Genomic DNA, 69808 nt, shown 5'->3' with positions numbered 1-69808 from the left:
GTGTGTATGTGTGTGTGTTTTGCGTGTGTGTTTGCGTGTGTGTGCGTTGTGTGCGTGTGTATGTGTGTGTGTGTTTGTGTATTTATGTGTGCGTGTGTGTGTGTGTGTGTGTGTGTGTGTGTGTCCCATATGGTGCAGTGGTATGTGCAGCGATTTCCAATCGATAGATTGCGGGTTCGATTCCCGACGATTATGGTCACACACGTCTTTCTTCTCTTTCTCAGACTCTTCCTGACTTTTCTTTCTCCTGGGTGGTTACCAACAGCCAGTGCATGCCGGAGTATGTGGTGTGATGTGTGTGCGGGAAAAAAAAAAAAAAAAAAAAAAAAGGAAAAGACCAAAAATAGGGATTCACTGGCCAGAAAATGTCACTCCAAATAGCTGTATGGTGTAGACCAGGCTGAATAGTGACGGTCAATTCTTCAGCCTTGCAAGCTGTTGAATGGTGTAATCCCAGCACAAGTTGCTATGGCTTCTGCCGTAGCATTGCTATCATCGCCTCCGGCGATGGGCGTCAAAGGTCAAAGGTGTGTGTGTGTGTGTGATGTGCGTGTGTGTGTGTTTGTGTGTGTGTATGTGTGTGTGTGTGTGTGTGTGTGTGTGTGTGTGTGTGTGTGTTTGTCTGGACGTGTCTGCGTGTATATGTGTGTGTGCTCGTGCGTGCGTTTGCCTATGTCTGTGCGTCTCTGTGTTTAATCTACCTGTACTGGCTTGTAGCTGATGTATGGAAGGAAGAGACTGAGTCGCATGCACAGATTGGTCCTGTCACTTACAACGTCAATCGCATAGTCAATAGTAAGTACCAGGTACACATGTAGTGAGTTCATAGCTACACTGCTGCCAACTGAAATCCGACCCCTTAGAGATGCGTTCACATTCTAGCGGTCTCAATTTCGTAGTTTTGCTATCCCGTGTCGGGTCTTTGCGATGTGAGCACACCGCTCAGGGGTCGGATTCTCTCAGGGGGTCGGATTTCAGTTGCCAGCACTGTACTACTGGTGGATGCAGAGGAACTCCCACGTAATTTTGTAACAAAATATTGCCGCCGAGACTGAGGACAGGGGTGCAAATTGACTGTATGGGTGTATGGCTGTGCGGATCACGGTGGTGTATGGCTGTGCGGGTCACGGTGGTGCATGGCTGTGTGGGTGCATGGCTGTGTGGGTGCATGGCTGTGTGGGTGCATGGCTGTGTGGGTGCATGGCTGTGCGGGTCACGGTGGTGCATGGCTGTGCGGGTCACGGTGGTGCATGGCTGTGTGGGTGCATGGCTGTGTGGGCGCATGGCTGTGCGGGCGCATGGCTGTGCGGGTGCATGGCTGTGCGGGTGTATGGCTGTGCGGGCGCATGGCTGTGCGGGCGCATGGCTGTGCGGGTGCATGGCTGTGCGGGCGCATGGCTGTGCGGGCGCATGGCTGTGCGGGCGCATGGCTGTGCGGGCGCATGGCTGTGCGGGCGGATGGCTGTGCGGGTGTATGGCTGTGCGGGTGCATGGCTGTGCGGGCGCATGGCTGTGCGGGCGCATGGCTGTGCGGGCGCATGGCTGTGCGGGCGCATGGCTGTGCGGGCGCATGGCTGTGCGGGCGCATGGCTGTGCGGGTGTATGGCTGTGCGGGTGCATGGCTGCGCGGGCGCATGGCTGTGCGGGTGTATGGCTGTGCGGGTGCATGGCTGAGCGGGCGCATGGCTGTGCGGGCGCATGGCTGTGCGGGCGCATGGCTGTGCGGGCGCATGGCTGTGCGGGCGCATGGCTGTGCGGGTGTATGGCTGTGCGGGTGCATGGCTGCGCGGGCGCATGGCTGTGCGGGTGTATGGCTGTGCGGGTGCATGGCTGAGCGGGTGCATGGCTGTGCGGGTGTATGGCTGTGCGGGCGCATGGCTGTGCGGGCGCATGGCTGTGCGGGCGCATGGCTGTGCGGGCGCATGGCTGTGCGGGTGCATGGCTGCGCGGGCGCATGGCTGTGCGGGCGCATGGCTGTGCGGGCGCATGGCTGTGCGGGCGCATGGCTGTGCGGGCGCATGGCTGTGCTGTGTAATTATAGTGTATTTGTACCCAATAAAGCCAGCCCAGAACAAGGTCATCTTTGGCTAGTTGTCAAAAAGTGCCAAAGGTCAGCAGCCTGCTTCATGGCAATTTATTTTATGTGATGGAGGTGGTGCGTGCATACATGCGTATGTTGGTGGTGCGTATGTGTGCGCGCGCGCGCGCGTGTGTGTGTGTGTGTGTGTGTGTGTGTGTGTGTGTGTGTGTGTGTGTGCATATGTTGTGGGGGGGGGGGGCAGTGTGTGTATGTGGATGTGCGTGCGTGTCTGATTTCCCCGTGAACACTGCACGTACCTGTACATGTGCCTGTCTTTGTTGCATGCTGTTATCTGTTATGTACACACGCAGACCAGCACAGCGACTACCAGTTGCCACTGCCTGAGAACTGGGTACTCATCAATCATGAAAGCGGTGGCACGATCTACATGGACCGCGCCAGTAGAGTCTGCACGTGGGCACGTCCGTACTATTTGGGCGATCACAGCGCTCGGGTATGTATGCCTGTACTGGAGCAACGATATTGTCGTGAAGACAACAGTGACGTTGTGTCCTATTGCGCTCATATCTCTCTTATCCGGGCGATCGGGCTCTGGGACCGGGCGCTAAGCATAGCAGCAAGAGTATATAAGCCCCCCAAGAGTGTGCAACTCCTGATACCCTTTCTATGGGGTTCACCAACGGCGAAAACTCACATCACGTGGTGTTGTGCCCCAGTTGTACGCTTCCAGCCCGTTTTTAGCGAGCAGCGGAGTAATAATAAAAGCACTCCCTGGCAGAAACTCACTGCGCGTATGCAACTCGCCAGCATAAATCATGGCAGATTTTCGGATTGCGCGCACGCTATCCTCAGTCGTACGTAGTACGAAACGTACCTGAGACACGTGATATGAGTTTTCGCCTTCAGAGACCCCATATACAGAGTTGCACACTCTTGGGGGCTTACTGTAAAAGCCATATTTATAACGAAGTGCTAATTCTAACGTTAGAATAATGGCTTTTACAGTACATACTCTTGATAACAGTGATATAGTTTGAAATGTCCGTAACTCTGAATCGCATACGTTCCAATGTAATGAGGAAGGGCCCGAGATCTGGCGTACAACGTCACTATTTTCCCAATAATTGGCAAAAGTAGTAATATTTCAACTAAAGTTCACAGAGTGCCCCATACTGCCATAGAGCAGACAATGATGTGGCCGTAACTGTGAGGCACTCCGGATAAGAGAGATGGGAGTGTACGTGTGCTATGGTGTATGTTTGCCTGGTTAGGCATCAGGATAGGCATCGACTGTGCCTACTTTTGTGCGTAGCGGTAGGTCTAGGCAAGCAGGCAGCCACTGTGGGATGGTGGCTAAGAGCAGAGGGCTAAACACAATTACCAGTATGTTGTTGCCGTGCAGCACAGTGCTGCAGCACAAATCCACAATGCACCTGCACTTTCCACTGACAATACTAGATAGTGTGTAAGGAACACCACTAACTTACTAAGGATTGACAACTTTGGCTTCCGTGGGACAAATGTCCTGGTCTTGCACCCCATGGCCAGGTCTTGAGACAAGGAAGGCACATAATTGTGCACTAATATAGTTGTACCCTATCTCAATTTGGAGCACAGTCATAGTTAACTCGTCGCTTTGCAGCCGAAATCGCCCCAGATTTGCAGCGGCTCGAGCAGGCATGCAAGCACGCGCACGCACGCACACACACACACACACACACACACACACGCACACACACACACACACACATGCACGCGCTCGCGCGCGCACACCACACACACACACACACACACACACACACACACACACACGCGCACTCTCTCTCTCTCTCTCTCCGTTATAACAGGGTTGTGTCTTTTGTGCGTATTTCATCTTCCCTGGTTTTGCATTCTGGAGTCACTAAAATACCCTGTCCGGATAATTTGTGATCTTTTGTCTGTAGAAACATGAGGTTCCTGTATGCGCAATTCCGTGCCTAATGCAAGGTTTGGCAGACAATGAGGAGAAAAAAGCACTCAATTTTCCAGACCCGAAGCTTGTCGAGGCTCAGAAGGAGGAAATGAAAGCAGAAGCTAAAGGCTCAGGCATTCCACTACCTAAAGAAGATGAAGAGGCAGTCGCTGTGCCGACAATAAGTAAGTGCTGTAGGCTTGGCTGTTGCCATACATTTTTGATAATATGCCTCTGCACAAGTACTTGTAGTCAGGCAACAATATCCGTTGCATCCTGTTCCTGTTCGTAGTGTGTGGACATTCTAGTAGCATCAACCGTGTCAATCTTCTGCATGCACTGAATGCATTCCCAGTTGTTATTCATTGTTCCTTCTCACCTTGTGATCGTTTTTATTCTTGTGTGTGTGTGTGTGTGTGTGTGTGTGTGTGTGTGTGTGTGTGTGTGTGTGTGTGTGTGCGTGTGTGTGTGCGTGCGTGCATGTGCGCGTGCGTGTGTACGCATGATGTGTGCGTGTGTGTGTGCGTGTGTGTGTGTGTGTGTGTATGTGTGTGTGTGCGCGCGCGTGCGCGCGCGTGCATGTGCTTGTGCATGTGCAGAACAGGAGAAGTTTGTTGACTACTTGAGCCACCGGTGGGAGATTTCCAAGACTGAAAGCCACTGCTACTGCCGTCATTGTCGCTAGTAAGTGATCTACACGGCATTTTATTATTTATTTTTTTATACTATGTGCACATCCAGTACAGTAAGATAAAGAATACATACATACATCCCTACAAAATAATCGGCATAAAGAAAGAGACAACGACAAATACGAAAGGACCAAAGTAGTAGTAGGTGCTGCAAGAGCTGTGCCGGTCAGGCGCAGTGCACTCCTCCGACCATTCCGGTGTCGGAATCAACATGGACTGTGCGGGCCAAGGGGGTACACTATGAATGATAGTCTTGTATTAAAGAGCATCTGAAAATGCAACATAAAACGGGAGAGAGAAGATTAAAAAAATGCAAGTGCCGTCGGTCAGCGTCGTACAATGTTATCGCATGAGCTGATTGTTTAGTAACCGGTGGTGTTAGTGGACATTATAGCGTAACTTGTAGTTCCTTGGTCCTTTTTCTTTTCTACAATAAAAAAACATTTTTAAAATGTACAAGGAGTAGAATTTTAATTGTTAAAGGAAGATATTTGAAATTGAGGGGCTATAGATTGATCAAGCTTCAGCTGATGTAGGTCCCGTGACAGTCTTGCCAGGAGAGAGAGAGAGGGAGGGAGGGGAGAGAACGTTATATGCTCAGTATTATCAGCGGCGCTAGTTGTTGTCAGCTGCCCAAAGCCAGTTTGGGCCAGAGTGGATGGCTGAAATTGATGATCATACTCAATCGTCGAGTGCACTTGCTCCTCAACATTGCTCTCGCCGTTCAATTCACAAAAGTTGTGCATAACAAAGCATGCGTAGATAACGAAAGGCAGATCATCCTTGCTAATATCCATTGAGCGCTTTAGGATACCAAATCGTGCCTTCAGGCGGCCGAATGCACACTCTATTACCATCCTTGCACGACAGAGCTTCAGACCAAAGTACTGCTCCTGAGGTGTTGACCCGCCTCCAGTATGCTCTTTCATGACATAGGGCAGTAATACGCTGGATCTCCAAGGAGAAATGCCGCCACTGGGTTTGTGGCGCAAATGCCTGTGCACATTCGCTTTGAATGCCTGCATTTTCTTGTCCTGGATGTTGGTGAGCATCTCTGCTGGAAGACTGTTCCACACTTCCACGAGGCAGAATGGAAATGACTGGCGGATATAGTTGGGGGGGGGCATTGTGTGGGAGATCAAGCTTCAGGTAGGCAGGGTGCCGGCTGGTGTCGAGTTGTCGTCTGGTTTTGGGATTAAAGGGGAAGTATACCCTAAAATCAAATTTTCACCAGTTGTAGTCTTCTGGGTGCTGAGTCGAATGGTCTTGGTCCGAGGAAGCTGCGACGCTCCCTTCCTTCTTTTTTCCCAATCGAACCCGCGCACTTCCACCGAAACTGGGTGACTGCGCCCTACTAGATGGGGATTTGTATGCAAAATGTCACTAAAAGCGCCATTTCGTTCTTATAAAAGCACGGATGACCGCGATTGGCCCATATGTTGTAGTCTTTTGGACGCTGAGTCGACTGGTTTTGGTCCGAAAAGGCTGCGATGCAGCGTTCCTCCTTTATTCCCAATCGAACATGGTTGAACAAGCGGTCACGTGCTCCTGGGTGCCCAAATCACCTGGTCACCGAGCCAGCAGGCGACAACTTTCACACCAAGGTTCAACTCGAGTTCAACTCGAGTGACAGGACTGCACCCAAAAAAGGTCAAACAGGCTAGTAAGTTGTACCCTGCAGGCACGGTGACCAGGTGACTGGTGTACGCAGGAGCACGTGACCGCTTGTTCAACCATGTTCGATTGGGAATAAAGGAGGAACGCTGCATCGCAGCCTTTTCGGACCAAAACCAGTCGACTCAGCGTCCAAAAGACTACAACATATGGGCCAATCGCGGTCATCCGTGCTTTTATAAGAACGAAATGGCGCTTTTAGTGACATTTTGCATACAAATCCCCATCTAGTAGGGCGCAGTCACCCAGTTTCGGTGGAAGTGCGCGAGTTCGATTGGGAATAAAGGAGGAAGGGAGCGTCTCAGCTTCCTCGGACCAAGACCATTCGACTCAGCACCCCGAAGACTACAACTGGTGAAAATTTGATTTTAGGGTATACTTCCCCTTTAAGCCGTGGGGTTCCGGAGGTGGAATCATTGCGGTAAGTTACGCTGGGCCATCAGTGAAGTGTAGCTTGTAGAGGTATGTGAGGCCAGCAACCGAGCGGCGCAGACTAAGGGAGTCCAGGAGGGTGCCTAAGTTAGGCCGATGATGTCCAGAGCCCTCCTCCGGACTCGATCTAGCTGATCGATGTGGGTCTGGCAGGCACCCATCCAGACCAATGGAGCATACTCGAGGACTGGGTGTACGAATCCCTTGTACATAGCCAGGCGCCCTAAGGCGGCCGCCCCGTGGCAGGACGTGGGCAGCTCGTCGGAGAAATCCCAGCCGTTGGCTTGCACGGACTGCAACGGTGTGGAGGTGGTTGCGGAATGACAGCTTGGCATCTAATGAGACCCCCAGGAGTTTAAGGGTCTCAGTCTTCGCAACTGGGATACCTCCGAACATTACGGGGTCCATGACATTGACCAGTTGTTTTGGTGGCGTTTTCCTTTTGGCAATCTTAGAGAGACGTAGATTCTTGACTATGCTGCTGGCACATTTCAAGTTTTGTAGATAGTCGTTACGGTATAATATCATGTTGGCAAAGTCTGCGCCTTGTTTGTCGTCCATGAGAGTAGTTACCACATCATCCATGTCTCTCTTAGGGGTCGTCGCAAAAGTTTTTTGTCGTCCCTGAAACGAACATGATTCGTTTGGGGGGGAGGGGGTGCGAGCCAAAATCGCAAGTCGACCGACACTGTGCATATGACATGTACATGCATGCGATTTTCGTCGTCCAGCATAGCAAGCTGTGTTCGTTTCAGAGGGAGGGGAGGGGGTCCAAGTACGAAATGAACGATGTTCGTTTCAGGGACGACAGAAAACTTTTGCGACGACCCCTTAGCTTCCTTATTGATTGTATTGGCACGATCAATTTTCTGCTGATAGTTAGCCATGCTGGTGTTAGCATATTCGGTGCATTCATGAAGCATAGCTTTTTCAGAAAGTTTGGAGAACTTGTTCATAATGTACTGCTCGAAAACTTGGCTGGTAGACTGAATCTTTATTCTATTCAATTTGCCTTGTTCGTTGATGACTAATTCGGCGTCCGGCAGAGGTGTGGCACCAAACAGGAGCGTAGAAGGAGGGGAGTCATCATCGTTGACACCATCAATAATCACGTCAGCAGCAGGAGATCTGGGGCGTTTCGGCGGGCGTGGAGAGCCGTCTGCAGCGAGCTTTTGTCGGCCCATTCCAAGTTTTGCCTTTGCGGAGTCCATACCAAAGGGTTTATTACGCTTGAGGGAGGTCTATAACGGAACTGAATAATTATAATGGGAGAACCCCCGACACAAGCTCAATTCACACAAAGTCATTTCTCTTTTGACTGACCGGTTTCATCTTATGGTGAAGAATCATCAGAGTGAAGAAGGAGAAATGAAAATACATGCTATTATAGTAGGGCCAACTCGCTCGGCCAAAACTACCTATAACACAAGTGGACCCATCAAAGCCGCTGGGAGCCCAAAGAGGCACAGGGGTAGGGGTTATTAATTTGGACACTGCCAACATTTCCCGTGTATTATGCTATAATTATTATACATGTACTATAGTCAACAGGCGCGTGCCCCGTATGGTTTCCTGGGTGCCCGGAACCCCCCTTGTTTCGCTCAAAATGCAGGATTTTGCTTCATTTTTTGAAAAATTTTCCCGGGGAGGTCCCCCGGAACCCCCCCCCCCCCTTGAAGGGCACCGGCGCACGCGCCTGGTCCAAGCACGGCATCCAACACATCTGCATGCTTTCACAAACACAAATTCAATTACCCCCCCCCTGTGCCTTGTTGGGCTCCCAGCGGCTTTGATGGGTCCACTTGTGTTATAGATAGTTTTGGCCGAGCGAGTTGGCCCTACTATAATAGCATGTATTTTCATTGTATTTTCATTTCTCCTTCTTCACTCTGATGATTCTTCACCATAAGATGAAACCGGTCAGTCAAAAGAGAAATGACTGTGTGAATTGAGCTTGTGTCGGGGTTCTCCCATTATGATTATTACAAAGCTGAGCACGCACGCCGATGTCACTACCCTGTACCACCTCGTACTACCAACTGATGTTCCTGAAAACCCCGGATACAGGCTCCAGGGGGTTCTCGATCGCCTTCACCTGTGGGGAGAATCTTTGCGCATCCGCTTCTAGCCACAGAAATCACATCTACTGGGGATCAGCACGAGATCAGAAGCCCCAGCGCTGGACATGCATTTCTAAGACTTACTCGTATAAAACTTTGGTTTGAGATTTGTTGCTGCCAATATCTATACAATCATGCTTGTCTGTGCCTACACTGTGTGTGCACGCTGTCCATACACTGTATGTGCATGCTGTCCATGCACTGTATGTGCATGCTGTCCATACACGGTGTATGCATGCTGTCCATACACTGTGTATGCATGCTGTCCATACACGGTGTATGGATGCTGTCCATACACTGTGTATGGATGCTGTCAATACACGGTGTATGGATGCTGTCCATACACTGTGTATGCACGTTGTCCATACGCGGTGTATGCATACTGTATAGACAGCGTGCACTCAAACTGTCTGTACACACATGCGTAACATATTTTCTGAGGTCAGAGCCACACCAGGGTATACGGTGCAACCGCCTCCTGGAGACGAGATGTCACATTGCCGTTTGTATTGTGTATGATTCGCACTGCTGCTTCACGGTAGTCTCAACGGTTGATTACACAGCAATATGACAGCACATGTGATCATAATAGTACGGGTATGTTTGTCATGCGTGGGAACATTAGTTGGCGAACCGTCAGTGAATCGTTGGTGCTTGGCTCTCATGCTGTTTTGTGTTGTTGCCCTATGGCTAGCCTCATGTCTAAACCTGAAGAAAAGCAGGACATTGGCGAGCTAGACGAAGAGAAGCTCGAGGCGAGACTTGCCGCTCAGAAAGAAGCTAACAGCTGGGCGTTGGGAGAAGTGCAGGTACATGGCGCAAGGTCATCCTGTGTGTATATGGTGTGATGTGTTTGACCAGGACTCCCTGCTATCCTGTGTGTATGGTGGGGTATGTTTGGCCAGGACCCTCGGGCTTGTGCAGCGTGAATGAGCACCACTTTGCTTAATCAGGGCCTCAATGTACCCGCGTCTTGTCAGCTCACCGACCAGCGCGCTTCAGAAGTAAAACTTGTTCTTTTTACCCCCCCCCCCCCCCCCCCAACATTGTTATAGCCGCACCTATCGACCTAGAAGGAGCACGAGCATTTGCTGCAGACAAGTCGAAATGGAGATCAGACATTGTTTATGGATGAGTTTTTGTTGACTGGAGACAGAAGCGGACTTGGCTTAATTTCAGTGTATTCTCATGCATTGTTCTTTGGCCTTTGTACGCGTGCTGTGGTATTATTATTATTATTAATATTATTAAGCTTACGTGGAGATAAAAATGACCCGCAGCTTACTCTATTTATTGCGTTGATTATTATTATTATCTCCTTTTCGCCGTAGAACATTGCAGCTGCCACCTCCCCTCTATCCACTTGCTGTGTGGCATTCAACTCTGTGGCTCGCTGATTTTCCTTCTCTGTTTTTTTTTCCTTGTGTGGCTTCTAGGCGGATGGGTCTCTCTTTTTCAAGATTGGCCGCAAAGGTTTGTGCGTTATTGGGGGGCTGTGTTCACCGCATTAAAGCGTGCTAGTGCACTCGCCATTGGGCTAGCTACTATTATACGACTACTAGACCCTTGAAATACAGTACTGATCTTCTTTGGTCTGTGGCCTTCGGTATGTTGATATGCTAGCGTTTAGGGCTAAAGCGCGATGCACAATATCACTTCTGCGGTGCGATGAGCGTCGAGCAAAAGTCATTTTCACATCGCGCGAACAGTCTTCGATGCACAATGCACGACACATCGCAGCGCAATCCTGCAGGGCACGCACAGTCCAAAACCGTATTGAGCCGGAGCACTTGTGTCACATGCGCCTGCCGTGTAAGAAAAAGTGATGCGCATCGCTCGTCGCAGAAGTTGAACTTGGCTCAACTTCCCGCGGTGCGAACTTCGATGGAGCTGCGACACTCTTCGATGCAAACATTTGCAGAAAATACTCTCGGTCGCATCACTCATCGCTCATCGCGTCGCAGAAGTGATATTGTGCATCGTGCTCAAGGGATAGTATTTGCCTAATTCCTGTCAGATGACCCTGGATAAGGAGACCGCTTGGTAACAGAGACCACATTTTTGAAGGTCCCTTGAGCGGTTGTCTTAGACAGGTTTCACAGTACATACAAGCTGATAAGCGTATCGTCTGACCTGCCTCTATGCGTGAAGCATTGTATCGTGTGCCATTATTAAAAAGACCCCAACGAACGTTTTGAGGTGCAAGACAAACACTGCTTTGGAGTGTTTCTTGGGATTTGGGACTTGCTGGAGCTGCTGCTGGCTTGTCAGTTTTCAACACTATTTGTCGCACATGCTTGTGTGGTGTGTGTGTGTGTGTGTGTGTGTGTGTGTGTGTGTGTGTGTGTGTGTGTGTGTGTGTGTGTGTGTGTGTGTGTGCATGTGCGGTGTGTGCATGTGCGGTGTGTGCATGTGCTTGTGTATATGTGCGTGTGTGTGTGCGCGCGCGCGTGCACGCGTGCGTGTGTGTAATACCAGGTGGCACCCAACTTAACACTGCTGGGAAGACTCCGCTGTCTGTTCTGAACGAGTACTGCCAACGTATTTTGCGAGTTCGTCCCGAGTTTGTGTCCGGCGAGTTAGGTGAGTGTGCTATGCATGTACACATTGCTAATACACACACCTGCACACACACACACACACATACACACACACACACACACACACACACACACACACACACACACACACACACACACATACTCATACCCCCATCACACACGCGCACACATGCACACAGACAGACAGACAGACCGACATCAAGCCCGAGCTCGATTCGCACACGATGGCACACCAGCAGAGTCCAGCTAGACAACCCATCGCACTCAACAGTAGATAGCCGAGGCGCACAACAGAAGCAAGAGTTGATAGTTGATACTGACGAATGTTAACGTTTTTGACCATATTGGTCTCTTCAGAATGATGTTGAGAATGGAGGAGAGCACTGTTAAAAGAGGATGAGAAGATGCTATTGCTCAGACCGAAAATAGGGAATGAAAACACAGAGTGACATCGCACCAAATACAACACTACCAGCGACACAAAGTACAGTGCTCCTCAATGAAATCCAGTCGCGCCACGCAATCAGTACGCGCCGGGCGTTGCACAGACCTAGACCGTTCGAACGCTGGGCTGCGACATGGTGCAAGGCGCAAACTTGAGTGACCCGACTGGATTTCATTGAGCAGCACTGTAGATGCAACACCATGTAGTAGAAATCGAAACAGTGACAGCAGCAGCAGCAGCAGCAGCAGCAGCAGCGGCAGTAAGGAGCGCCAGCAAATGATGAGTGGCGCAACTAGCATGGAAACTTCACACACAAACCCCTTGTAACACCCCTAGTCGAATTCACACTTAGCTGTTGGGTAGGTCGTCAACAAATAATTATTGCGATGTAATCTATTGTTGTTGCATTACATCGCACGCTTGCTAGGATTCTTGACACTTGAAGCGTTTGTCATTCCTTCTACTTGAAGTATGTGTATGATGCTACACACTTTACTGTGTTATGTCTAGCTGCTCTTCCTTGTGCTGCTTGTATCACCTCTCTGCTGTTTATAATTCATTCTGCTTGTTCAGTTTATTTTCTTCCTGTATTTCCCGGTGAGAAGGCATTGCAGTACTCGTGGGAAAACGTCGGAACGTTGCTTGTGAAAAGCCTGGGAGCTTGTCCTTTTCTTTTGTCTACTACAGTAATTAATTTTTGTCTCCTTGAAAACTATTTTGTTGTTGTTGTCGTCGTCGTTATTGTCGGCTGGTTGCAGAGGATCCGAAAACTCCGTTCCAGGTTGTAGTCACTCTCAATGGCATGAAGTACGGTGTCGGCGTCGGCACTAACAAGAAGATTGCCAAGCAAATGGCCGGTAAGTGGTAGTGTGTGGCGATGTGGTGATGGAATTGGATATTCTGGCCGGTGCAGCATTCAATACATGCATACACCACCAACGTATTTCTTCCTACAATTAGTTTCAATTCCGCTGTGGAAACTCTTAGTCTAGCCGGTAAAGTTCTGACTTCTAATTCGGCGGACGTGCCAAATTCAAGGTTTAAATTACATGTACTTGTTTGGATAATTAGAAGTTTTTTGCCTGGCATTTTGGGGTTCGAATTATCAGGATTCCACCTGTAAGGGGCCGGTCACATTGAGGGAACAATCTTCAGATTATAAACCGGGAATAATTTTTTCTGCTTTTCATCACGGCCACACTGCATACGCGCAATGAAAAAAATCTCACTCACGCGAGCAATTTTTGTCACCATTCGCTTCTGTCAGTCTGTCAGCCCCGCTCCTGGGCCAGAGCTGCATCAGCACAGCCTCTAGAGTATCGCTCCACTTCATAATGCAATAAAAAAACAAGGAAACTCAAAGAAATTCTGTGGAAGCCGCGGATGATTATAATCTTCGGCGGAAAAGCGAGGCCTCGAGCTGATTTTCATCGAGTGGATTAAATCTCTCAAATCTCCCGCTCAGCGGCAAATGTCCATGATAACCACGGATTTTTTCAAATTTTCCCTCAGTGTAAATGTATTAATTTTTACTTACACGGACTTGCTGTGTGTCCACTTTCTCTCGTTTGCAGCCGAGTTGACACTGCAAGCCCTCAATCCCACTGTGGCCAAACGCCTACAAACTAGCAACTCCCGCCAGGCCGAAACCGCTGGTCTCGTAAGCCTGCGCTGTTTTCTCTCCAGTGTACCCGGGGTTTGTTCTTTTCAAGCTCCGCAATGCACATTTGTGCGATAGGAAGATTATATGAATGTGGCAAACGTGGCGTTGGGCACTTGTGCCAATGTCCATGAGTGTAGTCCTCTCACCTCACATCTGCTGGACTGTTACAGGGAGAGGGGGGGGGGGGGTAGTAATGGACATCTGCTGGACTGTTACAGGGAGAGGTGGGGGGGGGGGGGGGGGGGGTAGTAACGACCTCACCATGTGCACATAATAGACCTTTCCCTGCCCAGCAACTTTTCAATGCGTGTACTAGTGTGTGTTCTTTTACACTTTGCTCAGTTTAGACCTACAAATCCTGTACATGTCCTGAAAAGTGGCCTGGCCTGGACACAGTCAGGATGACACGTGTGCACGATGACATCATTGTATCACAGTATGACATAACAAGCTGTCAGCACTGTGTGAATGCAACTGGGAGAATTTTGTGAGCTTTGCAATCAAGCCTGAGCATGAACTGAGGCCGGACATCGCAGTGTACTTCCACTTGTACAGTTGTGTTTGGTGAAATCCGACCCATTGTGCATACTTGGCACCCTGGACTTGCCCAGTCCTTGACGCCCCGGAAGTGATACTTCAGTACGAATGCTGCTGGACGTACACATGTTGTACAAGTACAGTGATGTATTGGGAACATGGCCAAGGTGAAGGCAGGTTTTGCACTTTGGGTCTGAATTCACCTAACGCAACTGTAGTATGAGCAGCTGTACAGTGTACAGTACCTGCTACAACCTGGATTGATTATTATTTTCTTTTTCTTATTTTGTTAGGGATTTCCCAACAGGCCATGATTGATGCTAGTAGATTGCTCTCATCGTGTATGTGCATCTCACTTTCTGGCCTGCAATGTTGTATTCTGCGTGTGTGGACAGGATGCGTTCGAGGACATGCCGGTGGATGACCCGGGCGTCCCCCAGCTGTGCCAGGAACTGGGCATGCCGCGGCCATCTCAGGTCTTGGCAGAGTGCCTGCGCAGGTATGAGAGCATGATGTTGCGCGCACACACAAACACACACGCACACACACGCACACACACGCGCACACACACACACACACACACACACACATGTGCCCACAAACCCTCTCTCACTCACTCTCTCTCTCTCTCTCTCTCTCTCTCTCTCTCTCTCTCTTTCTCTCTCTCTTTCTCTCGCGCGTATTGCCATTTTTCAGCTCTGTATCTTTGTCACTGCACACTTGGTTACTGCTGATAGTGTCCACCGAGTGTACATGTACATGTAGGTAGAGACTGAGTGACCCCCTTTGCCTGGACAGTGGTGGTGGTGTGACCCCCTTTGCCTGGACAGTGGTGGTGGTGTGACCCCCTTTGCCTGAACAGTGGTGGTGGTGTGACCCCCTTTGCCTGGACAGTGGTGGTGGTGTGACCCCCTTTGCCTGGACAGTGGTGGTGGTGTGTTGACTCAGCAGATAAGACGGTGCCCCCAGTAACCCAGCTCTCCTGACCTTAGTGCTGGTTGAATGCATACTATGCTATGACGTCTGTGCTGAGACTGTTGACCCTCCAGATAAGACTGTGCCCCCAGTAACCCAGCTTTCCGTGACCTTAGTCCTGGTTGAATGCACGCTATGCTGTGACGTCTGTCAGTAGCATCTCAGGCTGGTAGATTTTCTGTCCTTTGAGGAGTGGCTCCATGCTAGCTCTTCAACGTGAATGAATCTGCACGTCGTTGACTGGACACGGCTGTTTTCACTGATCTCTGTGTGTGTGTGTGTGTATGTGTGTGCGCGCGCGTGCGTGTGCGTGTGCTGCTCTTGGCTGGTCGTGCACAGGAACCAACACTCGCAGCCGATGACGTGCGATCTGAAAGTGGAGGTGTTGAACAGCCGCGCGTGCCGCTATAAGATGACATGCGGCGATCATGCTGTGGAGGTAGGTCACAGTTCATCACTGTACTAAGTTCAATCTGCTACATTGTAGTTACATTCAAACTTCAATCTGTGTAGTCGATGACAATGAAATGTCTCGGCAGGCAGTTTTGACGATCTTCAACGGAACTGTCTTCTCTATCAGTATGGTTGGTGTAGTGCTGCTGGCGGTACTATTGCTGCTACTGCTACTAGTGCTGGTATTGCTGGCTGGTATTTGCCAACCGTGTGTGTCAACCAGGAGCAGTGGGTAATGGTAGAGTTTGTTAGAGGAGCATTGGGTTATGGTAGAGTTTGTTACATGGAACCCTATACTGTAAGTCGAGAAATATTCGGGGCATATTTAGTTTCGGCTATTTTCGGCCTGGTCGTGTTTGGCCGAGAATTTATTGCGGCCGAAATTTTGTTTTGCAAGGTTCAATGTGACAGTGTATACAGGCAGCAGCAGTACAGGCCGAAAATTTAATGCGGCCGAAATGGGTTTTATGCCTGGGAGGCCGGAATTTGAATGGGCCGAAAATTTGCAGACTTACAGTAGCCACTCTCCAGTATATGAACTCCGATTGGAAGAGTATGTAGTCAGACAAACGTGTGGCGTTACTTTAGAAATTTGGATATGGGATTTTCGGTCTTTGACCACGATTAGTGGTGGGTCTGACCTGCTCAAGTCCCTCCGCTTTAGGAGCTGCATGTGCACCTTGATCCTTGAAGGTGGTGGCGTTCCTACCCATGCGAAAAAGTCGGTCTGACTGGGTCCGACACGAACCGTGACTTTTTTTGGCTATGTCACATGACATGTTGGGTGCTCATATGTTTTGTGTATTGTGTTCCTTCTGCTGCACGTCATGTCTTCCCCTTCGGCTGTGTATCGTGTCTTGTGTCTGTATATGCCGTCTTACCCACCTCCCCTCCCTTTATCCTCTGCTCTCTCTCTCTCTCTCTCTCTCTCTCTCTCTCTCTCTCTCTCTCTCTCTCTCTTCTCTTTTTCTTTCTCTCTCTCTCTCTTTCTCTCTCTCTCTCTCTCTCTCTCTCTCTCTCTCTCTCTCTCTCTCTCTCTCTCTCTCTCCGTTCATGGTTGTCTTTGCCCAGGGCAAGTGTCCGTCAAAGAAAAATGGTCGTCAAGTAGCGTCACAGGCGATGTTGAAGGTGAGCGAATGTACTTGTTTCTTTGCAGTGTGTGTGTGTGTGTGTGTGTGTGTGTGTGTTTGTGTGTGTTTGTGTGTGTGTGTGTGTTTGTTTGCGTGCCTGACTCGGGCTATGCCTTGTACTTGTAGCTAGCATAGTGCAACACTAGTACTGGTATATGCACAACAGGGCTGGAGTTGCTGGCGAGATGTGTCTCGGGTGATTTGTCGGGGGAAAGCATTATTACGGTACCATCCCGTCCCTGCCTTATCACTATCTGTATTGATTTGCTTTATGTCTGTTGCAGTTGGTTGACTGTATTCAAACACATGTGTGAATGGCTACTGTATGTGCACTGCTGCTGCTGCTGCTGTTTTTAGATGCTTCACCCACACGTCCTCACCTGGGCTGCCATGATGGCACTGTACTGTGACAAGACAGGGTTCAACATCATCCAGCAGGTAAGCGTTTTGAATGCTACTCGACACAAAGTCTTTATTACAATCAGCAGAATGTGAGAACAACAATGGACAAGGAACTCGACGCAGTCAAATGTTATCAGGACGTGTTGTCATGACAGTGACTACACATTTCTGCCAGTGCAGGTGTTGAGTGTTACTGCTTGAGTGCTCAGTACTGCCTTGGTCTATACAGTCTGTAGTACACTGGCCTGCTTAGTACTGCCTTGGTCTATACAGTCTGCACACTGGCCAGTGCATGTTCATTCATTCAGACTTTTATATTCCCGTAGCTATGCAAAAGACGTTACCGTAAAAGTCCGTAAATAAGTACGTATTTACTTTCGAATTTAGTGACCACACCCGTACTAACTTTCGGGCGGGTACTGACTTTCGGGCACGAACTAACTTTCGGACCTGACTTGTGTGTAGTGGAGAAGTCATTTGTCATGTTGATGTACATGCTACGTGCTGCATGTGCGCATCGTACCGGTACTTATTTCGGGCAGTATGTTTATCGGGCTTGACTTGACTTCAACAGACAGAGCCAAAAGAATGAAGGGAGTATTTCTTTCGGGCAGGTACTTATTTACGGACTTTTACGGTACTTCAGTAACGTCTGGCGCTAGCCAGGGTCCACACAGCTTGAATTCTGTGTTTGTGTGTTTGCGCCGATGCCTGGCGCCATCCCGTACCTGTCCCGTACCGTACCATCAAAGACAGCTGGCCACAATATTCAAATGGGGCTTTCAAATGCAAGATCATAACGTGAAGCAACTTGGAAGAATGAGTATGTATACGAAGTGTATCGGGGGAATGCATGCAGGGCGATAGTGCGGGTTCGAATCCTAGGTTTTGTCTTGGAAAAATAGGAGAAATGAAAAATTTATAATATCCCTATGCTTTTTTTGCCTAGGTCATCAAGGTGGTAGACGGTGTTGTATTACCCTCGAATGCAAAGAGAAAGTTTCTAATAACATGCATGATGAGCTAGGCAAAAAAGCATAGTGTAGGGCCCTGAGCTTCCAAGCTCTCTCGTTTGAAGGATTCTCCGAAAAGTAAATGGATACTGATCTTGTCAGGGGAGTTTCCAGGAAGGTTGGATGGGATGAAAGGGATGTGAAAACGGGCCTAGGGAAATGTACCTGCGAAGCGGACACCTTGGTTCTCATTTTCTCATTACAAGCTGATGTAATGCGCGCATGGCTCTAAACCATCCACGGGTGAAGTCTGGTTTCAGTGACAACCCATGGGATCAGTCTATCATTGCGGTCTTTTAGTGCAGGTGTTCTCTAGAACCAGGGTGGCCCGTGCATACTTCCTATGTGTGGTACCAAAGAGGAGTGGTTGTGGCGGATCGGTTATTTAATATCATTGCTTGTTTTTGGCGCTGGTGAAAGACCCTTTTCAGGGCCGTATGCCGTTTATTGACAGTTGATGAGAGTCATGCCTCTTGTACTCATGCTGTCGTGTGGTCAAAGCATCTCTGAAATCTTTAAAAAACAAGTCCGGACTTTGTGAGATTCCCGCGATCTCTACCCAGTGCCGTAGTACCTCTGTGTTTAGTTTAGCTTAGTTTAATTCCAAGCAATACATGTACATGGCTGGGGTAGCCAATGACCACTTTGCATGGCGATTGCAGGGTTTTATAGCCAACCACGGTTAACGGTGTGTTACCGCTTTACCATGCATTGGTATCCATTGTATCCCGTGTGTGTGTGTGTGTGTGTGTGTGTGTGTGTGTGTGTGTGTGTGTGTGTGTGTGTGTGTGTTCAGAAAAATGAAGATGTTGAGGATGCCGAGATGCAGGATGTACTGCAGAATCAGCTGAAACCCAAGGACGTCGTGAACTTTGAAGTGTTGAATGAGCTGCGACGACGAATGAGGAAGCTAATCCCAGCCAAGGTAGGGAGCTGTTTGTTGGAAAGTTCTAGTACCTTAAAGTTGTGAAGGAAAGCGTGCCTGTAAGACGTGTCTGTGGGTTTGCAGTGTGTCGTTGTGTGTAGGAGCAGTCTATGGCAACACTCTTCGGCTGTGGTGCAGACTACAACCCCCTTTTTTACTACTCCCTGATCTTGACTGTGTGCACATTGCTGAGCTACTTTTAAAAGTAATTGACTCTGAAACTGCCTGGTGTGTCTTCTACATGTATTCATTCAAGATTGGTAATTGAAATGTTGCTGCTTGTGTACATGTATAGTTTTTTTAGTAGCTTTTTGGTGCAGTTGTGCTAGGTGAATTCCAACCTGTAGTGCACATTTGCTCTACCGGACTTACACGGCCCTTGACTCCTTGCCGCCCTGGCAGTGGTGTGACTAGTGCTGGGTGTACACATGTATGAATTCAATGATAGGATGGGAGCTGGTCGCGGGCGCCAGCTGTGCACTTTTGGGTCGGATTTCATCAAGCGCAACTGTAGTTTCCACTGCAGGCTGTGTATAACACGTGAAGTCCTCGCTGCGATTAGTCTCATCCCGTCTGATTTGCATATTGCTCCTGCTGCTGTTGGTGTTCATCTCTTGCACAGGATTCGGGCAGGCCTTTGGATCCAAAGAAGGTGCGGCAGCTCCACGATTTCAAGCCATCGTCTGCGACCATCCACCCCACGCAGGCACCGGTGCCCTCTAGCAGCCCTGGGTCGCAACGCCATAGGTCTGTTGAAGGTGACACATCACCACCGGCCCCCCGTTCTCACTCGCCACCGTCGCGAAGCTCTCGTTCGTCACTGGACTCTTCATCACGTGATCATGACCAGCAGCTGCACCATCACCACCATCGCACGCACAGCAGTAGTGACCGGGGCAGCCGCAGTGACCGTTACCGTGGCGATAACTATCACCAAAGAGACCGAGACTATCAACCGAGTAGGAGGCATTCGTCCCCGCCGCGTTCATATAGGCCGTAGTTCATTTGCAACGCCAGCGAGTGCTCGCGAGTGGCGTTGGTGTGTGTGTGTGTGAGTGTGTGTGTGTGTGTGTGTGCCCCCCCCCCCCAACGCATTCATCCATGTGTTTGTAAATATGCTGCCTTGCTTCTTTTTTTAAAACTTCCATCTGTGTGGTCTCCTTGCTCAGTCTTCTCCCCGTCCTGAGACCTCTGCTTGCTTCTAATATTAATTTTCTGACCTGTTCCTAACCACCTTGCATCCTAACCCTCACTACATATCCTGTTTATGTGTGAATTGTCAATTGTTCTATTTCATTAATTGCCCATCCTTTGGAGTCAAACTGTCACATTCCAGATAATTATAATTAAAGGAAATTGGGGCATCACCTACAGCAGCGATTTTGGCCCCATTTTCGTGTGCAGCTCTGACCCAGGAACATCACTCGCGGAAGCATCGAAGGGTGCGCATGCGTCTGGATCAAACATTCTAGGATAAAAAAATCACGTAAAAAGGACGGTCTGCAATTACCCATCCCTGATGATCCTTTTCACAAAATACCGGTAGTAAAGAATGCATTTGTGCGCTTTCGTTTGACAATTCACAAAAATATTGAACGCATTGTATGTACATGTACGTGGCTGTCTGAACCCTTTCTTCCTTTGTTAGTGGGAAATGAGTTGGCAGGTGTCAGCTAAAACAAAATGACCTCAATGGTTGCAGAATGCCCTCAACAAGCAGTAAAGATCCCTTTTGTAGACTACCCATGCGTGGTATAAAAGGAATGGAAGTAAGACGAACGATGCCCAATCAAGTCCAGCTTGCGGGCTAATCTAATAAAAAAATTATGAACGTCATCAGCTTGCAGGAAGCTAATAACGAAATGAAGAATGTCATTGTCAAGCAACTGGGCTGGCACTATCTTGTACCCCGTTGTCTCCTACACGCATATGTAAGGCAACCTATGCCGACTTCTCGACTGGAAAGGAGACCTGGAGGACTCCGTCGAGGCCAGCTTCGATACGAGATCCTGGCTGCACGGCGCTGACACCTTCGGGCGTGCCAGTCAGGACGACGTCGCCCGGCTCCAGTGTCATGATGTTGCTGATGTAGGAGAGCAGCGTTGCGATGGGAAAGATCATGTCATTGGTGTTACCGTGCTGACGCCGCTGGCCGTCCACGCTCAGCCAGAGCGTGGCGCTGTCCGGCCGCGGCAACTCGCTACAGCTGATGAAGCGGCTGACGGGGCAGAACGTGTCGTAGCCCTTGGCCACCGTCCACGGCAGGCCGGCCTTCTTGGCGGCCGACTGCAGGTCGCGCGCGGTCATGTCCAGTGCAAGCGTGTAGCCGCCGACGTAGGACAGCGCGCTGCTCTCGTCGACACCGCTGCAACGCTTGCCAATCACCACGCCGAGCTCCACCTCATGGTGCAGCTCCTGGCATTGTCTCGGAACCTGAACGGCAAGGGGGATGTACACAGGCGGACGGGATTCATGCAGGCACACTACAGGGACCAGTCAGGGTTCTAGCACATCTTGGATGCGCACGCCAACGGAAGGTTCTAAGTTATAGAAATAACATAAGTCGGTCAGTGTCGTGCAATGCTATTGCATGAGCTGATTGTTTAGTAACTGGTGGTGTTAGTGGACATTATAGCGTAACTTGTAGTTCCTTGGTCCTTTTTCTTTTCTATAGATTAATAACACAGATACCAATACGCCGCCACAACCAGGCTTTAGACAAAGAAACACAGGCAATATGTCGTGACCATGTGTTATTGTGTCACTATGTACCACACGCACCTTTATCGCCTGTCCTTCTTCGATGTAGGAAGATGTGGGCTTTAGGAACAGAAGCGGCTCTTTTGGCAGTGGATTGTTAAGTTCAGCAGCATGTGCTCTGCATCAACAGTCAATAACAAATCCCACACACATACACACACTCACATACACATACACACACACACTCACATACACACACGCACACATTCACATACACACACACACACACACACACACACACACACAAGAGTACGCACACACATCCTAAGGGTACAAATATCTTCGGTTTGAAGAGTATTGAAAGTGAACAGTGTTTGTACGCATACACTGCATACACAGTGTTTGTTTCTACTTCTTTCGTTATTGGTGGTATGCGGGTGAGGATCGACTAAAAGAAATAAAACAAAATCTTGTCGACTTTTTGATGAGATTCAATGCCAATCATTCAGACATTTACCCCCTGAAAGACAAATTGCCTCAAAAGTTACTGATACCTTTTTTTCTTTTTTTTAGGAATGAACTCCTTGAGCCTCTTGTACGGGCAAAATAACAAATTTTGTGAAGCATCAACACAATTACATAAAACGAATCACTTTCTGATACCTACATTTACGTCGAAGTACGTATTACTACTACCATCACCCAGTACCAGTATGGCGTAGCATACTAGTAGGTGTAGTGGTGCAAAAGTTAACACTAGTGCATCTACTTCTTTACTCGTGCATATTCGATTCGGAAACGTTCATTCCACCCAGTACAAGGCCGGGGTGAGAACTGCCGCCACGACTCCACTCACCCGTAATTGCGACCCACTGCGACTATCTTCCGTCCAAACTGAACAAACTGTTTCAAATCCATTATTGCAGAGAATCACCCACCCTGGCCTGGTCTTGACTTGTTGACTTCTTTCCGTATTATTACAAACAAAGCATTTGATCGATTAAAAAATGTACCGTAAAGCCCGATTCACAATACAACTTTCTGCGACGCGACACGCGATTTGCGACAGTTGCGACAAGAAACTGCCTGTCGCGAGCTGTCGCAACCTGTCGCAAGCTGTCGCAATGCACCTGTCGCAGAAGTTGAAGAAAGTTCAACTTTTGCGAAATGCGACACGCGACATACACAAATGGAGTACAGTTTCGACCCTGGGTGCACGTGCAGTGCACGTGCATAGTACTACTTGTGCATGAGGATGTCGCAAACATGAAGAATATTGTGAACCGTGTGTCGCTGTCGCAGCTCGTCGCATGTGTCGCAAGTCGCATGTCGCGTCGCAGAAAGTTGTATTGTGAATCGGCCTTAAAGCGGGATTCACAGAAGCTTTTTTGCGATGCGACACGCGATGCGACGCGATCTGCGATGGATGCGTGCGATGCGAACTCGCGAAATCAAAAAAATACCATTCACAGAAGAAGTCAGCGATGCGACAAAGTTTTGCTGATTTGGGTACGTCACCATGATATTCGCGCGGTTTGACACAACTTGTAAAAATTTATAGGCAACTCTTGCACCTTTGTACAACTTTGCTGTAGAAAAGGTCAAAATCGTACACCAAATCGCTTGTCGCATCGCATCGCATCGCAAAAGTTGAGCCAAGCTCAACTTCTGCGATGGCCTGCGATGGCCCAGTTGCGGCAGTTGCGTGGGGTGCGACATGGCTGCGATTTGGGGTTTCCCCGGTTTCGCGTCTGTCGCATCGCGTGTCGCATCGCAAAAAAAGCTTCTGTGAATCCCGCTTTATTCGTTAACGTTGGCGTTGAACGCTGACGTCATGTATATGTAGGGTACCGGCACTACCGGGTACTGGGACACCACTGCCGGGCCATGCCCTGGACACCACCTGGACACCGGGTAGCAATAAAAAGCAACCGCAGCAAATACAGTTGAACATCGATTATCCGACCACCTCTGGGCAGACAACTGTCAGGCGGTGTTCAGATAAGGCAAATGTTCCGGATAAGAAAACACACCGTAAATACATGTACGTTGTAAATAGAATAGAGTGCTACTTTTCAAAATTTTCATATTTTTTGAATGGCTCACTATAGTGTATAGCGTACTCGAACTCCACGGCACGTGCGCCCAAAAAACTGTTACGGATAATCGAATGGTCGGATAGTCGATGTGCGGATAATCGATGTTCAACTGTACTAGCAATTTTTAGTTTCAGTTTTTAGCACGAGGAAAACATGGATGCAGTGAATGGGATTTTCGGTCTTTGACCACATGCTGGTGAGCTGATCTACTCACCTCCCACCGCTTTAGGAGCTGCATCTGCGCCTTGATCCTTGAAGGGTGGTGGCGTTCCTACGGATGCTGAAAACTCGGTCTCTAGAAACCGAGTCTCACGCGAACCGTGAATTTTTTGTTTTTTTTAGAGAAAAGCTTCTTGTAAATTGTATGGGCAAAACCGTTGCATCAAGAGTCCATAATAAAAATTAATAATAAAGGCATAATGCATTATAAAATGCACTACGAGGAGTGCAGGGCACTCGTAATATTCCAAACCTCCCTCTTATGGAACTGCCTCCCACCAAGACTAACTGCAGAACCATCCATTATTGTTTTCAAGAATGAGCTTAGCAAACTCACTTGCAAACATAGTGCTTCGCTCTCCGGTATGCCTACGCCATGTACATAACCCCCCCCCCCCCCCCCTGTGTGCTCCCCAACGCATTCACGCTGCACAACTTCTCACTACTTTCACTTTAGCTCATACGTGTACATGTACATGTACATCCTTCAAAGCGGTGAACCCCTCGATAGGCGACAAGCCTCTGGGTCATCCTAATAAAGATATTATTATTATTAAAGTCCCTGAAGCAATCAGAACGTTTTTGTTTTTTAACTCATTGCTGCGACCGTGAGAGGAATGAGGAGCTAAACTGGGAACCTCCCAGCCCATCCCAGCAACTGTTACTTTTTGCGGTTGACGTAGCAGGTGAGGTGGGGTATGATCCAGGTGGATGACGGCTGACCCCTACACCGGTGATTTTGTGCTGAACAAGTCGGATTTTGCTGATGCATTGGCAATCCGGTATGGTCCTTCAACTTATGGTTGGCCCCTCCGCGACTTGCCGAGCACATGTGTGTGTGTGGAGCAGTACTGTCTTTGGATCATGCAACGGTGTGTCGTACAGGGGGTTATCCCACCCTGAGGCACAGCACGCTGCGTGATCTTCTGGCTGATGCCATGGGCGCTGCTCTACCGGATGTCCGGATTGAGCCTCACCTTCTGCCGCTGGAGGGTGAGTCGCTCTCCGGAGCCTCGGCCAATAGAAGAGACGAAGCTCGGTTGGACATCTGTGCAAGAGGTTCTGGTCTCGACAGTAGGATATATTTTTTGATGTTAGGGTGACTCACCCATCAGCGTCCGTGTTGTCGAGGAGGCAACTTCTTGCACAGATGTCTAGGAATGAAAGCCAGAAGAAGAGAGCATATCTACAGCGTGTAGTGAATGTTGAGAGAGGTGCATTCACACCTTTGGTCTTCAAGTGTCAGTACCAATTCACATCTGTGGGCGTGAATGTCTGCGAGCTCTAAAGACTTTGGGTGGCTTGATTGTCATGCATCATTCTGGCTTGTAGTATTCATTGGTCATGAGTCATTTAAGACGCAAGATCTCTTTCGTTTTGGTCAGGTGGTTCGTCGCCTGTTTTCGCCCCTGCCGAGCCTCATATTTGTTTAGGCGATCCGGGGCTTTATCATTCCTGGTTGAGTGCCGTCTATGTTCTTTGTAGACACGCCTTCCGGTTAGTATCGATCTATTTTACAAGTAGGGATGGTCTGGAATTTTAGCCGGCTTCAACCGTTTTAGTTGCGCCATGGCAAAATAATGATCTGCTTTGATAGTAGTGACTGCGACTCTGTAATGATTGCCTGTGAGCATGCATGCGTTGACTTTGGTTTTTCAATTCATCTTTCCGGATCACGTTATCATGGATTTTTCAATAACGTTCTTTCACGACCGGACCCGGTAGATCTACTACAGCATGCAGTACTACAGTCATAAGAACTATTGACGATGACATGTACATGTGTGCCATGTACAGTGCTGCTCAATGAAATCCAGTCACAGCGTCACTCAAGTTTGCGCCTTGAATCATTTCACAGCCCAGTGTTCGCAGGTCTAGGGGTAGCCCTTTCCCACAGATGCTCGTCACTTTGTTTGATTTCATTGAGCAGCACTGTAGATCTACATGTCAGTAGTACGTGGACCGTAGGCCAATTTGAAAAATGTAACATCCTCATGTATATGTATGCACCAGGGAGTAGCTACTCCCTGGTATCAAGAGTACATGACCCCCAGAGTGTGCAATGCCTGATCCAGCTCTGCATAGCTAGGGTCTTGGTCGAGCGTAATCGGATCTTTGCGTCATAATACCGTACACATCTGAGGGGAACCCGGGGAGTCGCGGGTACTCTAGGATCAAATACAACGGTGCCATGCCTCGAGAGTCGAGACCGGCCTTGCGCTAGTGTGGAGTGTACGCATGACATCAGAAGATCCGATTACGCTCGACCAAGACCCTATGCAGAGTTGGGTCAGATGTTGCACACTCTGGGCCACTGTGGTTATGTACTCTTGATAACAGGGTTATGTACTTTAGTCTTGCTGGTATGCACCCCCTGACAAACCAAGGTTTCAAGTAACATAAGTACTACAAGTACAGTGTACTTACCGAATGCGCGTAGTGACTGTCCCGGTCCCTCTCCATCTCCATCTCCGGCCGGAGATAGTAGCTCCCACTAGCGCACACTGTAGATGTACATACCAGCTTACAACTACACTGACTCTGTACTTGTCGCAAGACCATGGTACCACTCTTCTTGCTTGTACATTCGAATACCAGAATACTCTACATTGAAGATCAAAGTATTTGAATTCTCATTCTCATTATGATTTTCATATTCGCTTTCATGTTATTGGGTTCTATGCCCGTTTGAACTTGCGAATCAAAATAAATACAAACAAACAAAACAAATTAACAATACCGGTAGTCATTAATAGTGAGGTTTTGCATTCCGAATTTCAGTTCGGCGTTCTTCGGTCATTTGTCGAACATCAAAATGTCGAATTTTCGCACCAACGTTTGTTTTGCAAGTCGAAAATGATGTGTTTTCATTTCGTGAGCCCCAGCATCAGCAATGTCCTGTCCCGTGCTCCCTTTCTTGCTGATTCCAACGAACTTTGATCGCCCAAAGAGTCGAGGGCCAAACCTGCCTCCTCAGTCGCCTCAGAAAAACCAACTCCATGGCCAAGTCAAATTTTAAGCGTACCGCCATAGTCTTTTCAGCCACACAGATGACGGTGAGGACACTCCAGGCGATAGAGAGTAGACAGGCAGTGGAGAGGAGCAATCAGAGGTAGCTGGCGATGCTGATGTCGCCCAAGACGCCTGCGAAGCGATGCCGAGATAAGAAACCTCTTTGAATATATCAAGCGCTAGCGCTCTTCTACAAGAAAATTCATCCGAAAAATGTTTTCGGCAAAGTGGGCTTTTTCCGAAGAAACATGCCGAATCTTCGTGTGCATTTTCGACCTCGCTCCCACGTGCCGAATCTTTTTGCCGAATTTCGGAATGCAAAACCTCACTACTGCACAATGTCGGACTCGTAGGTCAAGTCATCGGACCTTTTTTGGACCAGCACATGGAGCTGGCGAGGAACTAACTGGCGCGGCGTCGTTTCGTCCTTCCTTCCATGCATCATCGTTCGTTAGCCCCAGACTACATGGTGTAATAATTCTTCATTGAGCGAAGGAAGAAGAGAGCGTTTATTACTCAATCTACTGGTTATGTATATGAGAGTAGGTGTGACACAAGGTGTGAGTGGTGAAAGTAGGTGTAAAACTGTTACACCATCCCCTCCCCAACGGAAGGTTCCGTGGCTTTAACCAATTGTTAATCACGGAACCCAAGAGCATGGAATACAGTAATATCATAATAGTGTAGCAATGCAGCAGGTGGCAAGGAGCAACAGAATACCCAATTGTCAGGAACGGAAGCCTGTGTAACTAAAAAACTCAATAATGTCAGGAACTGAACGCAAATAACCACAACATGGAGGAGATGCAGACCATGCTATCATTTGCGTAGACTAGTGAGATAGTTCCGCAGCTGGACAATGTTTTTACCTGACTCGTCAACCAAGTTACTAATGGGCTCCCATGTTGCCTCGCCAACGGGGTAACCCTTCCAATGCACCAAGTACTGGCGCTCACCCCGGTCATCTCTGTGCTTCAGGATGGCCTCCACCATATAGCGGGTGTTTCCGTCCAGATCCATAAACGGAGGGGGCACTGGCTGGCGTCTGTTGGGAATGGTGTTCTGTTCGTAGTGTCGCAGAGCAGTGACGTTGAATACAGGATGACAGCGGAAAACGGACGGCAGCTCCAATTCGTAGGCGTTCGAGCCCACCTCCCGAACGACGCGGAACGGCCCAAACCATTTTGGTTGTAGCTTCCTCGATGGCTGTTGTCGGGCCTCCGGTGATATCAGAAAGTCTCTATAGCGCTTTCTTAAGCGCATCAGATCTGGCTTGGATCCAGTCTGGCCTAGTTCTCCGCGCTCCCGTTCCCAGAATGAAGTCTGCGGGCACCTTCGGGTTAAAACCATAATTCAAGAAAAAGGGAGAATTACCAGTGGATGCTTGCTGGGAATTGTTGATGGCATACTCACATATGGGTAATAGTGCGGCCCAATTATCTTGCTTGTGGTTAACAAAACACCGGAGAATATCGGCAATTAATCTGTTCATTCGCTCTGTCTGTCCATCTGTTTGAGGTTGATTAGCCGTGGAAAATGACAACTTAGTACCGAGCAAACGAAACACTTCCTGGAAGAACTGGGCCGTAAATCGTGGGTCACGGTCACACACTATAGAAGAGCTAAGACCGTGAAGACGAAAAACATGCTGAATATACAAATTGGCACTGCCTTCGGCATCTATGGTTGTCGTTGTGGGTACTAGGGAACACATTTTGTGAGTCTATCTACAAATGTGTAAATTGCATCATGACCTCGCATCCACTCGTATGTCGCATCCACTCGTAGTCCACGTCCACTGATGTCGACCGAGGTAGCTCTCTTCCTACTGTGTAATGTACCCAGCTAATGTCTCTGCTTCGTTCAGGGAATTCAGAATAGGAAGTCTGCTGTACTACCCGCTCTTTTCTTTTTACTTTTAAAAGCGATTATTTGTAACATGGAAATTTGTTCCTTGGCTCACCATCTGAGTTCTTAAAGCTATTATTCATTTTCTGCTGCCCCCGGTTATTTCTTTTATTAGTATTATTTTCTTTGCCTTCGCTTTCTTGTTATTGGGCAACTTGCCCGTTAGAATCTGCGAAGTAAAATAAACAACAACAACAACAACCTTCGGGTGACTTGGGTAAACCCATGATGAAGTCCATGGTAATATGGTCCCAGGGTTGCTCGGGCACAGGAAGTGACCGGAGAAGCCCAGACCTTAATTGAGCACCCTTAGCGCGCTGACAGACATCACAAGATTTAACAAATTTCTTAACATCCAACCCCATGCGCGGCCAATAGAAGTGACGAGCGAGCTGGAAATATGTTCTGTCCCTGCCGGGATGACCTGCGGCAATGCAGTCATGGTGCTCCTGCAAGAGTTGTAGTCGAAGTGCGCACTTGGGAACGCATAACCTGTTACTGGGGGAAGATCGCAAGTAAAGATGATGGGCGTCACCATCCCAGAGGTATGCCTGGTGAACGTTGTCACTCGGAGAACGACGCATCTTCTGGATGATAGGCCATAACTCTGCATCGTGTTGATATGCTTCTGCTACCGTCTTCGAGAACTGATCATCAATTGCCAGAGCAAACTCAAGAGCGTTACACTGTGCAGCAGTCAGTTTTGTTTGAACTACTGAGATCTCGCCCGGCTGAAGGTCAGGACGACGAGACAAGGCATCAGCAGCCGCATTGTCCCTTCCAGGTTTATGATGGACCTTAAAGTCGAAATCCGCCAGTAACTCTACCCAACGGGCCTCCCTTTTGGTGAGGGTAGGTTTGGTTCTCAGGTGTACAACGGCCATATTATCCGTGAACACATCGAAATGCCCAAAGAGGTACACTCGCCAACACTTCAGGGTTTGGACTAGAGCGAGGGTTTCTCTTTCTCCGGCTGTGTAGTTGCGCTCGGCGGAGGACAGTCTCCAGCTAGCATAAGCGACTGGATGCCAGAGATTTCCTGGTTCGCCTTGCTGCAGGAGCACTCCAGCAATGGCGAAATCGCTAGCGTCGGTTTCTACTCTGAATGGCTTTTTAACATCAGCAAGTCGCAATACGGGTGCACTCAGTAAGGCCTTCCGCAGCTTCTCAAATGCAGACTGACGTGCGCTGTTCCACTCAAAACGCGAGTGTTTCCCTGTGATTTCCTCCAAAGGTCTCGAAATCATGGAATAGTGATCAATGAACCGTCTGAAATACTTCGCGAAACCCAAGAACTGTCTCACTTCCTTTATAGAGGACGGCGCAGGCCACTCCTTAACCGCAGCAATTTTGTTTGGGTCGGGAGAGATAGATAAACCACTCAGCTTGTGGCCTAGGAAGATGACATCCCGCAACCCAAATTCACACTTTGAGGGTTTGCAGAATAACTTGTTGGCTCTCAAGGTTTCCAAAACAGTGCTGACATGCCTCAAATGCTCGCTCCATGTTTTACTGAAGATAAGGATATCAAGGAATACGACCACGAAATCACGTAAATAGGGCTGCAGTATTGAATTCATCAAGGCCTGGAATGTGGCAGGCGCATTGGTTAGACCAAATCCCATTACCCGAAACTGGAAATGTCCAAAGGGGGTATTAATTGCCGTTTTGGGTACATCTTTTTCACTAATTCTGATTTGGTTGTATCCCGAACGGAGGTCTAATTTCGTGAAGTAGCGAGCCCCTTGGACGGTGTCGAACAGATCGTCAATGTTCGGAAGGCAGGCTTTGTTTTTAATAGTGATCTTGTTTAGATCCCGCCAGTCACAAACGATTCGTAATGACCCATCGGCCTTCTTAACAAAGAACACCGGGGCTCCGTACGGGGACTTACTAGGCTCGATGAATCCTTTACCCAGGAGGGCTGTCAGCTGCTTGTGTAGTTCATCCATCTCGGGCTTGGATAGTCGGTACGCTGCCTTGGATGGTGGCGTTGAGTTGTGTTCGACCTCAATCTCGTGGTCCACCGACCTTTCTGGGGGAAGCTGTGAAGGGAGGTCATCGGGGAACACGTCCGAGAATCTGTGCAGCAGCTCATCGACGTCACGCTGCTTGTCCGGAGGTACCTCCTTCCGAGGCTCATGTGACGAACTGTCGTCGGGGGAAGATAGCCAAGCCAGGTAACCCTCTGCGCCTTGCCGTAGCGCATGTCGCGCTTGTTTGCCAGAGATGAACATCAGCTCCGAGGGAACAGCAGCGTCGCCTGTGGGTTCACCCGCGATTAGGGATTCGGCACCCAGTTTGACCTCGTTGGTGCGGTAGTTGATAGCTGGGTTATTTCGGGTCAGCCAGGGTTTTCCCAGAATCACATCATATCGATCAAGGGGAAAGACCGTCAGGCGCTGGTCATCGCCATAGCCTCCTACGGCCAAGCGAGCGTCGGTGGTCTCTAGCGGCCGCGAACTGGTTGATCCGTCCGCCAAGGCCACCTTTAGAACCTCCTCCACGATCTTCGTTTTCATCTTTTGTTTTCTTGCGAATCGTTCCGAGATAAAATCGTGTGTTGACCCGCAGTCGATTAACATCGTCGCTCGGTGGCCGTTCACCTTTCCGTTCACAACAAGGAGATCGTGGTCCCGCGCGTGCGAATCCAGGGCAATGTTGCTGACGTAGCTCCGCACGCACTGTGGGCCTTGAGACTCCAGGGTGTCGTCGCCATCATCAGTCTCCACGTCGTCTGTCTCCAGGCAACTAAACCTGTTGGCGACTGGCACGGTGACCTTGGGTGCTCTCCCACACGCCAGTAATCGCACCCTCTTTTTGCTGGCGTCCAGCGTTTGGGTTCGAGTCGCATTGACGTGCCAGATGACCAGATCGGTGGCATATGTAGCATCGTCTTTCCTTTTCCTCGCGATTGGAACGGGGACCAGGAACCGACAGTGGACGACGTACCAGGTTCCCCTGCTGCTGTCGTACCGTAATGAAGGGCATCACTTGCGATACGGCGAGCGCTGCTTCTGTCGCCTTCTGCAGGGTTGTAGGATGCTCCTTCATGACTTCACGCCTGAGCTCCGGGGACAGGCCCCTGACAAATAGTACTGCGCGAGAGTGGCCATCCAGGTCAGTGATTAAAAAACTGAGCCGCGAGAATTCTGCGATGTAGTCTCCTAAGGCGCCGCGCTGGGAGAGGGAGAACAAACTCCACCGAGCTCTCTCTTGGTCGTACTTCACACCGTAAGCCGCCTCTAATGCCTTCTTCAAGGACGACCAGTCTGGGTATGCAGCGCCGGCTTCCAGGGAAGTCATCAACCACAGACGCGGATTTCCAGCGATATAACTGGCTGCAAACTCAGCTTCACGTTTAGGATCCGCGAAGCGCCACGAAGCCAAGGCCAACTCGACGGCAAATGCCCATTCCCGAAACGTGGTGGGATCTCCGGTGAACACGGGCGGCTCCTTGACGTGTGCGCGATCACGCGGTGCAGGCTGGGAAGATGAAGCACGAGACTCAGGAACACACTGGGGTGACGACTGAGTAGAGGGTAGAGCTTCCTTCCGGAGACGGTTGACGATCCAGATGCTGACGACGATAGAGCTGATAGCCGAGGCCAGAACTAGGCCCACGAACGACCACAGGGGATGGAGAACCATCCTCTTGCTACCAATGTAATAGTTCTTCATTGAGCGAAGGAAGAAGAGAGCGTTTATTACTCAATCTACTGGTTATGTATATGAGAGTAGGTGTGACACAAGGTGATAAGGTGTGAGTGGTGAAAGTAGGTGTAAAACTGTTACACATGGACTACGCCCGAGCAGGGCGAATATGGCGTAGCCTACCATAGCAACATACGTATAGGAAGAAATGGGCAGAGGCGACGTGTCAGAAGCAGCGTCAACCGACGCGATAGGCCTCCACACCCAACTTACTTCATCCAGTGCCGGTATTTCCACATGATTCAACACTTACATGCCGGAGTCAGTGCAACCAGCCACGTCCTCGCCGAACTCACCTGTCTTGTACCTCGCCTTCTTCGGAAGTCAGCCTCCGTCCGAAGCTCGTCGACCACCAGCTTTGCGGACGGGCTGCACAATTGCACCAGAGACCGGTACGTTCCCAGTCTAATACACTGTGGCAGTATTCAACATCTCTACGACTTACTTAGAAAATGCGCCTGCAACTACTTGCAAGGAGAAAACGGCTCGACGCTCCAATGATTATAAACAAACCGTTCCGGCAGGCATGCACTTGCATTGGCTGGGCTTGTACTTGTAGCCCGTGTGTACTTGCGAATTCAAGTAAAAAAATACACACAACGCTACGTATGTAGACCCAAGGCCAACGGCAACGAGTCGACTACTGCACTATGACTTGAGTATGAGCAGGCAAGACGAGGAGAACGCTCTGAACGGAGCCTGGCTTACCGTAGATCAATTATTTTCTGCTGACAGTGCATGTAGATCAGGTACATGTACATAGCTACTCGTAGCAAGGCAGAAGAAGGCGATGCAGAGAGAATGATGCAAGGCGCGAGATTTCCGCTCTTCCTAGCGCCTACGCGACCGGTGAGAGTTACAAGTTTCGACAATTGCCTTCGTCCTTACTAACTTACCGGTACCCTCGGACTTGATTGCCCTATGTGTACATGTATTTCCGATCAGACAGAGGTATGGTGAAAATATCAGCTGCATTTTTATTTATACTTCACTAGAAAAGAAAAAGGGCCAAGGAACTACAAGTTACGCTATAATGTCCATTAGCACCACCAGTTACTAAGTCTCAGCTGTGAAGGACGTTGGCGGATGTTCATACATGTCGATAAAGATACTGGCAGGACCATTGGACAATATGGTCAAACCACGATTCAAGGACGCAAAGCAACATTCCACACAACTTGCGTGGCTCAAAAGATGCGAAGATCAATCAAAGCTTAAGGGGCAGCTATGCGAACAAGAATCATGCAAAGAATCCTTCCCCTCTTATCATAATATATCTTAGAACGGTTCAACGTTCCAAGTAGTCGGAAGGCTGTTGGAGTGCGCATCCAATATGTGCTAGAGCTGTAGCCTGTTAGCCATTTATATGTGGTAGTTGTAGAACGTCAGTACCGTCGATCAGTGTCGTGCAATGTGATCGCATGAGCTGATTGTTTAGTAACTGGTGGTGTTAGTGGACATTATAGCGTAACTTGTAGTTCCTTGGTCCTTTTTTTCTTTTCTATAAATTTATCCTTGGCTCTCTATCCGTGTATTTTGATATTAACTGGTTTGGGGGAAAAGACACACCTCGTAGCATGTCAAGACAGCCAATTGAGTTGAGGAGGGGGTGAGACCAACCACAGAAGAAGAGAAGGAAAGAAAACGAAAGCACGTACACAAAAGGGGAAGAGATTAGCAACTTACAAAGCAATGGCCGGGATGCCCAGCGAGCTATAAGCAGCGGAAGCGGTGACTGTGATTTTGACGCCTCACATGCTCCACCTGATCCTGTATTTCCGATTCATACAACCACACGACTGTGATATCTTCAGACTTCACACACACGTTCCTGATCCTGCATGCAGGGGCAAGATGATATCAGGGATCGATTGAGTTGTCAAAGTGTCTCTTTGGTGACTCTCTGGAACTGAGATTTCTGAGATTTTAACCAGGGATTAGTAAAACACCGTATTTTTTCCTACTCCCTCCAGTGTTCCAACACTAATAAGTCTTCTGCTTGCCCACATGAACAAACAACACCTTTGGCATGACTTGATACAGTCATGTTCGTCCCTGGCGCGACACGAATGGGCGGTGGCCAATTAATTATTTGGATTGCAAGGAACAAAGTCTGAGGCGCAGAGACCTCTTCTGTTCTCGCGGTCCTGAGCGAGTGCCTATAAGTATAAAGTTTGTAATGTAATAGTGGTACAGTATAATGTTATCAGCCACTAGCTTTACAACTTACATGATTTATACAGTACTGACAAGTAGCTCTTCCACAGATACTTATGATCTAGTCGATGAGGTGATACCGTGTAAGATCCTTTGTACCTGATACTATCACGAGTACGGTCGGGCGGGTTGTTCAAATAGATTACACGTACATGTGTGTACTCTTGAAAAGTCTTGATATTACCGCAATGGTAATAGCAAAAGCACATAAACTCATAAATTAAAGCTCCTTATTTACCTTGACAATAGTGATGGCGGTGACAGCGCAATGCTCACCTCCAGCCTACTAGGAGATCTACATGTACATGGTATTCTGTGTTCTGCCATAGCTGAGCACCAGGGACGGTGTGCAAGGATCATTGCTAGTCCACGGCAGTCTCGATGCTTAGCCGCATTGTCCAGTCGATCTCTCTCTGAAGACGTGAGAAGTTCCAGTGGAGCACGTGAACTCCACGATCATCGTCGATATGAGATACCTACAGTGCATTTCAAAACTATAGACGCGTAGGGTTATTGAAATATTTCAAATTTGGCTGGAACTTTTTGAGAATAGTTTTCGGAATATTGCTCAGGATCGCTCCACAATTACTCTCATATAGTTTCTAAAGAATTGGATAACAGACGCCCAATTTGGAAAAATTTATGCACAAAGTGATCACAGATTTTATGTGGTATAGATGCTGGCATAACGGTTTTTGCCTAGGTACGCGGAAATGGACTGTAGTACTATACTAGTACATGTACTATGATAATAGTACTTCGCCATCTGATCGTGAGTCGTGCCGGGCGTTCACTCAACAGCTTAGGAATAAGGTGTTGTGCGGGTTGCTTGCAATGACTATGTGGAAGCACCTTTGCGTCAGGGCAACGAAGCACATTAAAACGTACTGAACAGCGACCCAAAGAAGGACCTGTTCTGCGGTCGCCCAGGCCTTTCTGGTCCCTTTTCCATGCAAGACATTGATGATTTCCTCTACAGTCAGTGGCTTAGACACAAGTGCGCTCGCTACCTGGGTAAGTGACTGATGTAATTGGTGAACATGAACCAAAGAGAGGTGTATTCTGCGAGAGTGGCCGACTATGTAATGCCACAAGTTTGACGTGCTGGGCACTGGTCATGAAGGTTGCAAACTGCAAAAGCGCAATACGCGTTATATGTATTAGCAGAAGACCGACTGCAAGCAACCGGCTTCCTGCCGCAAAATGCCATCGATGGTAGACTGGGCATGACGTTGATGGTGTCTATGTCTATGACTGTGCGGCACTGCACTGTCTGGATCAGTGTGCTGGACTGTGCTGGATCCATGGACTGGATACATTCTAATTTCTAGTAGAGACTGATATGATTGTATAGTAGTGGAGCTATTGTTTTTGAGTGAGTTGCTGGAGTTGGCTGGTAGCTGCTGCTCGGCGAGCGAAACGATCGACTGGCTGTCAGGCGTATTACCAAGAGTAAGCCCTGGGGGTTATGTGCTCTTACTATTAGTATTACTAGTACTAGTATTAGAGCTAGGGCCGGTACCATTGAGTACGCACGTGACGCAGTGTTGATAGCGGTCGGCAGAACCCGTTCTACAGCAAGGGGTGATCTAACTTAGTAACTACTTATCCGCGTTATCTACCCTGTACTACATGCCTGGGGCATATCTGTGATATGTGCATAGTAGTACCGCGGGGATGGTACTTGACACCCGACACCGTTGACACTTCTGAGCTACAATACATACATGGTGAAGTCGAAAGTGAAACCGCAAGCAAAACTCTCCCGATCCTGCACAATGACAGGCAACGATACGATTGTCCATGGCAGCATTAACTTACTTCTCGTCTACATTCACGCACCGTTGAAAACAGAGAAGACTTCTGTAGTGTAAGCCCAGGTCAGGAGGTGCAGAGCACCTTCGCCTAGGCCGTATGCATACTACGGCGTAGACGGCTAGTATTGGCGTATTGGTCATCAGGAATCGGATGATGATAGCATTGATAAGGGGAGAGTAGATTGGAGAGCTTAGGGCCTGTCCAGACTAGGTAGAAAACCACGTAAACACGCCGTAAACATGCTTGTTGTCAAGGTGAGTGACGAAAAATGGCCGAAAACGGGGAACGTGGGATTCACGCGGAACGTGAGTCGCGGACCCCTGTACAAAGCACGTTTCTCATCTACGTGCCGTTTTCGCAGTACAGCAGTGTTTGTTGTGTGAGCCTCGATCGATGGAGTTTGTGGATCGCAGTTTTTTCTTGCTGTTTCCAGCTGCCGCTTGTTTTCGCTTTGGAGTTGCCACACGTCCGTTTCAGCGACCACTCGGAGGCGACATTGATACAGTCATGGCTGGACATGCAGAGAAATCCCGGGGGTCTGATGAAGAGGAAGGTGTAGTAGCGAGACTCGGAGAATTCACTGAAAACACTGATTTGAAAGAATTGTTTGGAGAGGAAGCAGAACCCTCTTGTGACCAAAATTGACAACATGAAGGCCAAAGCCAGGGAGTTTTACTGGAAATACACGGCGGCCACCAACACTGGTTCGTCAAGCGATGCTACAGCCGGCCTCGACCTTGGCGCTGCGCTGCCGCGAGAGTCACCATGGTCACACGGTTGCCAAATTTCCGCACCTGGAACAGAGTTCAGGGTGATATTCCTTGAGCTCGGCGTCAGTGCTGCCATCGCTGGGCCGCCACTTGTTTTGTAGCTAGCTGGGTAGGTACTAGGTCTAGACCAAGCCAGGGAGTCCTTTCCTGGTCTACGCGCTACAAACATTGTGCAATAGAGAAAATATGAACAGGTACACGACGTAGTTACTGGTGACAGAGTGCAGTGTGGACAGAGCATCGCGTGTACGTCACGTACTCTGAAACGGCACGCCGTTTTTATTACATAGTGTGGATAGGCCCTTAGATCTTGCAACGACGTATTAAAAGAAAAGAGGGCACTGGCTTTAGCCTTGGCTTGGGAAGGTATGTAGATCTGCTGTATTTAATTGGGAAACGAGCTCGGAAGTTGGCCATCTCTCTAGTGATCAGGTTCACATTCGTTTACACCTCAGGTTACACCTCAGGTACTACTACAACTAGTACTTCCGCAAAAGGGCTCCTAGCTCCCAGAGCAACAGTGGAAGCTGCAAGCTACATGACTGTCCTTAGAAGAATGAAGGTCTAAACGTCTACCAAGGTCTACACGCTTCTGGCGCTCGGTACGGTCGCAATGACGTTGCCCTGAGCTGGGCACATTTCTGCACATCGCCCTCGCAGTCGAGTCGCGCTCAGTCACAACAGTCGCGCTCACAGCAGCCCTGGACTGGAGAGAGAAGACACATAATTGTTACAAAGCGGTGCAACAAGAAGACGTCCCCTCATGCAGCAGACCAGTAGATCTACGAATGTCGACGGCCGTGAGCTAGAGCCAGCAGATGTGCAGGCATGCTTGCCTATCGGAGGCGAGACAACTGCTCGCAGCGATGGTGCCACATCACTTGCCCCTTTCTAGTAGTACTCGTGCTTCTTCATGTACAAATTAGTGTTTGTACGCCATCGTCGACAGGAGCGGTTTCGATTTGCAGCAGGGATGCAACGATAACGCGTTACAAAAGACCCTGTTCTGAATGTACCAGTGATATCCGGAGGCGCAGGGATGGATTGTTTCGTGGTAGATCTACTACTACTTGCGCAGCTGATGCTCAGCTAAATCGATCGACGCGCTGGGAAGCAACGCAACTGGGTTCAAGATGGAGTCGGGATGACACCAACCCTTCTCCATCTCCAGGACGCGGGTCAGTCCCAATACATGCCAGACTGACGCTGCGCATGGTTGTCGACAGATCGCTGTTCGTCACATTGGGCTCGTCGATGCTGAGCGCCAGAGAACGAGCACTGGAGCTGTTCAACATCTCCTCTCGGCACTTCACTGCACTTGGAATTACACTGGAGCTGGCTCAATTGAAGGTATGGTCGGAAACGGAAGACTGCAGCATACTGGAAGGTGGACTAGTCCGTATGTTGAAGTTCATCAGGGAATGTGCTTGGAGTAGTGTCGGAGCTGTTGCGGACATGACAATAGTGTTAACAGCAGAAGAGTTGGGCACACACCGAGGTGCTGCAACTCAAGGAACGGCCGGTTCCCCCTGGGCTGTGGCTATTGTGCAAGATCACCTGGAACAGCCCAGTACTGTGGCTGCTCTGATATCACACGAGCTCGGACACGTCATCGGCCTAGAACACACGGTTACTGCCGGCCACGTCGGCCATTCCACCCCGGTGCCATGTCCCTGTACGGATGTAGAGAACACATGTATCATGGATCCCGTACCCCGTGGTACACCCACCATGTGGTCCACGTGTTCCCGAGCCAGGGCGAGGGAAGTACTCCATGAGCGAGCAGCTTATCTCGCTTTCACTCACTCCTGTCCTGGCCATGTGATCACAGAGGAAGTTCTCTGTTCACATTGTAATGGACTAGCAAGTCAGCAATCTCATTACACCAATTCAAGGCTACATTCGAACAGAAAGCAAAATACCCCGCCTCGCTACATCAGGTCAAGACCATGTTCCGACAGAAAGTGGACTGGCGTGGAACTGATCAGCAAAATGAAGCTGCAGCAGTCAGATCATGTGACATGTTGTCAATGGTCATCGAACCTATACTCCAACTGGACTAAGCAGCAGGTACATGTGGATGATGCATCTACGGTTAGTGTGTCAAGTAGAACAGCATACAGGGACATTTCTCAAGTGCAGAGAAGACTGGCTGGCATGAGTGAATCTGAAGATGAGGCAAGCACTGTCAAGACTATGAAGATTAGCTTCCAAGTGGCCGTGAACGGTACGTGGGGCGGATGGGGACGTTGGAGCCCGTGTCCGCGCACGTGTGGCCAAAGCGAGCGCTACCGCCTGCGCCGTTGCTTGCCGCCAAGCGGAGTTCCAGCAGGAACGGCGACGAACTGTGACGGTACAAACTTCCAAGCTGCTCTGTGCAGTGCTCCGCCGTGCCACGGACCAGGGCTGGAATGGTCGCAATGGTCGCCTTGCACCGTACGGTGCGGCGATGGTGGTATGCGACAACGACAGCGCAGGTGTCCGGTAAGCCTGGCCGTGGCCGAATGTCCCGGTGGCAGTCAAACCCAGCAGTCGCCGTGTAACCAGCCACCCTGTCAACGTGCAGGTATGCCTGGCTGGTCGCTGTGGAGCGTCTGGTCACCATGTTCTGCTACATGCGGCAGTGGGAAGATGAGCCGCGGCCGATGGTGCAACACTCCCCACCAGCCGCAGACATGTGGCGGTACGAATACAGAGACACGTGCCTGCAGCCGTAGTCCCTGTGGCATCATGTGGTCCGCGTGGTCGCAGTGGACTAGCTGCGACCGGACGTGCGGCAGTGGAACGCGACTGCGACGTCGACAGTGCTCGCGCGACAACCAGTGCCTGGGCGAAGCACTGCAGGCGACGGCATGCGATAGCACTCGATGTGACTCTGCCATTCCAGCAGGTGGTGGCAATGCAGCTGCCGTATGGACACAGTGGACAGAGTGGCGGGGCTGCACGGAAGCAAACTGCCACACGCCCGACAGCTTCCAGCGGCGAACACGAGCATGCACAGGGTTTCCGACGGCCTGCAACGGTCCCACAACGCAGCAACAACAGTGCAGTTGTAACAGACTGGCTGCATCATCTCACCGCTACGGTATGACGGAGCACGCGCCCATAGAACAAGGTCAGAATGATACACAGAGAACGCTACGGATAGTTGCTATTGTTGCCGGCTCAGTTGTGGGTGTAGTGATCCTGATCATAATCGCCTGCTGTGCATTCAACAAGACATCTAAGTCTTCCACAAACACACCTGTCAAGGCTGCAAGAGAACCGCTCGCTCAGCTTAGTGCCAACAAGATGATAGGACAGAGACCGAAGGAAAGGCCGAGGCCTGGACTGGCCAGACAGGCTGATCCATCACATTATCACAACGTCATACACGGCTATCCGAACCCAAACAGCTATGCTGGTTATCCTGTTCCCCCGCCGCCGCCACCACCTCCCCCACCACCACCACCACCGCCGCCGCCACCACCACCACCACTGCCTCAGCAGCAGCCACTTCCACAGCCATACTCTAGCCATATGTATCCCCAGTCTGCTCCAGGATACACTTCCACTAGCACCTTACCCAGCAGCATTCCGGCTTCCACGTCGACTGTTTCACAGCAACAGCAGCCACATGCACATCAACCACATCAACAACAGCAGCAACAACAGCAACAACAGCAGCCACAGCAGCAGCAGCAGCCACAGCAGCAGCAGCTACATCAATTACAGCAGCAGCTGCATCAGCTACAGCAGCAGTCACAACAGCAGCAGCAAATGGTCCAAGGGCCCAATGGGATGGTGTATGCATCGGTTCCACACCCGGTGCTAAACCAGCTATCCAGTCTAATTCGTCGACTCAATGCTCAGCAGCACGCGCAGCGCACTTCTCAGCGGCACTCGCAGCGCACTTCTCAGCGGCACTCGCAGCGCACTTCTCAGCATCGTGGGCGACGCAGTGCACGGCAGAAAAGGCCACAGTACCTGCCTGCGTACAGCAACGATTCTGCTTACGCAGCCCCGACACGAAGAAGTTCACGGTGCAAGCGCCGGAAAAGCTCCTGTAGGCGCAGGTCGCACAGGTCGCAAGCTCATATTCTGGATCTGAGGAAGCAACAAACAGGCGGGCACACCGACTGTTCTTGTTCGACAAGATACAGATCCACGTCGAAGCGATCCAGGCGGTCAAGTCGCCACAGACACAGCAGAAGGCCGTCCAGGGCCAGGCACAAGCCACACATGAAACCCACCATCACCACCGGCCATACTGCCACCCCCACTCCATGGCTTCAACCGGTGCTAAAGAAGCAATCGACCCAGGGACATCCGAAAATGCCCATGCCAACGCCTCGCCCTCGCAAGTCACTGATCAGAAAGTCCCCAGGAGCAAAACACCTGTGTCCATTTGCCTGTCCGCAGCCCTGTCGCCATGTCATCGAGGCACACAACAGAATTTATGAGAATGTTGCAGCGCAATGAACCCCACATGATAATAAATGATGACTCACTATATTTTGCCGCGGTGTGGCGTGGTTGAGCTAACAACAGCATAGTATAAATTATTGGCGCTGGGCAAACTGCTTTATATAAAGCCTGTTGACATAATAAGAAACATCAGCAACAAATGAAGCTGCATAGATGTCCCTCAGAACTTTGAAGAAACATCTTGAATAATCAAAGCTGCACTTGCAAGTTGAGTTGTATCGCAGCCATTCTCTTTTCCCACGCCTTTTACGGTGCATTGATTATTTAAATTTATTATATTAGCTATAAGGACACAAAGTGCAGATTTGGTCGATCCACCTACACATCAGGAGCAGAGGGCGTCAATGTGCAGGCCGGGTGTACTGTATCTACCTGGGTGTGTGTGTGTGTGTGTGTGTGTGCGTGCGTGCGTGCGTGCGTGCGTGCGTGCGCGCGCGCGCGCGTGCGTGCGTGTGTGTGCGACCTAAGAGTTCGTGGCCTCACCAAGGAATGGTACCCTATCGCCTGTGAGTCCCGCGCTGACTGGCGGACTATGTACGCCGAGCCTGTGGAGAATGTGCCTCAGCCTGACCCAGTGGTATGTGCGGATTGCAATCGGTCATTCTCGCGCCCTGGAGATCGTGCTCGCCACAAATGTGTGGTTTTGCGGGCAAAGCCGATTGCTGAGCAGCGAGGGGCTTGCCACTGTGGAGATTGTGGGCGTTGGTTTCGCAGCAAGGGTGGTCTAGCTGTTCACCGCTGTTCCGCACCTCAGCCTCAGCCTCCCGAGCCCCGGCAAGTCTATGTGCAGGATGCCTGCTGTGCTGCGCACTGTGCTGTGTGTGCCCGCTGCTTTCGGTCTGTGCAAGGCCGCGGTCGTCACCGGTGCTCGAGGACTGGCCCGTGCCCGACTGCCCAGCAGCGTAATTCGTTCAGCCATGTATGCGTGTGTTCTCGCCGGTTCCGTTTGCCCCACCATCTCCGGCGTCATCAGGCTGCGTGCTCCATCTTCCTCTCTGATGCCCCTCCGGGGCCCACGTGACCCCTGTGGCAGTGGCTCTACAGGACAGGACAGGACAGGTGTGTGTGTGTGTGTGTGTGTGTGTGTGTGTGTGTGTGTGTGTGCATGTGGTACATGGTGTGTGTATGTGTGTGTGTGTGTGTGTTTATGGTGTGTGTGTACGCATGTGCGTGTGTGTGCGTCTGTGTATGTAAGTGAATCCATGTGCGTGTTCTGATGCTCCAACCGGTGATGGACTCCGTAACTATGCATGCGCATCTAACCTACCCAAACCTGATGCACTCTGTGTTCATGTCCCAAACTCTATGAATGGGACAGTGCAAGTGTTGGAACTGCAGCAAACAGTTACCATAGTTACAGTAGAGACCAATGGCCCACTTACTAAGACATGACAAGAGCACAATCATGAGTTACCATGGTTACTGAGTCATATCTCCATAATGAGGAAATGTGGCATTCAAATCACGACTTCATTAGGAGCTTCGAGCCACAAGTTAGCCATGGCAGGGGGCAATTCTTGGAGCAACATGGCCTCTGAAAGTGACCCCCATAACAGCATCTGAGTGCAAAACTAGTGTACCTTTCAAACAGACACAGAGGAGGTGAAGGTAGCCAAACGGCAGCTGATTTTTTGCACAAAGTTCATAATATGCAAACATTTGAAATGTTTGTAATCCACGACGATAGGCCGTGGTAGACTTTTGGCGCATTACTCACGTATAAATAGTACTGCATAAACATAGCTGGTAAATAAAACCAAAATACCTTGGCTAACTTAGCTTCATTGTAGGTCTTCAACATTGGGAGAATAGTGTGAGGCTATATTGAAAACTCTGACCCACACCAGTGGAAAGTAAGAAACAAAATAGACTTTCTTGCGCAAAGCTATCTAATTGTCAGAATGTCCTCAACGCATGCATCGAGAATAGGCACGGCCTTTGCACAGAGTGTGTATTATGGCCTCAAAAGGGCCGATCAAGTCTTATCGAAGCATGCCTGCTACGGGTTATCTTCAATAGCGTAGTGACAAAGACAACTACACATGGGGATTGTAGGATAGTTCTATACAGACTCTGAGAGCTATTAGTATTATAAAGAAGCTAGATATTCCGTAAGTGTCAAAGTTATGTTGATAGCCATATCAGTATCTGTGAACTCAACGTTACTAGATGAAGGTTGGGTCTGGGCTGTTTCGCACAGCTCAGAACAAACGTGCTCTCTTCTTCATCTCGCGTCTCTTCCACACCTGCAACCTCTTGAATTCCTCGCGCGGCATGTCGAATGTCTTCACAAAGTCTTCCTCGCTCAAATACTCCTACAGCACAAGGGTGGCAAGAGCATCTGCAGCCTTAGCACCAGGTCGACATGAAAGGCTTTTTGACACATTCAACGGAAGAGGCGAACATTTAATGCTGTGTAGTTGTAACTTCAAGTTTCGGGCATTTCAGCAGACAGCTGCATTCACTACTGAAACCTGTACCTTGTTTGGCCTTGTTTGTGAAATGTTTTCGACGGGTCCAATTTCTACGCAATGTGTAGTTCAAACAGAGAGCTTCTTTGAAGCCTTCACAAACACAAATTTTAGAAAAGTGCCACAATCATGTTGATATTACTGGTATTTATCGTTTACCTCTAATCTGGTGCGATCAACGCTCTTCGGTAGCCGAATGCTATCCACGCCTTGAAGGACGTCCAATGGGAACACCTGCAAGACAATCACATCAGATCAGATGAAGCAATTAATGTATAATTTTGTAGGGAATGATTACCAGTACATGTAACGTTATAATGCACAGTGTCACATAATACGAGATGTACAGTGGCCTGACGAGAAACTGGTACAATGTGAAATGAGCCATAGTAACTATAGTGCAGGCGAGAATGGGTGGTGGATTTAGAGGCACGCTGCATTGATTAACACAATAATAGAAAAGCTGACAGGATCGCTTTTCTAAAAGAAAAGCAGTCTGAATTAGTCCAACTCGACAGGCACCAACAATACTGACAACAGGTTGTACACGGCAGTACCACCATGTAAACAAACCGCTACCTGTGAAAGTTACCCTACCTCGGTGATAGGCGAGATTTCATCAGCCTCCGAGAACTCCTTGGTTAGGCGGCGTCTACTTTCGGAACCCAGACTTGACCGATGCCATCTTCCGGGTGCTAGCTCATTGTTCTGCAGCACGATTGGTAATGGAAGAGATGGAAAACATGCTTGAGACGACATCAACCGTGCTTCAAATTCAGCACCCAGTAGTAAAACTGTATTTGTTGGTTAAACTCTTCTCGGCTATCAGGTAGTCAATGATAGAACGGAAACGGACAACTTGAATTGCCCATTGAAAGGGTATACGCTTAAATGGACAACCTCAATTTCCCATTGGAAGGGGATACACGGAAACGGACAAATTGGACTACCCATTGTGGCGGGGAACCGCGGGATATACATTCAAGCTAAGGTGGGTCAGCTGTGTCCCAATCTTACCTCGACGGAATCAGTTGACATTGACGACATCAGTTTCGACCCAGATGTTGAATTTGACAGCCGGGAACTTCCTAATATATCACAGAGGATAATAATGTAAAACAGGAGGGTAATTACCAACTAGTGATCTCATACTCTTAATCTTGTCGACCAACAGTCCCCATAAATTGCAAATCTCATCCCCCCCCCCTCCCCCCCCCCCCCCTTCCCCTTTCCTACCCTCCAACAGTGACCAACAATGCATCAACATATGAACTCCTCTACACCAGTAGAAGTGTTTCCCAAACAACCCACACTTAGCAACATGAATCACTTGTATTGAGGGCACTAGCTGGCCACATGAATAACCGGCAGTGCAATGTGTTGATAATGCCGAGAAGTAGCTGCTAAGGACCAGCACTGACCTTGGTTGCTGCTGACTGAAGATACACCACTGGCAAGCGATTGCCTTCTTAGCTGCACAATATACAGGAAGAAAATGTGCACACACGCACATGTACACACATACACACACACATGCATACACACAGCACAGTTGCAGAGATGAATACCAGTCTGACTTAACACACACGGAGACAGCGGAAGTAACACTGTGCTTCCAAGCATCATCTAGCCTATGCACTGCTGGTATGTGGTTTCATGAAATCTCACCGAAATTCACGCCTGCCAGCAGGTGTGTACAGTTGAGCAACCGCCACAAGGCCCAGGCATGTAGCCTGCATAGGGCACGGGGGCCAAGTGTACATTTCAAACATTTCGACCTACAAATAATGACCATGATGACATGCACCAGCCATCCTACACGTATGAGTGGCGAAGCGACCGTGCATCCCCTGAAAGGGGGACCAGCCACGCCCCTGGGGCTGCAACACTAACCTCATTTACAGCGGGTGACTCGGTGTGCGCTGTGCTGGGTGTACTGCTAGTGCTGCTGTCCACCGAGTAGCGCGATCTCCAGTCGAATAGCTTGCCACTTGATGCACTTTCTGTACAGGATTAGAAACAGCGACATTGGGAAGTTGTACTCTCCTGTACAATGTTATGAAACTACATGTAAATACAGGAAAAGCCTGTGTGTAACAATACAGCAAAAACCCTGTGTGTAACAATACAGCAAACACCTGTACATAGCAACCACTGTGATGGGAGACCACCTGTCTTGTGAGACCAGTCATTTGAACACCCAACACCACGTACAGTGCTGCTCAATGAAGTCTGATCGCGTGCGTCAAGTTTGCAACCCGCGACACTTCTCATCCCAGTCTTTACAGGTCTAGGACTGCACAGCGCCCGACCAGCATACTTGACTCACTAGATCAGATTTCAGTGAGCGGCGCTGTAGGTACATGAACACTTGAACCTGTGTTGAAAGACCACCTGTCTATAAAGACTGGTTTTCTATGTACCATAGGGGGCTGGTTGCTAATCACAGGTTCTACTACATGCAGACTCCAGATCCTCACAAATTCCAACTGGATTGCTTTTCAGATTAAGAATATGAGACCCCTTACAATCGTGAAGAGAAGATTCACGGTATGTATGTGTATGCGTGTATGCGTGTATGCGTGTGTGTGATACGTGTGTGTGTGTGTGTGTGTGTGTGTGTGTGTGTGTGTGTGTGTGTCAGTGAGGGGGTAATCCATTTCCGAATCTCCCCGATGAATCCACTCACCTCGGCCGCTGGATCGATCGCTAGCCTCTCCAACACTTCGCCTACTTCCCAGCCGCGTGGCCCTGGAAATCTCCGATGCCATCTGAGCCGGACTTGGCTCAGGCGAGGAGGCCGCTGATGAGACACTAATGGGACTGGCACTCTTCATGGGAACTCGACCTACACAAAGAAGAGTTGGCCAAGACGATGAGGTCCAACAACGTTACACTCCAAGAATTTAAAAAAATTATACGTATGCAGTTAATTACTCTTTTCCCAAGGTATGCAAGGACAGGCAACCCACCGGCATGCATTGCAGGTGATTGCTAACAGCAGCACAATGGGATCGCAAGAAAGCAACATATTACATAGGGATTACATGACAGCAACATCGAGATTGCATGACAGCAACATAGGGATCACATGATAGCAACATAGGGATCGCATGATAGCTGTCGTGAATATGCATCACGAATCCGCGTTACGCTCATTATTATGTCTTTATTTGTTTATGTGTTACATCATGTTGACGTCATGCTGATGTCTTGCTGCACGCATCGCGCGCACCGTTTTGCAGCTCTCAGCCCGGAGCATGCGCAGCGAGCCTGTCGCTCCTTTTTTGCTGCCTTTTCCCTTTTGCATGCTTCACTTGTCTCTACTTGTACTCAACTAGCTAGAACTTGTCTCAAATAAGGTTTTCTGGTGACACTCCTTTTCAAGTCACCTAATCCTTTCAAGTAACAAGTGCAATGTCGTTCCGTGAACCGGAACCACTCCATATTTGAGTTACCAAGACGTATTTGTGCGTGGCTATCCAAGCTCTCCCACTCAATAGTTCAAAGTTGCGCACAAACTTGGTGCCGAAACCCGGGACATGCCACCAAAAAAGGCTTCGAGTGCCGATGCTCCTAATCCGGCATCAACTAAGCGGTATCGGGGCAAGATACTTCGACTGCGGAAGAGCATCCAGCAATGCCTCGATGACGGCAATGCATTATTGTCTGGAGCTCCCTCATCTTCAACAGCAGAAAAGCTAAGTGAAACATGTGCATCTTTAGAGTCCGATGTCGTAGCATTTGATGAGGTCTGTGAACTTTTGTCAAATTGTGTTGATTCCTCCGCCCTGGAGAGCTCTGACGAAGCTGCTTGTAAACAGGAAGCAGACGATAATCTGGACTTCCAGTTTGAAGCTATGAGCGTGATCAAAAAGCTCAAATTCCGAATTTCTCAACTGAAATCAGCAGCAGATTGTCAGACCTCTCCAGAGTCGAGTACTAACAAATCGGACGACGACTCAGTTGTCAAGCTAATGCAAAGCCAGATGAAAGAGTTACTCACCATGCATCGTCAAACACAGGAACAAACGCAATCTCTGCTACAACAGCATAGTGAATCACTCACCACTCAAGCATCTCACAAGTCCACTGTCAATTTACCAAAGTTAGGTTTACCTAAATTCAACGGTGACATCCTGCAATGGAAGTCTTTCCACGACATGTTCATGGCATCTGTACACAAACACACTGGATTAAGCGATGTACAGAAGCTTTCCTATCTAAAGGAGCATGTGACACACAATGCACTCGACACCATTTCTGGTTTGTCTCTGTCAGATGCAAATTATGCTGTTGCTCTTGGCCTGCTCGACGAGCGTTATGGCAACACGCAGGTGCAGGTTAATGCTCACCATGTCGCCCTGATGGAAACTCCACCGGCAACCAACAAGCCCTCCTCGCTCCGTAAGCTGTACGATACGGTAGAACTACATCTACGCAGTCTCAACGCTCTTGAAGAAGACACTGACCAACCAATCTTCATTTCACTGATGACCAGCAAGCTTCCGCGTCACGTGCTTGCGCAACTTGAGTTGCAGAAAGGCATCGATCCATGGTCTGTCGCCGAGCTGAGAGTCAAGCTGTGTGCGTATATAGTAGCGCAGGAGACAGCCGAGCGCCAATCCAGTCATGCCGCCAGCAGCAAACATGAACAGCCGTCTTCCGTACATAAGTCGTCCGTACTTCTTGTCGGCGAGTCGAGTCGCCAGTCACTGCCAAGAAAGAAAGTCTGCGCTTTCTGCAGGGAAAGTCACTACTCCGACATGTGTTCCAAGTATAGGACACTTGAAACAAGGAAACCACGCCTCGGCGACAAGTGTCAACGGTGCCTACGGCCAGGCCACAGTGTTTCGTCATGTAGTCTGCAGAAGCCTTGCTTCTATTGTCGTAAGCCTGACCACCACTCCAGTTTGTGTCCCGTGAAATTTGGTGCACAACCAAGCTCAGCAATGTGTGCCAACCCGGCACCTTTCCAGCCACGTTCTGCCATTACCACAGTCGCAGGCGACAACCAGTCCGTCATCATGCAAACCGCAGTTGCAGATGTAGTGTCCAACTCTTCCGGTACCCCGACCACGCTGTCTGCACGTATACTGTTCGATAGTGGCTCTTGCCGGTCGTACGTCACGCAGGCGCTCCAGGCGAAAGCCAACCTCAGTGTTCTAGGTCAAGGTCACATTGCCCTCTCTACTTTCGGTAGTGCATCGAGGAACACGTCTCAGTACCCACGCGTCGAGGTCAATCTCAAACTGAAGAATGGCTCAATCCTTCCGCTGTCCGCCAATGTGATTCCCCAAGTCACTTCACCGATATGGCGCGTCCCCTTGGACACCAACAGACACCCGAGCCTCAACACCCTTCCTCTTGCGGAGCCGCTCACGTCATCCAACGATCGCCTGTGTATCGACATCCTCATTGGTCTTGATCACTACTACAAGATCCTGGGCACAGACCGCATCTCCTTTCCCGATGGCCTGCAGCTTTTGGACTCGTCACTTGGTTTTGTTTGCGCCGGCACAGTAGCAACTGAGCACGCCTGTTCGGTAATCGAGAGCAACACCACCTTAGCCGTAGCAAGTCATCGACGAGAAGATCCCTCGTTTGACCTTGAGCGCTTCTGGGCTGTTGAAGATTTCGACTCTCTCAGTGCGACACGCCCCAGCAACGATCATGCGTATGACGACTTCCTCCAATCGGTCGTGTTTGAGGACGGACGGTACACCGTCGGGTGGCCTTGGCGACAACAACATCCGCCTTTGGAAAACAACTGTCCACTTGCTTTCGGACGTTTGAAGTCACTCATTAAACGTCTCCGTCACGAGCCTGATACCTTCGTCAAGTCCAGCAAGGTACTTGAAGAGCAACTGTCACTTGGTATCATCGAACGCGTTGCTTTTCCCAGCCAGAGAGACAACTCGCATCCAATCCACTACTTGCCACATCACTGTGTGCTCAAGCTGTCCAGCAGCACCACTAAGATCCGTGTCGTGTACGACGCATCCGCTCGTGTATCGAAGACTTCGCCCAGTCTCAATGATTGTCTGTATCCTGGGCCGTGCATGATCCCTGATCTCTGCGGCATTCTCCTGCGTTTCCGCATGCACCCTATTGCCGTCTGTAGTGACATCGAGAAGGCGTTCTTACAGATGAATTTGAACGTAGCCGATCGTGATGTCACTCGTTTCTTGTGGTTGGATGACCCCAACCAACCAGTCAACTACAGCAATCTCCAAACTCTGCGTTTCTGTAGAGTCCCTTTCGGTGTTGTTTCCAGCCCTTTCCTGCTGTCTGCAACGATCAAGTACCACCTCACGCAGACCTGTTCACCGGAGACAGACGACATTCTCCGAAACACGTACGTAGACAACATCATCCTGGGCAAGGACACCATCAACGATGCTGTCGCTCACTATCAATCAGCAAAGGCGACGTTCTCCGCAATCAGCATGAACCTTAGAGAGTGGGCATCAAACTCTTCCGAGGTTTTGGACAAGATCCCAGAACACGATCGCTCAAGAAGCACTCGCGAGAAATGCCTTGGTCTCCATTGGGACCCCAGAGAGGATGTCTTGTCCGTACAGTCGCCTAATGCAGCTAACCTTGTTGTCACTACGAAACGCCAGGTTCTACAGGCACTGTCTCGCTTCTTCGACCCGCTTGGCTTGTTCGCCCCCGTGTCCATCAGAGCGAAGGTTCTTATGCAAGATATCTGGAAGCTTGCTGTGTCCTGGGATGACCCACTGCCCTCCGACGTCCTCAGTCGCTGGCACCCAATAGCCGCCGACCTTGACAAGTCTAGCAGCTATCCAATCTTACGCTACGTCGGCGTACCCACATGTAAGAGTCCGTCGTATCAGTTGCACGTCTTCTGCGATGCGTCAGCGATCGCCTATGCTGCCGTTGCGTACTTGGAAAGCACTGTCGGTGATAGGAGTCAGCGCCATATTATCTTCAGCAAGACGAAGGTCTCTCCCGTCAAGGGTCAAACGATCCCACGGTTAGAGTTGATGGCGGCAAGCCTAGGATCTCGCCTTATCGTGTATCTACGCAAGCAACTGGACATCCAATTCCAAGCCACTCATCTGTACACCGACTCAACGACTGTACTCCATTGGCTCAAGTCCACGAAGCTACCCGTCTTTGAGCAGAACCGCGTCAACGCCATCGCAGCCGTTCCAGACGTTCTCCACCACTACGTCCCGACAAAGCTGAATCCAGCCGACCTGCCATCCCGTGGATTGAGCGCCGCAGCCTTGTTAAAATGCGACGCCTGGTGGAACGGCCCCAACCTACCGATTGAAGGCACCACTGCAGCAACCGTCACTGTTGCGCCGGCGGAGGGTCCTCCGGAAGTCACCTCAAAGGGGTCGGGGGGTCAGCCATTTGGTCAGGGTTCACAGACAAATAAAAAATCTGATGCATTCCCATATGGCATTGTTGTGAACGACTTCTCGTCGTTCGACTCTTTAGTGCGTGTGTCTGCACTTTGCTTTCGTTTCCTCTGTAGGCTGCGGAAGAAACCAACTCCATCTGGACCTCTCACGCCTAGAGAAATCGAAGCAGCAGAGCAAGTCTGGATCAGCCACAGCCAGTCTGCACACTATGCAGATGTTATCACCGCTCTGTCCAGTGGGAAGCAACATCCGCTGGCAACTAAGCTCAACTTAGTGCTCGACAACGGAGTACTGAGATGCCGTGGAAGACTGGAGAATGCTGACCTCTGCTCCAAATCGAGGTTTCCCGTCCTGATCTCCAAGGAACACGCCATTGCCAACCTGATCATACGTGATTGCCACCTCAAGGTCATGCATGGCGGCGTAGCGCACACACTATCCCGTGTCCGATATCAGTTTTGGATCCCGAAAGGCAGATCAGCTGTAAAGGCCCTCGTGCGCCGCTGTCAGACGTGCATTCGCTACGAAGGCGCGCCATACAAGACACCTCAGATGAGTCTGCTACCTTCTACCAGGGTGACCCAAGCGCGACCATTCTCACACATCGGCCTGGACTACTTTGGCCCAGTCCTCGTCCGTACACAGTCAGGAACCGCTAAGGCATGGGTCTGCCTGATCACGTGCATGGTGACCAGAGCTGTTCATTTGGAGCCAGTCCACGACATGACAGCTGCCGAGTTTCTGCTCGCATTGAGACGTTTCGTCGCCCGCCGTGGCACGCCAGAGCTAGTTGTGTCTGACAACGCTCCCCAATTTAAGCTGGCCAAGTCCGCTCTTGACATTGCCTGGAGCAACATTGTGGTGGACACCAGTGTTACGTCCTACATTAGCCGCCATCAGATCCAGTGGCACTTCATCGTCGCCAACTCTCCGTGGATGGGTGGAATGTATGAAAGGCTTGTGGGTATTGTCAAGCGTTCTATGCGCAAGACCATTGGGAGACGCCTCCTCACAACCAGCCAACTCGCCACTCTCCTGCCAGAAGTTGAGTCTGTCGTCAATTCTCGGCCGCTAGTCTATGTCGACGAAGAACAGTGCACAGTGTTGACGCCTGGTCATTTCATCAGCCTGTCTGCCACACAGGGGTTCTTCACGGTCAGCAACGACCCGACCGACCCGGATTATCAGCCTATCAATTCCTCTGCAGACAGCCTGTTGGACCTTTGGAAGAAGGGCCAACGACACCTTGATCAGTTCTGGCTCGCCTGGAGGAACGAGTACCTCCTCAGTCTGCGAGAAGCCCACACGTCGTCTTTTAAGCAGTCAAGGACTCGATCCTCAACGTTTCCGAAGCCTGCTGACGTTGTCCTCATCAAGGAGGAGTTGCCTCGCGGCCACTGGCGCCTTGGACGAATCCAAGAAGTACACACCAGCAGCGATGGCAACATCCGCTCGGCCACCGTCCTCACTTCGGACAAACGTACCATCAAGCGGCCAGTAAGCTTACTGTGTCCGCTTGAGACCAGCAGTACCTCGGAATCCCCAGGTACCCCAGCTCAGGAGACCAGCAGTACCTCTGAATCCTCAGCTACCCCAGCTCAGAAGACTAGCACTCCCGTTGCAGTCGTACGAAGACCGACACGAGCCGCTGCCAGCAAGTTTCAGTCCAACTTGCAGGATTTGATCGCCGACGGCCGTGTTTAACTCTCTCTCTCTCTCTCGCGCGCGCGCAAGCGCACGCTCGCTCTCATTACTCTCGCATTCTTTATGCTCTTCAGTTATCTTTCCACATGTTTTGTGTGAAATTTCTCCTTGTTATTAATATTATGGTTAATTCTGTTCTCCGGCCAATGCCCGGGGAGTGTCGTGAATATGCATCACGAATCCGCGTTACGCTCATTATTATGTCTTTATTTGTTTATGTGTTACATCATGTTGACGTCATGCTGATGTCTTGCTGCACGCATCGCGCGCACCGTTTTGCAGCTCTCAGCCCGGAGCATGCGCAGCGAGCCTGTCGCTCCTTTTTTGCTGCCTTTTCCCTTTTGCATGCTTCACTTGTCTCTACTTGTACTCAACTAGCTAGAACTTGTCTCAAATAAGGTTTTCTGGTGACACTCCTTTTCAAGTCACCTAATCCTTTCAAGTAACAAGTGCAATGTCGTTCCGTGAACCGGAACCACTCCATATTTGAGTTACCAAGACGTATTTGTGCGTGGCTATCCAAGCTCTCCCACTCAATAGTTCAAAGTTGCGCACAATAGCAACATAGGGATCGCATGATAGCACCATGGAGATTACATGACAGCTAGACGGACATCACATAGAATATTCTCTCGTCCTATACATCACAGTGCTGCTTACCTTTCTCACCTTGTTCCGTGCACTCGTACCCCAGACTTGCCGACTGCAGTGACGCAAACATGTAAACACAAAGGCTATATCGGCTGCGACTCTTGATGCACAAACCCCATCCGCACTATACTAGTAGTGCCCATTGTTGCTCTGCCCCGTGACCCCTTGCCAACCCCTTGTCAACCCCTTCTCCTCCCCATTCCTGTTATCTATAAAGGGCTGAGCACAAATTGTGTGTCTCAGAATACCAAACCAGGCGAGTGATGACTGGTCGGACAACGCTTATTTCTTTGATGACGGTGCACGTGGAGTTGCATGTATGCACGTGTCACACAAATTACTAAATTAACATCAGCACTGTGACAGCTTTCCAATGAGCTGGAAAGTCCATGGCCACATGCCAGGCTGGGGATAATTGCTCAACAGTCCATTTCAAAACTATAGACACGCAGTGTTTTTGAAATATTTCAAATTTGGCTGGAACTTTTTGGGAATAGTTTTCGGAATATTGCTCAGGTCCGCTCCACAATTACTCTCATATAGTTTCTAAACGATTGGATAACAGACGCCCAATTTGGAAAAATTTATGCACAAAGTGATCACAGATTTTATGTGGTATAGATGCTGGCATAACGGTTTTTGCCCAGGTACGCGTCTATAGTTTTGAAATGGACTGTAGTCTGCGATACAGTCTACTCGCGATAAGTCACGTACAGTGTCCTGGAATAGAAAATGCGCGACTTACAGCGAGTGCGCGACTTACATTATGCACCACGTCATGCATATGTACAGCCGTCATTTTTTCTTCTGCATATGGACATGTGTGCTGAACACGCGTACAAGCACTGAGCTGCATGCGCACGGTACACTGACACTGTACTGTCTGTAGTCTACACTGACTGTACACTGCATGCTGCACACGAGACGTAGATCTACCACAGCGTGAAGCCATGATCGAGAAAGACAAGAACGATGTTCCGTTACTTTTGCCGTTTTGGTAGGGATTTGACAAGACGCATTTCTGTTTCCGTCGTGTAAACACTTCGTTTCCCTTTGCTTGACGATGCCTTCTCATAAGAAAACGAAAGAACAGTGAACAGTGGCTGATCGACTGCGTTTGGTTCGTCTCTATCGTGAGAGTGGAAAACCCTCCGCTCGAAAATTTGTGAAGTTGAACAATGTTCCGGAGGCGATGTTCCGCGGCTGGCTGAGGGATGCTAAAGCTGGCAAACTCGCCGATGCTAATCCGTCTGGTCCACAGGGAGTCCGCAACAGAAGTTCCCAGTTCGGGAAAATTGAGGAGCGGCTAGTAAAATATATTTTGCTTCGAAGGGAGAAGTTTGTGACTGACAAACTTGGATTGTCGTGGGTGATCCTGAGGGAGAAGGCTCTCATACAATATGCACATAATAATTATATTCTTACCTTTACAGTATTCAAGCTCCATCATTGAAAACCACATCATTCGCAAATATTCGCGAAATCCACAAAATCCCGAAAATTAAATAAATCTTGAGATGGGTGTCCTGGATGAAAAAGTGCGTGACTTATCGCGAGTGCGTGACTTAAAAGTGCGTGACTTATCGCGAGTAGACTGTACATAAACCATAAAAACTACGGCAATAAAAAAAGGACGCTGCGAGCAGGGTTCGAACCTGCGCGGGGAGACCCCATTGGATTTCAAGTCCAACGCCTTAACCACTCGGCCATCACAGCAATGACAAATGCCAATACTCCCATAAGATCTAAGAACAAGAACTAGTAGAGCATGCACAGACGGGGATAATACCAGGAGTCCTCACACTTGTGAAAGATAAACCCACAATCTACATCCACCCCGCCGGGCTATGCAGATTACAAGTCAAGAAACAAAAGGAACTGCAGATAGTGGTTGTATTTACCTCACTGGAGTCGCTCAGGTTTGGCAGGTGCCCACACTCCGGATGCCACACATCATTATCTGTATCAAACAGACACATCGAGAAAGAGCGCTGCCATTAAATTCTGCACAAGAAGAGCACGACAACGCAGCTCACGGCTTTACAAACTAACAATCAAACACGTCCTGTGGGGATATCAATTATTATCAGTAATCAGTCTCAAACTCCAAGTGCCCGCATGTGCTAATTACGTTTGCAATGCAACTTACGCATAATATACATGTCTTCTCCTTCACCAAATGAACCGCCACATTTCACACATTGTGAGCAGTGAGGATGGTAGAAGTTTTCTCCCGCCTGGACAAAGTCAACAACAGACAAAGTCAACAACAGACAAAGTCAACAACAGACAAACGGTAAAACTGAGGTCAGCGGACTGCCACCCCACAAACACACCTGTCCCTAACACAACCAACCAAAGGCGAATCACTCTCCAAAGCAACAGTGCGAGCACGCACGTGCACATACCTAGTCTCACTGTTAGGGCCTGAGGACACACGGTTTTCATGGTCCCATGGTGGTCATTAGGTCCAGCACTCTCCGCACTCAGCCACACTGTACATGTTTTGCTAGAGCAAGATTGTTCAAGCCAGCTACTCTGCGACCTTGGATCGACATGCTACGAGTAAAGTGGGTAAGTGCATTACGTGTAAGAAGTCCGCACACGTCCACGTTTTGTCTTCACCAGCAACATGCTTATATCACACAGCTACACTGGGGCTCACCTGCAGAACTCGGCCAGTGATGAAGCAGTTGCATGCCGCACATTTGACACCGAACAACGTATGATAGTCACGTACGCAATAAGGCTGGCCATTCCTGCAGAGTCAAGGCGGCGCATGCAGCAAAGACACTATGTTCGAAGGAGAGAGAACTACACAGAACGGTTGTTTGCTGTGGCTGCCATTGTATACTACTGTATCACGCAGCTCAGTACTCAGTGTTTCAGGACGTCATACTTATTTGTCCTCATATTATGTAATCGGTACTGAGATACGGTACAGTACTATCGGGCGGCAAAGAACGCAGCGCCGAAGAACGACCAGGCTAAATTTTCATCAAGCACAGCATACCAATGTATACACGGTGACTCGACTGCGCACAGACTGTAATACATGACAGTAAGAACTGTCTAGGCTAGGAGGCTGACACCCCCCCCCCCCCCCCCCCCCAGTTCTTCGGCGACCGACAGTACTGTACGCGTTGACGGTGTAAATGCACACAAAAGAAATATGGTACAGCAGAGAACAGTGCTTGCACATGACCAGCATCACATGACCAGCATCACGTGACCAGCATCCGGTTGTTGCTGCACTACAGTTCTGCATGTTGAATCTGAATGCCGCCAAGTTCTGCATATCATATTGTCAAAGGCCAAGCGATTTGTTTGGAAGTGTAAGGAGGTAGGGGGGGGGGGCACGTATGATACAGCCCAGCTCGCAATAACACAGCCTGAACAAGCAACATAGGGTAGGCTTTGTAGGGGTTGCACATACCTTCCCATGTATTCACTGGACAGCATGTCACCGCAGTGTTGACAGCGGAAACACAAGACGTGCCATTGCTTGTTAAGAGCCAGCAATGCCTGACCACTCTTGATCTCCTCCTCACAACCCGCACACCCTAACGTCACAATGAGTAGACAACGCAAAGAGTTACGACTTGCACTTCAGCCCAGCCTATAATGGTCATGCATGCATGTCCATACGCATGAACACAGACTGTTTGAATGCACTATAGCCTCTAAACAACCGTAGTTTGCAGACATTGAGGTTCGTGTCAACAGGGTACGCAATATCATTGGTTACAAACTTAGTACAAAGCGTCAAGCTAGTACTACTTGCCTCTAACTTTTGTGAATTTCAGTATAATGATACACACAATTTCGGTACAGTAGTAACTTTCGTGGGCTTCTAAAAAGTACTAGAAACTTGGTCATTGCAACTGAAGTAGGACAGCCTGTGTGATTAATAAGCAACTTACTCCTCTCGTTCTGATCACTGGAAGAGTTGAAGCAGTTCTCACAAATACACTCATCTCCTTGCATGGTAACCGATTCTCCTGGGGGAAAGCCTTTCCTGAAGAACACAAACACGATGTGAACACTTCTAGTCTTTTAAAATAGTATTTATTATGCCGGTATGGGCACAGACACCTACACAAAACGAACCATGACATGCAAACACCTACCCCCCCCCCCTCACACACACATATGTGCACGGACGCACATGCACGGACACACACACACACGCGCGCGCACGCACACACACATTTTTTCATACAAAATAAATACCATGTGCGTGTGACGTAGTGTTACTACAACCCAGTGACTGTCTCTTCAAAATGTCAAAATCCCTGCCCCAAATCCCTGCCCCTGCCCCAAATCCCTGCCCCTGCCCCAAATCCCTGCCCCAGCACGGTGCTTTCTTGGTTGAATTGATTGGCACAGCGAGCTACCAAGCTGCACATGGAACATGACAATATTGTTACTGGGATGTCCTTGAGCTGCATAAATGCAGGATGAGGAATTGAAATTGACTCAATGATGGCGAAAAGTGACTATGCATGTTGCTACTCGTACCTAGGGGTTTACGCGGATACTACTAGTGACAGATTTTCACCAGGAAATGGACAAGAGAGCTGTAACTTAACATGTCACTCATGCCACTTTGAACAACACACCGCCCCAGTGTTTCTTAGCCATCCCTTACAAACAGTACTCAGGAGAGCAAACTATTTTAAGTTTTAAAACTATTCCCTGGCCCACCAGGACTTCAAGTGTCTCCACTACTCACCCACAGCTATGGCAAATGAAGCATCGCTGATGATAGGTCTTGTCCAGGGCAACCACCACGTCACCTTCAACAAAGTCCCCGCAGCCCTGACATCGGGTACCGAACATCCGCTGGTAGTCAGACGAGCAGTAGAAGTTGTCATCTCGCATAAAGAAGCCACCAGTTACTAGAGGTTTGTCACACTCTACGAGCAGTCACAAAAGAAAGCCAGGTACAGCGCATTCTTCAGTCATCAGAACAGAGTCGATTAAAGCGAAATATTTAAGCTAACACAATACAACATACAGTGTGTACAGTGCCTCTTCTGCCGTAGTCCCAGCATTATGAGAATAACCATTCTCAGCCCAACTAGCCATCCATTTTCTACTAAGGAGTCAGAGCCACAATTAATGACCTACGCGGCCAGATCAGATCATGAGAACAACTCGTGAAGGAGTTGCAATGCCTATGAAGGGAATGAGGAATTTTACAAGACGACTTCTTGTGGTAAATACAGTGATGACACCAACTTGAAAACATCATGTACATGTACTCCAAGGAGCACTCATGATCTTGTACAGGGGAAACCCCTGCCTCATTTCCTCTTTGTGAGTGCTAGTAATTATTTATGTACATGTACATGCACTAGGAATAGTAACACAGGATGTTACATGTACTAGTAGATAAGCAGAACACACCCAGTGTGCACCAGGTAACCATCCGGTGTACGGCCTACTGGATCACCATCTGTACAAATACACATCAATAGTGTAGTAGAACGGCCATGCATAACACCGGCCATGCATAACACCATAACATAAGGAACATGGAACAGACTACTGAGTATAATAGATTAACATCACCAAGCCACCGCCTAACTTAGTGGTGAGGCCTGCCTGTCTGCTACTCCTAACAGTTGTCCCATACCAGAAAACAGCACTGAACTTTGTCTGAAAGAGGATTCTTCAAAGCCTTTTAGAAAGCTGGGTAAACAAGCCCTCCATGAAGAACAACATCTGCAGACAGGAGAGTTTCTGAGGACCCAGGACTGAGTGTACTGTTTGACAGCTGACAACGCGCATGGCCATGTTGTGAAATAATGTAAGTGAGCAGACTTGGGAGTAGAGGACACCACTTTAACCATGCTACAACTAATGGCAACAACAACACTACCAGTACAGCAACAGCAACAGCACAAGAGGGAGAAATTCTATGACATGCACCAGAACACACTGTTATGAAATACGGATACTAAAAAAGAACAGAACTGGATAGGAACATAGAAAGCAGTAACAAACCCACGAGTTGAGCAAGCCACCCCATACTTCCCAATGGTACATCACTATACACCATACCATTGAGCAAGCCACCCCATACTTCCCAATGGTGCATCACTATACACCATACAGACGCCCAAGCCACCCCACACTTCCCCAAGTTTACATCAGTATACACCATACCTTTGCACCTCCTTGGTGCTGACTTGGACCTACGCAGGCCTGCATGTCGTCGTCCATAACCACTGGACTTGCGTGCCGGTGGACACTGCAGTTTTCTCCACAAACCCGCACAGTTCATCGCTCTATCCCTGCCCACACTACCACCGCCAAAATCACCAGTGCTGCTGAGCTCTGCTGAGCGGTCCACAATGATCACGCCTTTTGCAAGAATAGTGCACTGGGAGACATCAAACTCACAGCTACTGCCTCTCACCATTGTCCTCTGCTGCTGTCGCTGGTCAGCAGTTTGAGGAGCGGCAGCAGAGGACCTGGCTGCTGCTGCAGCAAGGTTTGCTGCTAGGTCAGAGCAATCCACACGAATGGTACGCCTCTGACCGGGTCTTGAACGCAACACAGCACTACCAGTACTGTTACAAGCTGCAACTGGCTGCTTTTGCTGATGGCAGGGAAGCAGTTGAGTTGCAGGACTGCCACTTTGGTCCACTGGTGGGCTGGTGGCACTCCATCCTCTGGAATACAAAGCCCTACTGCTGCTTCCACTGTTGTGAGATTCCTGGCTTCTAGCTAGAGAATGGTGTTGGAAGTGAGCAGTTGCACTCCCTGCTGGTCTCGGAATCTGGACAGTAATGCTGGGCATATCTGAAGTCACTAGTAATGCAGTCACCCTGCTGACTATGACTGTATGGGTGAGGGCATGCAGTGCAGTGGGGGACACACACGGTGAGAGAGCTTGTCAACCTACTGCTGCTGCTCCTTCCCACTCCAGACAGAATGCTGAGCACTGAAACTCTCCAGATTGAGTACTTGACTAAGTAATAGGGAATCTACCAGGATAGGCAACACGTCCGTTGTTGCTCCACACAGAGCTAGAGTAGAGACTTGCAGTAGCAGCAGGAAACCGATGACCAACAGCACTTAGCCTTAGCAGGTTAGCTACGCTACACACAGTGCCACAAGGGATGGCACGCGGGACACCAACTACCCTACTTAGATGCAAAGTGTTAGGACCAAAGCTCTGACAGCTCAGCTGGAGTCCAGTTATGCTTGGGATGCCTGTAAAGGCTTGCTACAACAAACACCGCTGACCAACTGAAGACTAGTAGTGACTCCGGACTGTGGAAGGCCCTGGTTGATCTGTGGCCGCTGCCTCAAGCACCGCAGAGCACTGTTGTCCCTGGGAGCAAACACCGCTGCTAATATATCATGTATATACCCTGCCTTAGAACTGACAAGGGCAGAATCACTGGCTTTCTGCGACTGACCATTTGCAGCACCTAGCATCTACAGCACAAGGTTCCAGCATGGATAATCACTTGCAACCCTGGCTTCTGATGACACAAAGAGCGGTCTGACTAGAGAAAGAGCTAGCTAAGCTAAGCTAACCTCTATAAGTTGTGCACCAGTGCAAGTCAATGAAACCCTCTTGACAGAGTTTTCAGCCCCCACAAATGAGCTGCTGATAGAGAGGAGGTTATGACTGTTCCAAAGTCCTTCTTCACTCACAGATTCAAGTGGCCCAGTACCATAGCCTCTATCCGGTCGTAAACATATCAAACATCAATTGACAGCCGGGCCACAGCCGGGGCCACTGCTGAATGAACCAAGCCCGCCACACTGTGTGTAGCTGCCACTTCAAACACAAACAGAGATCTACAGTAAACTGATAGTAATACTTGCATCTCTAGAGACCTGCTCTGTTTTGGGTGTGAATACCTGATTGTAGTGTACTAGTGTAGTGATAGAAACCCTCTACCACTTACCATGTCTGTCTCTATCTCCACTGGCTACTGGTAGTACACAGAAACGCGTGAACCCACCATGAAAGGGCCATGTAATTGGGATTAGATCACAATGCCCTACTCTGGAGTACTCACAGATGAGGTGCTGCATGTACTAGTAGTTCCTGGGTACCAGCTGAGCAGCCACACTCACTGACCCAGAATGACATTACCAGGTACTGAACTCTACAAAGTACAACAGTAGTCAGTACTGACTGTATCCTCCAGTGCAGTGGAAGGGAACAACCCACCCCAGCCAGCGTCCTTCCCCTAAACAAGATCCATTCTATTCTCAGCGCGCAGTCTGGTGAGCGGCACTGCACTGGGCAGGTGTGTTTACCCAGTCCCAGAATGGCGTGGTGTGCTGGCAGTGACAAGAGTGTGCGTTCACGCTGCCCAAGTTCTTCCATTTTCCGACAGTGCCGGACAAAAATTATGGAATGAGCACGTGTTACGGCTATTTCCAGGCTTCCTTTCACAGTTGCAATCCGCAAGCAGATCTCACGATAAATCTCATGAGCCGCATGGGAATGTTTACAACACGAGCATGCAGCCGTCAAATCCTGCCCCCACCCACCACCCAAGCCGTGAATAAGAACATGACTTCTAACAAGAAAGGAGAAGTAAAGGTGGAAGATGGCTTCAGCTGGCGACCGGGCGGTTGCAGCGGTTGCAGCGATGGCAGCGACTCCGTGACTGCACACAAAGGTGAGTGAATCGATGCTTGGTGAACGGGGAAAATATCGCCCATCCATTGTCTGCTGTGAGATTACATTTTTGGTCCATTCTTCGTAGTCTACGAGTGCCCAACATTGTACTGGCAACAGCGGTGCGTGGCCACGACCAGTAGAGTCAGTGGGATTGCGAGGAGAGAATGTTTCGGAAATCAAACATAACATTCTCGTGTTTGGTAAATCAGGTCTTGGACTTGGTTTCTACTCACCGTAGCAGCGCATGCACTTGATGTGGACGTGGCCCTCCCGAATGTACAAAGTGTCGCCGACGCAGTCCGCTTCGCAGCGAATGCACACTGGGCGACCTGGATCAGCAGCGGCGGTACACAAAAATAAGGAGAGAAAACAGCGACCACGCTCGTGACTACTTGCACGGACTGCAGGAGCCGCTCACGACTGCCAAGGAGCAATAATGCTCTTGGTTCAAGTGCCATAGCTGAGTAGCCGAGTGAACAGGCCGGCAAGATGAGCACCCCGATATCTGTATGCTGGCTTACCGGTGTCTGCAGAGCTCATCGTAAGTGACGGTACGAAACCTCGTAATCACTATGAATCAGCTATCGCTAGTACGGATATTCGCACCAACACTCAGCACTCAGCACGGACTAGCACGGACTAGCAGCACAGTTTACGGTGTTCTGCTTTCCTGCACGAAGGGTGCGATCGAGAACTGACTGAGAAGAAGCAAGTGAAGGAGAAACCCTGGCTAGGAAAAAAGTTTGGCTGATGTGCGCGCTCATACAGTGCAGTTACCAGGTTGCATGTGCCGACTCTGAAGTCTGATACTGATCGTGCATGACTTGCTGGTACGATGCCGATGGTGATGTGGACCTCGTGGAGTCGTTCTGGTCTATGTTGACTGCACTGCACTGATGAGTGATGTGTTTGTTTATAATGCCCTTCCAGTCTACGTAGGGTCGGACATGCGGCAGAGGCTGGCTAGCTGGACCATGGAGGCGTGGAGGCCCACGAGACTGTGCCAGCTGTTTACTTCTGGTGGATTGTAGTCCTGGGTCAGTGAAGATTCCCGCGCATCATCGTCACAAAAATGACAACCGCCATTATCCCCAGCTAGTCCGCTGTTGCTGTGTGTCAAACGAAGACACAGATCATCTGAACGTGTAGTCAGGATAGTACAAGTCGACAGAAAACCTGATCTGTCGTCCGTCGTCGACAGCGTAGATGAGACTTCTCACACTGGGCTGGATCATGATCTGTGCGGGCTCAACTTTCAAGTTTCATGTCAATATTATAGCTGTTTTGATGTCATTTTGTCAACGTGTGGATCCGCATCCGTTGCACCAGTATCCAATTCTGAAACAACAAGAATCGGAAGCTGTAGACTACCGGGGCGGTAGTCGAAGCATTCATTTCCACGGCCATGGTTGTAATGACTGCACGAGTGGAGCAAACGAGTACGAGTCTGAAAATGATGAAAAATTTATTCATTATCCATTTAGAAAAGAGGTGCACGTACACGTATCATACCGGTACATGTAATAGGGGATGGAATGATCAAGAAGAACCATTAACATTCTACAGCATGTTCTGAAGAAGAAATAAATTACCAGAGAAGGAAAGTGTACATGTAGATGTACATAATTATACATGTGTCAGTCTGTCACTATGAAGTGTTGTGTTGACTTGTTCAGAGCTGAGAACTACATTTTACACTCAACAGTCAACTGCTCAGTGCTTACATAAACATCGAATTATTCTGCGGAGGGGGGGGGGGGGAGATTTGAAGTTGTGCTATATCTATGGAGGATAACTCAAGAACTACGGGGGGGGGGGGGGGAGATTTGAAGTTGTGCTAAATCTATGGAGGATAACTCAAGAACTACGACAAGTACCGTTTCCTATTCATCATAGCATACATGTAGATGCTATGCGGTGCATGAATAGATAGATGGGTGTTAGGTAGGTGAAGAAGATGCTTCATAGACTCTAGGCTTGACAAGGCAATTACTTATGGTATACTGCAAAACAATCTAAATTATTAATTATTGTGGTCACACAGGAAGTCCAGATACAGGTCCACTATCAGTGTTCGCATGATGATCTCCAGGATGTGGGACACACTTAGGTGCCCCAGCCAGATATGGTTTGGTAAGGTTCAGTGCAAGCAATCTCGAAGCAGCCTGAGCTAATTAGGCGTTGCTGGATGCGAGTGCTTGCTTGGCTTCTCGTACTTTGCGGGCATGGTCTTCTTTCGCCTGAAGCAGGGCAAAGGTTTAAAAAAAGAGAACACAAGATTAGTGTGGAGTCCGTGACTGTTGCTTGGGCATCCCCTGGTTCACACAATACGTATCGCCATTAGGGTATTGTCTAGTATTGTTCATGGTGCATGAATGTCTCTGCTGCACGACTCAGTGATTCAGGACCCACTATACACATAAGTTATTACCCGGGCCATAGTAAAATGCCAGGGGTAAATCGATGCTCTCAGGTGACTCAGTGGCCTGCTGGATTTGGAACGACCAGCCATCCCTGCAACAGCATACACAATGGGTAAAGGCAATTCCGTGTGCCCTGGCCTCACCTTCAGACGCTCTCGGAGTGCCTTCAGCTGTGCTTCCCGGTTGCCGGCTTTCTTGTCCTGCTCCTCCAGCATGCGCCCTTGGGTCTGCATGGACTGGCGAGACGCAAACTCCTCCAGCGCATTGTGCACCTGATCGAGACGCTTCTTCTTGCTCTCAGTCTTGCTGATGACGTTCTCCTTTTCATATTGCTGCAGAGAAAGACGTTGAAGGAGAGTTAGACATGAGTGTGTGTGTGCTCTTTATCCAGAAGAGGAATATAGAAAATGACAGGCCTGACCAAGGATTCCCAGGGAGCCATACTACTTCCACGGTTATGAATGCCATACTACTTCAACACGGTTATGAATGTAAATCGGGAGTGCATGGATCATTACTGGAGACCCACAAAATCCATTCCTCGCTGATCATGGTTTCACTTATGAACATATTTACAGCTGTATCCATTGGTTTGAGGGAGTTAAAAAGGAAATAGAACCGGGAGTGGGTTTTTTTGGACAAATTCATCTATAACAAGGCTAGCCCACTGACAGACTGTGTGCATGAAATTACCAGGCGGCGCTTCTCAGCTGCTTGCAGTTTATCCTTCAGCTTCTCAGCAGACATCTGGTTCTTGTCCTGACTCGGCGTTCGCTTCAGCTCACGCAGACGTGACGGTGCACGGCGGACATTGCCTGGATAGCATGACAAATAAAAATCAAGATCGATTTATTGTACACAGAAATTATCACCAGGAACACGCCGGTGTGGTGGTACTGTAACATCGTGTAGTGCTTTCAGAAAGTAACTACAGGTACCGTAAAGTCCGGAGCAAACGCCCACCCCATTTTTGCAAGATCTGCTGGCCTGTACGCGCTGAGACTTGAACTTTTGGCCTGATCCTACGGGTATGTTACGGGACGGACTTGAAAGTTCACTTCATACCGTAGCGAAAAGTGACTACTGCTACGGTAAACTATGGCACAAAGCTAGAGCCGAGTAGTGGCTAGAGTTTGGAAGCGCATAGATCAATAGAGACTGCACTGTTGGGCGTAGATCTACGGCTCAACTGAAAGTGTCGCAATCCACTCGAGCGGCGCGGTGCCAAAGCAAGTTTTTTTCGATCAGTAAACGCTCATGGATAACTTTCTTGCTCCTCTTCAGTCATCATGAATACCCTTTGCCTTGCCTTTGTCTTTGAAGTTCGCAGTTACCGCCGGTCGGAGCTGCACAGAGCCTATAATGTCCAGGGACAAAATTTGTAGAATTCCGTCGGCAACCCGAAAACGAGAACGATTGTAATGCTCTTTCGGCTATGCAATCTGGAAGAGATTTTGCCTTCTTGCAACGTGAGATAGCATTTTCGCCGTGCAGGCGGTGCCATTCTACAGCACTGCATTTGAACTCCACGTCGAACTTGTGGCGTCTTGGCATGGGGAAAAAAACAATCGCTTCCAAGAACGACTGCGAAAGGATTGAATGCAGTTAGTCCCTTCTTGGCGAGGTTAGTGCATTTTTGTCCGCGGGAATTTGATGTTGAGCATAGCGAAATTTCTTTTGCTTTAGTCTTTGCCATAGGCAGTTCGTAGGCTTTTCAAGTTTTCATGTCTACTCGTACGAAATCGAACTTTCTGTACACCATTTTTGTCCTCAGGACGACGTACGTGTGCCCTGCATTGCGAAAATAGTACAATCGAGCTGGGGTGGGCGTTTGCAGCGAAGTGGGCGTTTGCTCCGGACTTTACGGTACATGTGGAATTCTATCTACCGGTGTCTATCAATCCATCTCAATTGAGTCGTACACACAATGACGAGTCGTACACACAATGATGAGTTGTATACACAATGACGAGTCGTACACACAATGATGAGTTGTTGTATACACAATGATGAGTTGTATACACAATGTTGAGTCGTACACACAATGATGAGTTGTATACACAATGATGAGTTGTATGCACAATGATGAGTCGTACACACAATGATGAGCTGTATACATTATGGCGGCAATATCCTGGTATCTACCTGTGTCGGGTGTTGTCGTAATGATGTCGAAGGCCATGCCACCTCGTGACGGCGGCCGCTGGATGATGCTCGTGTCCCTGTCCGGCGTCTCCAGGGGCTCCGCGCTGAGTTGGTTGTGCCTGCGGCTTGCGCTGCTGGGCTTGCGCGGCGTAATGGCCATGCCATCGATGCATAGCTCTGTGTATGGGTAACACACACACACACCCAGAGTACAAATAGTTAGTGACAAGTACCAGTATTGAAAGGTTTGCTAATGCCGAGTAATGGGCAATGTATGGTAGCTGTTAGGAGGGCTTGTTACTGACTTCCTTGCTTTTAGCATACAATCATGTACCTTATCATGCCATCTGTATTCCCTCACTGGCTCTAGTCAGTGTTACTGTTAGTCAGTGTTAGACATGTGGCTGCAGTAAGTCATCATAGGAATACATTATTGTAATCTTCACTTGGCTCATTTCCACTTCAGTTTTCCTTTTTGCATCCCCAACATTACACTCATCATGATATCAGAGTCTACCTGCTTGCCTGCCGTTCTTGTGCTTCTTGTGCGTAGACTCAGTGAATGAGGCACAGTTACAAAAATCAATAGAGGCTCAACATACCCCCCCCCCCCTTTACACACACATACACACACACCATGTACACACACACACACACACACACACACACACACACACACACACACACACACACACACACACACACACACACACACACACACACGTGGCGCCCGCCGCTACAGTCTACACGAAATCACACTATCGCGCCAAGTCAGTGATGCGTTACCTGGAGTGGCTGGTCTGTCCTCATCCGCCGTGCCAGTCACAGTTCGCTCATCAGCCGGTGGTGTGATAATCTTGACCGTACTTCCTGTACCAGCACCTCCACCCAAGCCACTGTCGTCGGTGTGGATGGAAGTCTTGCTGGTGGAATGCTGCCGTTTGTTGTTCGTACTTGTGCTGCCGTTTTCCCTGTCGTTGTTGTCTTGCTGCTTGTGTATCAGTGACGACGTTGAACCCTGCATAGCCAGCTGATCACGCTTGCGCTTGTCTTCGGCACGTAGCGAGACCAGGCTGCGATTGCTACCGCTGTGCTTCTTGCTGGAGGTCAACCCTGACCCGGCTCGCTTCGACGACACGGACTTCATTGATTTGCGGGACGGCGTCGGAGACGGCGCCTTCTTACCGTCCACGGAGGTCTCGGTACGAGTCATAAACTTCTTCTGCGTTTCGCTGGGCGTGGTGGATGTCGTGGACGTGGACCGAAGCGAGTCACAGCCACCGTTGGTCGACATTGGCGGAGGATCGGTCGGCGCATCGTCCATTGGGGCTACCTTCGCCGATCGGATGACGTTGGTTGACTGTGAACTTCCGCAACCCATGTTGCACTGTGATGGGTAGGAAGGTACTTGATTGGGAAAGAGATAAGAGAAAGCAAGCTGATCGTCTTCTCCTTTCGGGAAGGTGAGTAGTCCTGGGAGCGATCTTGCAGCGAACCTTTCAAACTGAAAACCAGCTGATATCTGACGAAGTCATCTGCGCCCAGCAGTGTTTATGGCTTCCCGCTGCCAACCTGCCACCCTGCGGCTGTTCGAAGTGCGTAGCCGTTAGCAACGCATTCCCGAACGAAATGCCAGGTCGCCGGAGGCTCGGCCCCCCGTTGCCAGATGCTGCCGCTAAGGAATGTTCGTTGCCATGGAACCTGTGGCGTGTTTGCATGGTGAGAGGACAGGGTGATGGCAGCTAGCTCGGACACTGAGTATGAGCGAGTAGACCTACGAGTGAGTGGCAGACAGGTCCGTAAACAACCGTCGTGGAGGCACATTTTGTCAGCTGAGACGCACACATACATTATGTACACATCATCTCCCGTGATTCGTGTTCATGACGCTCTGCGGCCCAGCGCTCAAGACAGAAGTAAGGCATCCTGTTCATACTGGACTGCTGAACATGCATTACTCCATGGCATTAGTGGCCATGAGCACTGACAGCCGCCAAAACTGCTGAGCACTAGGAACAAGGCAGAACATTGTGCAGTCAAAGATTAGTGGGAAACTCAGGTGCAAGCACTGCTACTGTATAAGGACTCCATTGAGCAAGGGAGTATCATTGACACCAAGAGCTGTCAATGTGCCAGGCCACCCGCAGTGCTTCAGCAGCAGTTCCATGACACTCTCTTTTCCTGATAACGAACTACTAGCACACAGCTACATACATGCATGACATTATTCCGGTTGCCAGGGTATTCAGACATGTCATTCACTGAACTAACTTCCACTGCACGTAACACTCACAGCACAGGACATGCTGCAAGTGAGCGACGTTACGTAAGTCTCAGCTGAGTAGCATCAGTTAGATCGCTGCAACAACAACACAGACAGCTCTAGAGAAATCTTGAGATTGACAGACCGCGCATGA

At 49.4% G+C, this 69808-nt stretch overlaps 5 protein-coding genes and 1 non-coding gene across 8 annotated transcripts in view; 2 read left to right on the top strand and 4 right to left on the bottom strand.

Moving 5' to 3' along the window:
- LOC135815489 (microprocessor complex subunit DGCR8-like) overlaps positions 1-20310 on the top strand; it is a 23144-nt gene extending 2834 nt beyond the window's left edge. Inside the window, exons 3-17 of the mRNA XM_065328797.1 lie at positions 718-795; positions 2392-2534; positions 3985-4177; positions 4592-4676; positions 9605-9719; positions 10347-10383; positions 11389-11493; positions 12675-12773; positions 13491-13576; positions 14512-14615; positions 15431-15530; positions 16616-16672; positions 17032-17112; positions 18886-19014; positions 19637-20310. Of these exons, the coding sequence (XP_065184869.1) occupies positions 718-795; positions 2392-2534; positions 3985-4177; positions 4592-4676; positions 9605-9719; positions 10347-10383; positions 11389-11493; positions 12675-12773; positions 13491-13576; positions 14512-14615; positions 15431-15530; positions 16616-16672; positions 17032-17112; positions 18886-19014; positions 19637-20014 (1790 nt within the window). The 3' untranslated portion in view covers positions 20015-20310. The remainder of the gene's footprint in view (positions 1-717; positions 796-2391; positions 2535-3984; positions 4178-4591; positions 4677-9604; positions 9720-10346; positions 10384-11388; positions 11494-12674; positions 12774-13490; positions 13577-14511; positions 14616-15430; positions 15531-16615; positions 16673-17031; positions 17113-18885; positions 19015-19636) is intronic.
- Positions 20311-20496: 186 nt separating this feature from the next.
- Positions 20497-22705, bottom strand: LOC135815491 (uncharacterized). Its single transcript, XM_065328798.1, has 3 exons — positions 22571-22705; positions 21796-21892; positions 20497-21447 (listed from the first exon to the last, which is right to left on the bottom strand). The coding sequence occupies exons 1-3, from the start codon at positions 22630-22632 to the stop codon at positions 20956-20958; spliced, it is 651 nt and encodes a 216-aa protein (XP_065184870.1). The 5' UTR covers positions 22633-22705; the 3' UTR covers positions 20497-20955.
- Positions 22706-37779: 15074 nt separating this feature from the next.
- LOC135815488 (uncharacterized) lies at positions 37780-42225 on the top strand. Its single transcript, XM_065328796.1, has one exon. It carries the CDS (start codon positions 38300-38302, stop codon positions 41930-41932), a length of 3633 nt encoding a protein of 1210 aa, XP_065184868.1. The 5' UTR covers positions 37780-38299; the 3' UTR covers positions 41933-42225.
- A 1316-nt stretch (positions 42226-43541) lies between these two features.
- LOC135815486 (actin-binding LIM protein 2-like) lies at positions 43542-63615 on the bottom strand. 3 transcript variants are annotated; one of them, XM_065328794.1, is made up of 16 exons: positions 63345-63615; positions 63057-63152; positions 58897-59080; positions 58085-58179; positions 57598-57724; positions 56827-56920; positions 56311-56398; positions 56063-56121; positions 54171-54213; positions 47099-47257; positions 46303-46412; positions 45831-45882; positions 45427-45497; positions 45007-45117; positions 44569-44643; positions 43542-44253 (listed from the first exon to the last, which is right to left on the bottom strand). In XM_065328794.1, the coding sequence occupies exons 1-16, from the start codon at positions 63361-63363 to the stop codon at positions 44140-44142; spliced, it is 1497 nt and encodes a 498-aa protein (XP_065184866.1). In that variant the 5' UTR covers positions 63364-63615; the 3' UTR covers positions 43542-44139. The 3 variants fall into 3 exon arrangements, with proteins under 3 accessions (XP_065184866.1, XP_065184865.1, XP_065184864.1); XM_065328793.1 differs by lacking the exons at positions 63057-63152; positions 63345-63615 and adding an exon at positions 60336-61917 and having other exon boundaries at positions 54180-54213; XM_065328792.1 differs by lacking the exons at positions 63057-63152; positions 63345-63615 and adding an exon at positions 60336-61916.
- Trnas-uga (transfer RNA serine (anticodon UGA)) lies at positions 55796-55877 on the bottom strand. Its single transcript has one exon. It is a non-coding gene; the product is annotated as a tRNA-Ser (tRNA).
- Positions 63616-64271: 656 nt separating the features above from the next.
- On the bottom strand, positions 64272-68924 carry LOC135815487 (uncharacterized). Its single transcript, XM_065328795.1, has 5 exons — positions 68178-68924; positions 67392-67568; positions 65940-66061; positions 65390-65578; positions 64272-65063 (listed from the first exon to the last, which is right to left on the bottom strand). Exons 1-5 carry the CDS (start codon positions 68770-68772, stop codon positions 64998-65000), a joined length of 1149 nt encoding a protein of 382 aa, XP_065184867.1. The 5' UTR covers positions 68773-68924; the 3' UTR covers positions 64272-64997.
- Between the last annotated feature and the right edge of the window lie 884 nt (positions 68925-69808).

This window comes from Sycon ciliatum, chromosome 4 (genome assembly GCF_964019385.1).
Source record: "Sycon ciliatum chromosome 4, ocSycCili1.1, whole genome shotgun sequence".
In the NCBI taxonomy this organism is placed as follows: Eukaryota; Metazoa; Porifera; class Calcarea; order Leucosolenida; family Sycettidae; genus Sycon; species Sycon ciliatum.
The sequence above is the reverse complement of the archived record's forward strand: the minus strand, read 5'-3'. Positions and strand labels throughout refer to the sequence as shown.

Coding starts and splice junctions, on each gene's coding strand:
- LOC135815491 (XM_065328798.1), bottom strand. CDS start 22,632: ATGGATTTGAAACAGTTTGTTCAGTTTGGACGGAAGATAGTCGCAGTG. Junction 21,893..22,570: donor GCAGTGGGTCGCAATTACGG/GTGAGTGGAGTC, acceptor CTGTTGATGCAG/AGCACATGCTGCTGAACTTA. Junction 21,448..21,795: donor AAGAAGGACAGGCGATAAAG/GTGCGTGTGGTA, acceptor CTTGCCGTTCAG/GTTCCGAGACAATGCCAGGA.
- LOC135815488 (XM_065328796.1), top strand. CDS start 38,300: ATGCTTGCCTATCGGAGGCGAGACAACTGCTCGCAGCGATGGTGCCAC.
- LOC135815486 (XM_065328792.1), bottom strand. CDS start 60,972: ATGCCCAGCATTACTGTCCAGATTCCGAGACCAGCAGGGAGTGCAACT. Junction 46,413..47,098: donor CGATCGATCCAGCGGCCGAG/GTGAGTGGATTC, acceptor AATCCTGTACAG/AAAGTGCATCAAGTGGCAAG. Junction 45,118..45,426: donor TGTCAACTGATTCCGTCGAG/GTAAGATTGGGA, acceptor ATCGTGCTGCAG/AACAATGAGCTAGCACCCGG.
- LOC135815487 (XM_065328795.1), bottom strand. CDS start 68,772: ATGGGTTGCGGAAGTTCACAGTCAACCAACGTCATCCGATCGGCGAAG. Junction 65,579..65,939: donor CAGCTGAGAAGCGCCGCCTG/GTAATTTCATGC, acceptor CTTTCTCTGCAG/CAATATGAAAAGGAGAACGT. Junction 65,064..65,389: donor CACTCCGAGAGCGTCTGAAG/GTGAGGCCAGGG, acceptor GCCCTGCTTCAG/GCGAAAGAAGACCATGCCCG.